Below are 60948 nucleotides of genomic sequence, written 5' to 3'. Positions count from 1 at the left end.
GCATTTGGTCAAAGACTGTTGTTCAAACCACTAAGCACTTGCCAGCCATGCCAGCGCGCATCCATGAGAGAGGAAGGGAGCCTGGTTCCAGATGGCTTTTAACAGCATCGTATGAGAGATGAGCTCTGTCAGTAGAGGGTAACCACAGCCCTCGCCTGAGAGCGTTTCCCGGCACATGAATGGGCATGGGCTGGGGTGGTGGGGCCAGCGGGGACAAAGCCAGAGCTGCCAGTGTGGGGGGTCGGAGCTGCTGCTGCCAGCAAAGGCTGCCCCGGCTGCTCAGCTGACCTGGAGCCAGCCCATGGGCATACACAGGTTTTTCTGGTGTTTGTAGGGCTCCTACTGCCCCGGAGCACTGATCTATAACACGCACGAAGCGGGCTGCTTCGGGGGGAGTGCCGATAGATGGTGGAGCTCCCTGTTTTGCATTACTGTTTTCTCTGGTCACTGGTAATAACACTTCTTCTCTCAAATACCAAGTGGTAAATTTTGTGGGGTACCTCCCTGTTTAGTGAAGCCGCTTGTCCAGCGCTTTGTGGAGAGCTGTGGGAGGTCACTGAGCTCTTGGGGCATCTGGAGGCTTCTCTGCAGATGCATGGATCGGTGGGAGGTGGGGCTGAACTCCTGCCATCAAGGGGGGCATTGTGCCACTGGCACCCACTGTTTGGCAGGGCAGGACGTGAGGAATGACACTGGGCAGGGGGTGGCACAAGCTGGAGCAGAGGGGCATGGTGTTGCTCACCCTCAGCAGCAGCAGCCTCGTGCCAGGTTGGGACTGGGTCTCTGGGGTCTGCTACGAGCTGTGCCCACTCTGCTGGCAGTGCGTTGCCAGAGCCATGAACGCTTTCTTCTGCTTAATCCCTCTTCTGCTGGGAGGGTCCCACCGGGTGCTGGGCTGCAGGGCAAGAAAGGTTCACACCTTTCCTAACGAGCCCTGTGTTCCAGGAAGGTGTTGTGGCCGCTGAGGTGGCTGGTGAGTGGCGGGGGAAGCCATGGCAGGGCACATGGCAGTGCAGGGGACAGAGGGATGTGCTTGCTCCTGGCAGTCTTTGAGCCCAGGGCTAATCAACAAAGATTTAACCACCCTGAAAGTGCAGAGACCTCAGAACAGCTTGTTTGGGCATTTCTGGCCCATGAGCAGGGCTCACAGCAGAGGGAGGGAGGGCGGCCCGGGGGTGGTGGTGGGGAGAGCACACCACAGGGCGAGTGATGACCCCTGCTTGGTCAGGGCCCGTGTCGCTGCCCAGGCCAGCCTGTGGCTGCGTCTGGCTCCCACCTGGCCCCGGCCCCGCGGAGCTCCATGTGGTGCGGACCTGCCCATCCCTGTGTGAGGGTGTCCCTGCCGGGCTGAGCTCGCCTCCCCCTATGCCCAGCGGCTCCCCAGGCTCCCCGCTGACGCTGTGTCCTGTCCTCCACAGGTGCTGATGGAGGTTGGTGTTCTGCCGGTGGAGCTGTGGCAGCTCATCTTCTCCTACCTGCGCCTGCCTGACCTGGGCCGCTGCAGCCTGGTCTGCAGGGCCTGGAGTGAGCTCATCCTCAGCCTGGACAGGACGCGATGGCGGCAGCTCTGCCTGGGCTGCCTGCAGCACAGGCACCCCAACTGGCCCAACCGGCCCGGTGTGGAGCCACCATCCTGGAGAGAGGCCTTCAAACAGCACTACCTGGCCTCCAAAACCTGGACCAAAACCACACCGGAGCTGGACTCCTCCAACTGCCTCTCCCTTTTCCGCCGGCGGAAGGGCAGGCGCCGGCTCTGTGTGGGCGCAGGGGGCGAGTTCGGCAGCCTCCGGGCTGCCCTGGCCGCTGCCAGCCCCTACGACCAGCTGGTGCTGCTGCCCGGCGTGCACGAGGAGCAGAGTGAGGTGCTGCTGAAGGTGCCGGTGGAGGTGGTAGGCGAGGGTGTGTTGGGGGATGTGGCGCTGCTGGCCAGCATTGACCAGCACTGCCCCACTGCCCGCCTCTGCAACGTGGTCCTCATGCCGGCCCGCTTCACCCCCCTGCTCTACAAGGTGAGGCCTGGGGTAGTGGGGATGGCCTTCTCTGTAGGTGAGCAGAGACTTGCCCTGCCTGTGCAGGAGAGAGATATTTGGCCGTGACAATCATCCTGGCTGCCCATAAATTGCCATGTGCGTGCACTAGCACAGCGGGAAGGCCGTGGTAGGGATGGCTCACAGTTCTGCAAGAACCAGCAGGTCAGGTGGGAGACCACAGCCAGGAAACAAGGAACTGATGGTGTCTCTCCTGCTGCAGTGACACAACGTAACGCCTGTGCAGCAGTATGGCACAAATTTTAATCTGTTCTGCTTTGCGCTTGACGGACAGTGGGTGCAGGGTCCTTCCACCAGGTATGGTAATGGCTCAGGGACAGTTGTAGCTCTCCAGGCCAACCAGGCGGTGTTTGATGCCATCTTACCTGCTGCTTCACCCAGTAAGCCCCTGAGTGCATTAGTGGTGCCAGCTGGCAGATACACATCTCTGAAGGCTGCAAACTGTTCTGTGCAGGGAGCGCTGCTAAGGTTTCGTGATCTTGGCACATCTAGACCCCGTCTGCTCCTGCGCCTGGGAGGCTCCTGTGCTGGGCCTTGCTGAGACTGCAAAGCTGTGTTGTGGCAGGGAAGTTGTCATGGTGGGCAGTGATGAGTGCCGTTCCTCAGGAGTCAGTACTGAGACCAGTGCTGTTTAACATCTTTGTAGGTGACATGGATGTTGAGATTGAGGGCACCCTCAGCATGTTTGCCGACAACACCAAGGTGTGTGGTGTGGTTGACACGCTGGAGGGAAGGGATGGCATCCAGAGGGACCTGGACGGGCTGGAGAGGTGGGACCATGTGAACCTCATGAAGTTCAACCAGGTCAAGTGCAGGGTCCTGCACATGGGTTGGGGCAATCCCCAACGCAAATACAGACTGGGCATAGAATGGCTGGAGAGCAGCCCTGAAGAGAAGGACTTGGGGGTGTTGGTTGATGAGAAGCTCAACACACTCCAGCAACATGCACTGGCAGCCCAGAAAGCACCCTGCATCCTGGGCTGAATCCCCAGCAGTGTGGCCAGCAGGGCAAGGGCGGGGGATTCTGCCCCTCTGCTCTGGGGAGAACCCTGCAGTGCTGCCTCCAGCTCTGGGGCCACCAACATCAGAAGGACATGGACCTGTTGAAGCAGAGCCAGAGGAGGCCACAAAGATGATCAGGGGGCTGGAGCCCCTCTGCTGTGAGGACAGGCTGAGAGAGTTGGGGGGGTTCAGCCTGGAGAAGAGAAGGCTCTGGGGAGACCCTTAGGGCCCTTCCAGTCCCTAAAGGAGCTCCTGGAAAACTGGGGAGGGACTCTTGATCAGGGAGGGGAGCCATAGGACGAGGGGGAAAGGTTTGACACTGAAAGAGGGGAGATTGAGATGAGATCTGGGGAAGAACAACTTTGCTGTGAGGGTGGTGAGAGCCTGGCCCAGGTTGCCCATAGAAGCTGGGGCTGCCCCATCCCTGGAGGGGTTCAAGGCCAGGTTGGAGGGGGCTTGGAGCAACCTGGTCTGGTGGGAGGTGTCCCTGCCCAGGGCAGGGGGTGTCACTGGGGGGGCTTTAAGGTCCCTTCCAACCTAAACCATTCTGTAATTCTGTGATTCTAAGTTAAGGAAACGTTGCCAGCAGGGAAGAACCCAGTAGGTGCAAAGTACTTGCTAAGGCAGCTTGCAGCCCTGTGTCTGTACCTCTGTGAGCTTGTTGTGCTGGTGACATCTGAACACATGTTGTGTTTGCATGTGTGAGCTTGTTTGCTCTGGAAGGACTTCGTGATGCTTCCAGGACTACTTTTTCTTGCTTTGTGCAATGATCTTGCCTTGTGCTTACTCTCCAGACAACCTCAGGCTATGTCCAGTTCGACAATTGCAGCTTTGAAAGTGGGCAGTTGCAGATCCATGCGCCGGGGACCTGCCAGGTGAAGTTCTGCACCTTCAGCCAGTCCAGCATCCACGTCCGCAGTGTGGCCCTCTGCATCCTGGAGCACTGTGAATTCACTGGCAGCGAGAACGCTTCTGTAACTGTGGAGGGCTGCCCGAGCTCTGACCGTAACTGGGCCTGCAGGCAGCTGGCTGTGCTGGCCAAGTCCTGTGCAATGTCCATGCGGGAGCCCGACCCAGCTGGCTGCCCCGTGGCCAAGTGGGATGGCTGGGGGGAATCGCAGCTGGGGCCAGTGAGAACGTGTGAGATTGTGGTAGGGGAAGAACGAAGCAGTTTCTTCTCTGCTGCGGATCCTCAAGCCCTGGTTGGCTCAACCCAGGAGGACACTGAGTTTGGAGAGAACCTGCAAGCAGAAAAGGAGGAGGAGGAGTACCCGGCCCTCGACTCAAACTCCAGTGACAGTGAACTACGCAGTGATGATGAAGAGGATGCTCAGGCTACATACAAACTGCCCTGTCAAGCCCACAGCCTGAGTCACACGCTTGCTGACATTACGGACAGCAGGCTTCAAAGCAACAGACTGTACACTCTTCAGAGGGACCTTAAGCTCAAGTCTCTGCAGCAGGAGCTGCAGCAGGACAAGGAGGCCCAGTCTTTGGCCAGCTCTCTGCAAGGCTGCATCATCCGACAGTGCCTTTTCAGGAACGGGAAGGGAGGAATATTCATTTATTCACGAGGGCAAGCAAAAGTGGAAGGAAGCATCTTCAGGGATCTGACCTACGCAGTACGCTGCATACAGAGCAGTAAGGTGCTGTGAAGGCTGCTGCAAGCCCTCTTCCCTCTCCCTCCTGCTCCACCAGCTCCTTTCCTATGCATGGCTTGGGTTAACCAGCCCAAACGAAAGGCAGGTCACTTGCAGCCGCCTGCTTTCTGCATGCAATAACCTTGCAATTGCAATGGTAGGCATTAACTTGGTGGCATGTTGAGGTTTTGTAGTCAGGCCAGCTCTACCTGTAAATTAAACTCTCACCCTGTAAAAGTGCTGCTGGTTATCATCACCTCTGCTGCTCCCAGCACAGCCCATACCATGAATGCAGGGGCTTGGGGACTGTGATCTCAGCCCCCAGTCTTGCCCCTTGCCATGGCAGCTTCAGGAGAGCCTGCAGGGTGGGTGCCTGCCGCAGGTAGAGATGGGGTCTGAGGAGAGATTTTACCCAGGGACATGGGTTGAAGGCTGAGCTGAGGTTTTCTCTCAGCACAGCATCATCTAGCAGAGGTCTCTGCCTCTGTACCTGTGCTACTCTTCAGGCAGGACCATGGCAGCAAGGACAGGTGAGAATCACATTGCCAAAATTCCCAGTGCTGGCTGTGTTGGGGCGCTCAGGAGGCTCTTCTCCAGCCTACCTGCCCAGAGCAAGACCATCCCCACTGCTTGGTCAGGGCAGCCCAGGATTTGGGCCCATTTTTCAGTCGATCACTTTTAAAGACTGCAAATAAAAGTTTTGTGCAGGGGGAGGAAGGGGAATGTTTTTCCACCTGGTTCTGGGAAAGGTGTGATGGTGCTGTCTCCCCATCTGCAGTCCCTGCAGAAGGGCTGCAGAGCATGGTGGCCTGTGCCCCACAGAAATGCTTTGCTTCTCAGCAGTGGGGGACGGCTCCTTTCTTTCCAAGGTGTACCCGTACCAGAGGTGCTCTCCCGTGGATGCAGAACAGCGGCAGGAGGGAGGAGAGGCACCTCAAGCAGCTCCGCTGTGTGCTCAGCCTCTCTGAGCTGCTGGGCTCGGGATTAGCCCAGAGACTCATGTCAAGAGGTGGGTGTCAGAGCACCAGGCGATGATGGGAGATAGCGAAATGCTTGGCCATGGAATGGGCCAAGGTGTAAGGCAGAGCAGGGGCATGGTGGAGCTGGCAAGGGCTTGGTGTCCCTGTGCTGGCCAGTCCCAGCCGGGTCTGGTCTGTGGGACCAGCCGAAGCGGGTGCCTGCCTTTCTCACCTCTGCAGCTCCCTCCCCGGGCAGCCAAATGTGAGTGATGGAGACAGGCAGCTGTCAAGCCCTGCTGAGCTCCACGTGTAGTCGAGAGATTGATTGAATGAAGCATCTTCCTGGAATGACCAAATAAAAGGAAGTATAATTTAATTACCTTCTGATCTGTGTGGCTCATTGAAGTGGGATATGCAAAGGCAGTTTGTAGATTATTTCTTAGTACTCATAAGACATGGATTTAAGACATGATTTTGCTTGGCTGGAAAGTATTAAAGATTGCTCCTGTGTAAATCACTACTTATGTGCTTAGAGGAAACGAGATTGTTATGAGTGGTGTTAGTGGCCTGTTTGGTGGCTAGGCCATTTCTGCCCCCCAACGGCAGGATCTCTTTTCTGAAGGCCAAGACGACAGGCAGGTCAGGTGCTGAGCGTGTGGCAGTGGCGCTGGCCCGGGAGGCCCTGTGGCACTGGAGTGTCACCTGCCAGCAGCCCCGAGCAGCGGAGCTGGCAGGCAGCCTGCTGCCGGCGGCGCTGGGACAGGGCAGGTCCGTTGTAGCACGAGCGGCGTCAGGATGGGGTGGGGAATGGTCACCCGCTGCACTGATGATGCGTGAGCACAATGCAGTGAATGAGGCAGCCATTGGGCACAGCTGAGTATGGGCTTTGTCAAGCAGAGGGATGTGTCAGGCCTAGAGAGTATCTTTGCTCTGGCTGCACCACACCAAGCGCTGCGGGTCCCCGTCCCCAAGCAGACCTGTGCCAATGGGTAGTGCCCAACAGGCTTAACCGTAGCACTTTTCTGCATGCACTGATCATCCTTTCGGCTGGGCTGTTTGCCTGGCACACCCTGGGCTGTGGAACAGGCAGAGAGATAGATACACAGAAGCTGCAGAAGGGAGAGCTATACCCTGTGGTCATGTCCTCTTCCTCCTCCTTCTAACTACAGCTACAGGTACTTCTCCTCTTCCCTGCAGGTTACCATGCTGAGGAATGACATCCACCATTGCAAAGCATCGGGGGTATTCCTGCGCCTGTCGGCAGGAGGCCTGATTGCAGACAACAACATTCATTCGAACTGCGAGGCCGGAGTGGACATCCGTAAGGGAGCCAACCCCCTTGTTCTGGTACGTACCCTCTAGGCTGTGCTGGAGGCAGCGCACTCCCTCTCTCACATGCTCTTTCTCTCTGAGGGGCAGCAGGGATCCATCTCCCAGTACAGAAAACACGGACCTTTCTGTTAGCTTTTCCCTTCAGCCTGTTCCTTAGGTTTTAGCTAACCCAGAGGGCAAGGCACAGTGATGGTCTCCTGCTCTATTTGGTAGCGTGTGTCTTAAAATTGCTGTCTGTTGAGGGGAGGGTAGGGGGATGTTCCCCTGTGTAGTGAGTGAACTTGTGCAAGCAAGGTAGTAAATTGGCACTGCACTGTAAGTTGCTTCTCCCCCACTGGAATTCATGTTTACCTTGGGAGCTGGTGGAGGGGTCTCAGCTCTCTGCTGGCCTGGGGCAGAGGGGAGCAGCAGCTTGCTCTCCAGTGCCATTGCTTTTCCTCCCAATCAGTAGTGTCCCCAGCTCTGCAGTGGGAGACACAGACAAGGGCAATCTTGTCCCTGTTCGCTGAATGCTGTGTCTGTAGTTATCCTTGAAGGAACCGGGGCCTCACCATGCTGGGGGAGGCAGAAAGGTCGATGCAAACTGCATCCGAGTGACCCTGTGGTTGCATCGAGCTCCCCGTGTGAGCTCTGCACAGGAGATGGGGCAGACAGAGTTGCAGCCCCGTGGAGGAGGAGGTGGCAGTTCAGCCATGGGGTTGTGGGCTGTGTCTTGGTTGCAGCTTTGAGCTGCTGTTTGCTGCTTTGCCTGGTTTGGTGATTCCTACCCTGCCACTCTGTGAGACACTGGCTGGGACTGATGTCCTGCTCAGAGGGTCCCAGTGTGCTCCTGCCCTCTCAGGAGATGTTGGCCCCTGTAGAGAGAAGCAGCGTGTGGCTGTTGACGGTGGCCGTTCAGGCTGTGCAAAGCACTGTCTTGCAGCTTGAGAAAAGGCGCCACACTGTAATGCCGAGCGCCCTGCGTGGACTCCTTCCTTCAGCTCCTGTGGGGAGCCACCGAGGGTCTTTTCCTCTTGGTGGCTGTGAGGAGGTGTTGGACTCGCCGCCCCACCAGCCCTGCCCAGTGTCAGACATGCTGCGGGGAATAAAGCATCACCCAGTCCAGGGCAGCCCTCAGAGATGGCAGCAGGAGCTGCTGGAGAAATAGGCTGCAGGCACAATGGGAAGGAATATTGGGCATTGTATACTAGAACCCCAAAGAAAGATAAAAGTTAAGTGTGCCTTTACCATTTGAGAGTGATTTCTTGGCAGCTGGATTAATTACCCTTCTGCCCTTTTCCTCAGCAGGGTTGGGAGATGTTGCTTTTCTCTGTGGTTGCTGTCTCCTCTTGCTCACTTTTGTGAGTGACCTTCCTTCCTTTTGCTTTTATTCTCTCTACATGTGCAAAAATAAAACCATAGTGCAATAAGATACACAGTGGCCTTCGCTCAGGCATTGTCGTCGTTGGCAACGGAAAAGGCATCATCCGTAGCAATCAGATCTATGGGAATAAAGAAGCTGGCATTTATATTCTGTACAATGGAAACCCTGCTGTGAGGTATGTTAGCTAGCACTGACCTCTCTCTCCTTCTCTTAAGAATTATTCCTCCCGCTGTGCACAGTTTTCTTCTCTTTTTTTCTATCCCCAGCGTAGAGCAGAAATAGGACCATGCTGTACTAGTGCCTTTCTGTGACTTCCCTCTATCCACTTGCCGCACCTAGGTCTTTGCCAAGTGCCAGTCCTGGGTTTCCCCCTGGATCTGAGGAAGACACGGGCTTTGTTCAAGATGAACAACTCACACATTTCATGGTGCTTTTTGCAGGAAAAGGAGAAACGGAGCTCAGCACTCCAATCATTGTTACTCCCATTCACCTTTCTGCTTTAAACACCTGGAGCTGCTGACTTGTGTGTGCTAATACCATTTGGTTTAGATGTTAGTACTGGTGTCTGGCAAGCTTTCTTCAGGTCAATGCCATCAGCTTTACCTGGTGGTATCAGCTGGTAGCATTGAACCCAGAAATGAGATGGCGGCTGGAGCGCGGCATTGGTTACTGATAAGGGGGCTATCTCCTCTGTACTGCTGCCCCTTCCCACCTCTCACTGTGCCTGCGGGTGACAAGGAACAGGCCTGTGACAACTCACCGTGGAGCTGTAGAGCAGCGTGGGGCACAAAGGGAGGAAAATGGTTGCCCTTGGTCAGCCCCATAGCTAGAATGTGAGTATTTGTGCTGGAAGTGCTGGTACTTAACAGTGCTTCAGCCTCGAGTCCTGCAGACCTAATGAAAGCGACTTCTTGCAGGCATCTCTACTGAGGCACTTGGTCTAGGCTGGGACCTGGGGAGAAGTCTGCACCAGATGTACCAGCCCTGAAAACACAGGGGTCAGGGCTGGGATTTCCAGCAAGTGGTCTCTCAGAGAGAGATTGATTTCTGAGAGGAGTGATGTTGTAGTGGCAGGGCCCAGCAGCACAGAGGAAACACGCTGCGGGATGGAGAGACTTGCTAGATATCCTGCCCTCCCTACTTTCTCACAACATGGTTTGCAACCCCCGCTTGCACCTTGTGGCTGGCGTATGACTGTCCGTGCTTGCTGGCACAGAAGAGATGATGGGGACGAGGCAGGGAGGAAGCTCGGTGTTTCTCTAGACCAGCCGCCCATTTTGGAGGAGATCCTCTGCTCTTCTCTTGCATGCTGCCCTGTGCTGCCTTCCTCTGCACCGGCTTGAGGTGGGCTCTGGTGGCAGCTGAGATGGCATGTGCTGGCACTGGCCCCCTGGTGCCATGTACAGCTGTGTGGAGCATAGGGCTCAGCAGGGCCATGGGCATGGCTGGCTCTCACTGAAGGATGGCGTGTGCTGCTGCAGGCTGGCAGGACTGGCAGAGGGGGGATGATTATGGTAGGAGTAATGACCTTTACTGGGTGCCTTTTCCACAGCTGGAAACAGAATAATGTTTTGCTCATTTCTGAGAGCTGCAAGCCCATCTCCATCCTGTGTTGCTGCCTGGCTGGGGGACAGGTTTTGGTGGGGTGTTGTGAGGGACTCTGTGCAGAAAGCAGGTAGGTGTCCTTTGCAGAAGTGTGCTGGCAATGTGGGTGCCAGGTACCATTTTTAAGTATGATACTGCCCCTTGGACATGTACATATTCCAGGCAGAGGTACCTTCTGCGGCAGCTAAAAAACTGGGTAAGACCGTGTCCCCACTGTGCTGAGGCTGAGGCTGGAAGGAACAGGCTTCCCAGGGCAGTGGTGGAGTCGCCATCCCTGGAGGTATTTAAAAGCCGGGCAGACATGGCGCTGAGGGACATGGGTTAGCAATGGTTTTGTCAGTGTTGGGTTGATGGCTGGACTTGATGATCTGAAAGGTCCCTTCCAAACTGGACAATTCTGTGGTTCTGTGATTCTGTGGAAGGTGCCAAGTGTGATGGTGCCTGGTGGTGCAAGGCCATTGCTGGCTCCCCTGAGCTGGTGAGAGCAGCCCTGGAGGGCACTGACCTGCAGCGCTGGGACTTGGGCAGCTGCGAGTACTCCCCTTGTGTTCCTGGGGGATTGCTTCTGGGATGGTGTCCTGGCTTCTCCCCCTCCTCACCCTCGCAGCTGCTGGTGCAAGAATGGACTTCAAGCACGGGCTCCTTGTGCACTCTTCTCACCTGCTCCCTCTTTCTAGAGGCAGGCGTGAGTGTTACACCAGGTCCTCCAGCACCTTCCCATCCTCTGGGCACTGCTGACAGCCTGGTTGCTCTGTGGGGCGGCGGGGGCTTCCCTCCCCTGCCAGGGCGAGTGGCCGGCCCCCAGCTGGCAGCTGCGAGTGGAGGGGCCACCATGCAAGGACAGCAGAGGCACTATCCCCGAGTGAGGTGGTGTGGCCCCCACTGGGATAGCCAAGGACAGCAGAGGCATAGACACCCGAGCGGGGGTAGTCCCTGCTCTGCCTGCCTTCGTCCCTGGCAGGGGGACAGCAGCACGAGGTGCTGTGCCCACCCCTCTAGCCCAGCCAGTGCTGGTGATGGTGTTGCTGGCGACGGCGTGTCCCCAGTGCTGCTTTCCCACCCCAGCTCGATGCTGCAGAAGCTCCTCCACTCCCTTCGCAGCCTGGGGGGAGCAGAGCTGTCCCCAGTGGATGCTGGGGCAGGGTCTGTGCCAGGCTTTGTGCATGGCTGGTGCTTTTCCTTTGTGACCAACCTGGTTGCTCTCCTGCTCTGAACCTCAGCAGCAGGCCAGAGATTCGGGGTCATAGAATCACAGAATATTTTTGGTTGGATGGGACCTTTGAGATCATCGAGTCCAACCAACAAAAAAAAAAAAAAAAAAAACAAAAAAAAAAACAAAAAAAAAAAACCAAAAACAAACAAAACCACCAAAACCAAAAAAAAAAAAACCCAAAATCCCAGAACACCAAACACCAAAACCAAACCAAAACAAATGCCCACAACCACACACCACCCTACCCACAAACAGACACAAACCAACAATCTCGGGCACTAGAGCATGCCCTGAAGTGCCATGTCTACACGTTTCTTAAATACCTCCAGGGATGGCAACTCCACCACCTCCCTGGGCACGCTGTTCCAGTGCCTGGCCCCTCTCTCAGTAAAGTAATTCTTCCTAATATCTAAACTAATCCTCCCCTGCCGCAACGTTAGACCATTTCCTCTGGTCCTGTCATTATTCCCTTGGGAGAAGAGGCCAACACCCACCTCTCCACAGCCTCTTTTCAGGGAGTTGTAGAGGGAAAAGTAGTAGTAGTCTTCTCCAAGACTAGTTGTAGTCTTCTCCAAACTAAACATGCCCAGTTCCTTCAGCCTCTCCTCGTATGACTTGTTCTCTAGACCCCTCACCAGCTTGGTGGCTCTCCTCTGGACACGCTCCAGCAGCTCAATGTCCTTCCTGTAGGGAGGGGCCCAGAACTAAACACAGCACTCGAGGTGAGGCCTCACCAGTGCCCAGTACAGAGGCACCATCACTTCCGTACTCTTGCTGGCCACGCTATTCCTGATACAGGCTAGGATGTCATTGGCCTTCTTGGCCACCTGGGCACACTGCTGGCTCATGTTAAGCCGGCTGTTCACCAACACCCCCAGGTCCTTTTCTGCTGGGCAGCTTTCCAGCCACTCTTCCCCAAGCCTGTGGCGTTGCCTGGGGTTGTTGTGACCGAAATGCAGGACCCGGCACTTGGCCTTATTAAACCTCATCCCATTGGCCTTGGCCCATTGATCCAGCCTGTCCAGGTCCCTCTGTAGAGCCTTCCAACCCTCAAGCAGATCAACACTCCCACCTAGTTTGGTGTCATCTCCAAACTTACTGAGGGTGCACTCAATCCCCTTATCCAGATCATCAGTAAAGATATTAAACAAGACTGGCCCCAAAACTGAGCCCTGAGGGACACCACTGGTGACCGGCCGCCAACTGGATTTCACCCCATTAATCACAACTCTCTGGGCACGGCCATCCAGCCAGTTTTTTACCCAGTGAAGAGGACACTTGTCTATGCCATGATTCGCCAGCTTCTCCAGGAGAACGCTGTGGGGGACGGTGTCAAAGGCCTTACCAAAGTCCAGGTAGACAATGTCCACAGCCTTCCCCACATAGAGAAGGCGGGTCACATGGTCATAGAAAGAGATCAAGTTGGTTAAGCAGGACCTCCCTTTCATAAATCCATGCTGGCTGGCCCTGATCCCTTGGCTGCCCTGCACTTGCCGTGAGAGCTCACTCAAGATGATCCTCTCCATGATCTTTCCCGGTACCGAGGTCAGACTGACAGGCCTATAGTTTCCCGGATCCTCCTTCCAGCCCTTGTAGATGGGTGTCACATTGGCCACCCTCCAGTCATCTGGTACCTCTCCTGTTGACCAGGATTGTTGATAGATAATGGAGAGTGGCTTGGTGAGCTCTCCTGCCAGCTCTCTGAGTACCCTTGGGTGAATCCCATCCGGCCCCATGGACTTATGCGTGTCCAGGTGCATAAGCAAATCATTAACTACTTCCTCCTGGATTACAGGGAGGTTGTTCTGCTCTCCATCCTTATCTTCCAGCTCAGGAGGCTGAACACCCTGGGGGTAGCTGGTCAGACTATTGAAGACAGAGGCAAAGAAGGCATTAAGTATCTCAGCCTTCTCCTCGTCCTTGGTCGCAATGTTCCCCCCCTCATCCAGGAGGGGATGGAGATTCTCCCCGACTCTCTTTTTGTTGACGTATTTACCAAAACTTCTTTTGTTGTCCCTTATATTAATGGCCAGGTTGAGTTCCAGCTGGGCTTTTGACTTCCTAATTTTTTCTCTGTATAACCTAACATGATCTCTATCTCTTCCTGAGTTGCTTGTCCTTTCTTCCAAAGGTGATAAACCTTCCTTTTTTTCCCTAAGTCCCATCAAAAGCTCTTTGTTCATCCAGGCCGGCCATTTTCCCCTCCCTTTAATTTTGCACCTCATGGGAACAGCCTGCTCCTGGGCCTTTAGGATTTCCTTCTTGAAGAGCTTCCAGCCTTCCTGGACCCCTTTGCCCCGCAGGATTATCTCCCAAGGGACCCTCCCAACCAGGGTTCTAAACAGGCTAAAGTCCGCCCTCCGGCAGTCCAAGGTGAAGGTTTTGCTAACCCCCTTCCTTACCTCACTAAGAATTGAAAACTTGACCATTTCATGATCGCTAAGACCAAGACGGCCTCCGACCTCCACATGTCCCACTAGTCCTTCTTTGTTTGTGAAAAGTAGGTCTAGCGAGGCACCTTCCCTGGTAGGGTCACCTACCAGTTGTGTCAGGAAGTTATCTTCCATACACTCAAGGAACCTCCTAGACTGCCTGCTCTCTGCAGTGTTATATTTCCAGCAGATATCCAGTAGGTTGAAGTCCCCAACCAGAACAAGGGCTGGCGATTGCGAGACTTCAGCCAGCCTCTTATAGAATACTTCATCAACCTGCTCATCCTGGTTGGGTAGACTATAGCAGACTCCCAACACAAAATCCCCCTTGTTAGCCTTCCCCTTCATCCTTACCCACAAACACTCAACTTCATCGTCACTGGAATCTAGCTCTATACAGTCAAAACACTCCCGAATGTACAGAGCCACACCCCCGCCTCTCCTTCCTTGCCTATTCCTTCTGAAGAGCTTATAGCCACTCATTGCAGTATTCCAGTCATGACTGTCATCCCACCATGTTTCCGTGATGGCGACTACGTCATAGCTGTCCTGCTGCGCCATGGCTTCCAGCTCATCCTGTTTGTTGCCCGTGCTACGTGCGTTAGCATAGATGCACTTGAGCTGGGCTCCCGATCTCACCCCCATCCTCGGCCCTTTACCCCCAGACTCATTACCAGTGGGCCTGGTTTTATCCCCTCCCCCCTCCACCTCTAGTTTAAAGCTCTGTCCATGAGCTTTGTTAACTCCTGGCCTAGTACCCTTTTCCCCTTTCAGGATAGGGTTTTCTCATTGTTTGTAATCAGAAATTTCTAAATGTCTATCCCTTTTCTCAAATGAAATGACAGAGCGAGAGTCCTCACTAACCCAGCATCCTTCAAGCCTTGGCATGCTTCCCTTGGGTTTAATCCTGACAGGCCCAGTTAGTTCCCCGTCCCCCCTCATATCTAGTTCAAAGCCCTACCAATGAACCCTGCTAACTCCTGCCCCAAAATTCTTTTCCCCCTCTGGGACAGGTGCATCCCACCTGCCACCAGCAGGCCAGGTGTCTCGTATAGCTGCCTATGCTCAAAAAACCCAAAACCCTGCCGATAACACCAGTTCCGGAGCCACAAGTTGACCTGTTGCCTCTCCCTATTAATTTCCTCATTCATAGTTGCCACTGAAGGGATAGAGGAGAACACAACTTGGGTTCCTGATCCCTTAAGCAGCCGTCCCAAGGCTTTAAAATCTCTTTTAATTGATTTTGGCCTCCTTCTACCCACCTGAAATACTAACAGGGGGTAATAATCAGAGTGGTTTACCAGGGCAGGAAGATTTTCCAACATGTCCCTAACCCGTGCTCCAGGGAGGCAGCAGGCTTCCCTGTGAAGTGGGTCAGGGCAGCATATTGGTCCCTGTGCCCCCCTCAGTAGAGAGTCACCCACAACAATGACCCGTCTGCTTTTCCTTTTGGAGCTAGTAGTGATGCCGGGTCTATGGTGACTTGTTCTATCTGACTTCTCCAGCCTGGGTGTACTATCCGCCTCTCCAACAGCCAGTACCTCCTGCAGGACTCCATACCTGTTCCGCAAGGGTAACTGGGGAGGTGAGAGGGGCCAGGAGGGGGCTCGCCTGCTTCCCCGAGCAGGGACCTGTTTCCATTCCCCCTCTTCTCTGAGCTCTCCTCCTATTGCTTGGTGACAAGAGGGGAGGGGATTCTCTGATTTATGTGGGGCCTCAACCTGTTCCCTTACTCTCAGGGAGCGGGGCCACCAGTCAATCTCTCTCTCACACTCCCTGATACTCCTCAGCCTCTCCACTTCATCCTTCAGTTTGGCCACCAGGCCGAGCAGATCGTTCACCTGTTCACATCTGATACAGGTGTTGTCTCCTCTACCCTCCATCGCAAGAGCCAGGCTCCAGCACTCTCTGCAGCCAGAGGCCTGAACGCCCACATGTTTGCGTGGGGCCTCTGTCTGGGTGCCCACAGCTTTTCCAACAGTCTTTGACCGGGTAGCAACCATGGCTGGAGCTCTACAAGCAACTGACACCTTGTGACTCGAGGGTCAGTTGGGATGAGCCCCCTAGTCCTCTGGCCACTTAGAGGGATTGAATTTACCTCGTACACTGGTAGAGGCTCAGCACCCTGCCGTACAGACTGCAGCCGGCTGAGGCACCCGCCGGGTCACACTGACAAGCACCAGGTGCTCGCTCTGTGCCCTGTGGGCAGGGACTGGACCCTGCCCTCCTTGAGGCTTCTTATAACCTGGAGGCTTGGTGAACGGGGGTGGTGGTGGCTCTGCCCAGGCTCCCTCAGCAGCACCTCATGTTGTCATGTTGTGGAGGAGGAGCTGGTGGTGGGCTTGGGGCTCTTGGGCTTTGTTCCTCCTGACAGGCTCCCTGTGTGGGAGCCCAGGGGACAGCAGGTGACACCTCTGGTCAGGCGCATGGGGGCCCACATGTGCTCTCCAGGCCGTTGTTCCCATGCACGGCGCTGCCTCTGCTGCTGCCACCGTGTTCAATGTTTCCTACCATCGACCATGATCACCACCTGCCCACTGGCTTCAGGGCTCCTCTGGGGGCAGCAGCCCCATGGCTGGTAAAACCTCTCACCTCCTCCCGGGGTGGAGAGGATGGGGAAAATGGGCTATAAACCTCACAGACTCCTCTAGGGGGGAGTCTTAGGTGGGGTCTGGCCACTACATGTTTTGTGTCCTGCACTTTTACTTGTGTGCATGTGTCTGCAGCTGGAGCCCCGCTCTGTCTGCCATGAGGGAGGAGGCCATGGCTACCGGCAGCAGGGTCTGCCTTCCGCGGGTTCTGCAAGGTGCTAGGGGAGCCGGGGGCACAAGGCGGTTTGAGGAGGAACGAGGTATCCTGAGGAGAAGGAAAGTCCATCTCAGGGTGGGGATAGCTGTGGCGCAGGTGGGGGCCGAGAGGCTGGGCTGCAGGCTGTTCTCTCTGGGTTCTCCCTGTTTGTACCTTCTCTGCATCCCTCCCACTGCCCTTCGCTCTGCCCAGCTCTCCCTGCTGGCCCTAGGCAACAGGCTGCAGCCAGTAGCCAGCTGGGGAGATGGGTACCTCTGTGGAGACCTGCAGTGGCAGGCCACACTGCTGCTGGTAACTTTCCTTTCTTCTCCTACCTCAGTGGGAACCATATTTTCCAGGGACTGGCTGCCGGAATAGCAGTGAATGAGAATGGGAGAGGCCAAATTACAGGTATGGGAATGAAAATGGTGTTGTTTTGCCCAGTTTGTTTCTGTCTTTAAGCCCCTGTATGTTTGTTTGATTCCAAAATTTGTTTTATTTTGGTTCTTGAGTGACTTTACTGCAATAATCCCCAGGTTTGTATTTTCTAGTTGGCATTTCTGCAGTTGAAGGAGGGAGCATGTCTTTGCACAGTGTGTCCTCCAAATTATTGTTCCCTTTGTCTCTGGCATAGCTGGGACATGGAACTGTGCTCCAGAGCTTTCTGCCACGTGGACTGCTCTTTTTCCCTCTCATGCCACCCAGTTTATAAGCTAAAGCTGTCAATATTTTCCTACTATCGTGGAATCTCTGAGTGGTTTTCCACTCTGCCCTGTATCTCGGAGGACAGGGACGTGGTGGCTGCTGGAGCTGCTAATGATGGGTGTCCATTGCCAGGGGAATGGGGGAATTGGGAAGGTCCTGAGGTTCGGGTTCTGCTGCAGGCAATGGGAGCTTTTTGGTGGGGCCAGCACTTGGTTTACCAGGTCTCCTTGCTCTTCCGTGGGCAGGAGGCCGGTGTGGTCACCTCGTCCTCTCTGCCTGGCCCTAGGGAACATCATTTGTCAGAACCAGTGGGGTGGGGTGGACATCCGCCATGGGGGTGACCCCATCCTCAGGAACAACCTCATCTCCTGTGGCTACTCGGATGGCGTGGTGGTGGGCGAGCGCGGCAAGGGCCTCATCGAAGGAAACGTCATTTACGGTAAGGAAGCAAGCTTGGGTGGAGAATGATTCTCGCCTTCTACCCTGTACCCCCATCCTCTTGGGCTTGCAGGGGTGCCCTCTGCCTCCAGTGTTCTCTGGAGCTGCGGTGGGTGCCCAGGAGGGGGCTGGTGGTGGGTGCCCAGGAGTCTTGGCCGGCAGCGCAGCAGGCCCAGCCCAGTGCTGGCACTCCAGGGGTTGTGCCACCAGAACTGCCAGGCCGTGGCTCACACAGGGTCCTCTCCCCGCTGAGGAGGCCACCGCTTTGCCTCCAGCGGAGGGCAGGATCTTCCCGCTGAGCCCTGAAAGGGAAGCCAGCCTTGCACCATGGCTGTCATGCAGGACAGGGTTGCAAGAGAGGACACGTGGTCCCCACAGGATGAGGGTCTGAGAACGACTGGTCTAATGTCTGGCAGGTGGTAAATTCACCAGGTGATTTTCTCAGAAAATTGGAAACAGCTTTTTTAAAAGGGTTTTTGAGTGGCTGCAGAGATCCCTCTGCTGCCAGGGTGTGGGTCTGAGTCCAGGGTGGGGGGCTGTGCTCCTCTGTGGTCCTGTTTAGGACAGAGACGGGACACAGACAGTCATGTAGCATGGCTTTGTGTGCATCTGTCTGTCCATCTGTCCTGCTAGTAATGCTGGAGGCTTGTGGCAAGCAGTGCCAGTAGGGTAAGGTACAGAAGTAGGGAGCAGCAGTGGCTGGGGCAGGAGCGGGGAGACCGTAGGCCTCAGCCACCCTGGGGGTGGTGAAGCTGCAGCTCAGCCTGTGACAGATGCTGGAGAGGACACCTGGGCCCCGAGGGGAAACCCAGCTCAGTGCTCCCTGGCCCCAGAGAGTCCCAGTGCTGGAGGAGGAAAGACTGGGGCGCACGGGCTTCCAGCACGGCGGGTGCCCATTGGCAACAAAGCTGGAGGACAGGGCTGTTCCTGGCCATCCCACAGAGCCCCAGGCCAGTGGGGGTTTACCCCTGGTAGACGGGGGATCTGAGCTGGGCTCAGGGCATAGACAGTCCTGGGATGGCATGGGTTAGACCAGGGGACCTGAGCTGGGGTCAGGGCATAGACAGTGTGGGAGAGGGTCAAGGTGGCACAGAGCTCACGGACTCGAGTGGGCCAAGCAGCACCAAGTCAGGGCCAAAGCAGCTCTGTAAGCCCCTGACACAAAGGGTTAGCCTTCATGTGTGCTTAAAGAGGAGGATATCCTCCATCCCACCTGCATCACACATGGACTACCAGCTGCTTTGGGCCCAGGCTGGGGTCTCCAAGCACTGCTGATTTGGTGGGCTACACCACCCCGCTCTGCAGGCAACAAGGGCTGCGGTGTGTGGATGATGTCCTCCAGCCTCCCGCACCTCCTCAACAACCAGATCAGCCACAACAGCATCTACGGGGTGGCGGTGTTCTGCCACAAGGACGACGCTGGTGACTACCCCCTGGGTCAGGGGGGCAGCGAGAGCTTCCAGGAGGAGAGGGAGGGTGTCGGTGGGGACAACGACCCTGACAGCGAGGAGGAGTACCTGACTGTCCGGTGTCCCATCAGCGTTGCACTGGTGGAGTTGAACAGCATCAGCCACAACGGAGGTGAGCTCAGGGCCCAGGGCTCTTCCTGGGCTGCAGGAGATGGGCTGGCATGCAGAATGGTGTGTTGTCCTGGCCCACCAGCACTGGGGTCTGCCAGGGACTTCCTCAGCTGCCACTAGGCCAGGAGCACCCTGGACAAATGGTGGGCTGAGACCTGAGTGTGGGTGGGATTTTGTCCTTGAGCTCCCAGTCAGAAAGACACATTTTGATGGAAAAAACTGGGTTGCTTTTAGAAATAGAAATACATTTGTGGTTGTTATGACTGAGGCTGCAAGCTCCTAACTGATAACTTCTTTCTGGTGGCAGCTGCTGGGCTGCACGTCAAGAGCAGCGAAGCGCTCAACGTCATCGCCAACATCATTCATGGCAATGGCGATGGTGGGGTGGCCGTGCTGCAGAGCAGCCAGCTGACACGCCTGGCAAACAACAACATCTCCTGCAACGGCCGGGGAGGCGTGCTGGTGGAGGCCAACTGCCAGGTGGAGCTGTGTGGCAATGGCATCTATGAGAACAGCAGCCATGGCATTGTCTCCAAGGGAGAGGGTGTCATTGCAGAGAATGACATCATCGGCAACCACAGATGTGGCCTTCAGCTGCTCCAGGCAGCAGACATGAAGGTGAGTCCTCCAGAGAGCTGGGGGAACACCAGCCTGCATGTCCCTGTGGCCTGGGCAGAGGCAGAGCCTGCTGCTGCTGCCCCCCTCCCTGGATGAGGGAGAAACCAGCAAGACAGGAGGGACTCCCTGGCATGAGGAGCAGACAATCAGGATCTCATCCTCCACCCTGTTATTAGAGGGGTGTAATTTCCAGGCTACATTAGAAGTGTGTTGATCAAGGGAAGTTGTCACCATCTCCTTTGCCACTGGGAGGCTGCATCTGAAATGGTATCCAGCGTGGGATCTCAGGGTCAAGAGGGAGGTGGAGAAAAGGGAGAGGGTCCATTGCAGAGCTACCAGGATGGGCATGAGCTACCGGGATGCATGACTGATAAGATGAGGCAGAGGGAGCTGGGCTCAGTCAGTCTGGTGAAGAGGAGGCCAAGGGGGATCTAGCAGCAGCCCATATCCACCTGAAGGGCAGTCAATGCCAAAGCCTTTTCAGCAGAGCCAGGTAGTACAACAACGGTCAATGGCACAAGTTGCGGTGGTCCCTGGACTGTGGGAGGTCCCTGTGGGAGACTGGGGGAAACCTTCTTGCCTTGGAGGGTGGAGTAGCCCTGGGACAGGTCACAGAGTGGTGTGGAGTCACCATCTTCAGGGGTTTCCAAGCTTTGACAGGACAAAGCCTTGGCTTTCCTGACCTAGTGCTGTAGATACTCCTGCTCCAGAGCTCCCTTCCACCAGCACTCCTTAACTCCAGGTTTTTCGTGGGCAGTCATCAGGAATAGGCTGGAGCAAAGTTGGTAGGAACTGTTTGAGGGAAGATGTAGGTGTGAATTAAGTAAACATTTGTTTTTAATCAGGCCAGCAGTGCAAAAACAGAGTGCACTGCTCAGAAGAAAGTGAAACGTGTCATCTCCCAACCCCTGTCAAGAGAGGTTTGGAGGTACTCTGTAGGGCCCAGGAGGAGGAGGTGAGATCTTCCCTAGCCTCTGCGTTGTTGGTGCATGCCTATTACCGCTCACATGCAGCGGGAAGGAGCTGGCCATATTGCCCCAGAGTGCCCAGTGCCCCCAGTGACAGGAATGTGGAAGGAGGTGTGTCAGCAGCAGCAGATTTTCAGGTTGAGTGCATGAGGGAAGGGCTTGTGCAAGCTCATGCCATCACTTGGTGCCAAAGAGTAGTAAATTTTCAAGTCCCATCTTAAGGCTGTATCCTCTTTGACAGTGATCCACAGGTGGCTTGTCACGTCTGTTTGATGTTTAAACCTTGGTAAAGGACAGCTCAGTCATTATTTCTCCCTGTGTGGATTCACAGATGGCTTATAGGAGACCTCTCAGGGCAGCAGAGGGAATCCTGTGCATTTTGGTGCAATGATATTCAACGAAGCCCATCTTCTCCCAGGCTTGTCCCCTGTATTTCACTGAGCAGCACAGTCAAGCAGGTGATCCCATGGGCCTCTGTTAGAGATTTGCAGGCTGCACGAGCTGTGCTGAAGAACGGGGGTAGCTGGTGTCTGAAATAGATTTTTTGGAAGTTGGATGCAGTGTTCCAGCATCTAGCCAGTTCCCAGGGCTGAAGGTTGCCTCTGTTCTGTTCTTTGTTGAGGTGGAGCCATTGTGCATCAAAATGATAGATAAATGCAATTTAAGTCATCGTGAAGGACCCCTAAAAGGACTATACAGAAAACCCTGCCAAGACAAATGCTCTGCATGAGTCCTGCAGGGATTGCAGATTCCTTTTGAAAACCATGCCTGTAGGAAAACATAGTCCTCCGGACCAGAAGCAAAAAACTGCTGCAGTTTCCCTGGTCCCAGCTGTCCAGTGTCCTGGAGCACACAGGCAGGGTTCATGTTGTGGGGCTTATCTGGGGAGCAGAGCAGGGGGTACAGGTCCCTGTTGAGGTACCAGAGATGTTGTGGTGAGCTCAAGAGGTTCCTGGTGGTGAGATGGTGCTGGGTGGGGAGGAGCATCACAGCAGCTGCTGCTGTGGGTCCAAGAAGGAGAAGGGACTGAATTGATCTTCCAGATGATGGCACAGTGAGAGTTGTGGCCTTGTGTTTCTTGGGAAGAGGAGACTCCTAAGTGCACTTTTTTTCATATACAAAGCAGTGACAACCTGTAAGTACAGCCATTCGAAACCTGGAGGGCAAGGAGCAGCAGCAGGTTCATGTTCAGCAGCATCTGTGTTTGTGTTTCACCAGGGGGTTGGGTACGAGCTGCAGGGAGGCTTGCAAGCATCTGGCACTGACACCACTGAGCTGCCAGCTGGGGCCACCAGTGCGGTGTGGGAGGCCTTGGGCAAGCTGGTGTGTGCATGGCTATGGCAGCTCCACTCTGAACCCAGGGAGTGCTGGGGAGCCTGTGGAAGAGCTTATGGTTTGCTTTTGTGTTGATCAGAGAGCCACGTGAACAATGTCCTTCTGCTTGGGCCATCCCACCTAAAGCTTGTTTTGCAGGTGACCAAGAACAGGATCCAGTCCTTTCGTGACTATGGGATTGCTCTCTTTGATGAAGCCAAAGGCCTGGTGCAGGAAAACCTCATTTTCCAGGGGAGATCCAAAAAATCCATTTTGCAACCAATATCAAATGCAGAGGATTGCGTCATCCAAAACAACGTGATTCTCACCTTCAAGAAAAGGTACCACGGGGTGCAGTTGTGAGCTTGGGGCCACTGTTGTGCTCCCATGTTAGGCAAGCGCTGGAGGGCTCTGCTTTGTAGCTCCTCTGCCTAGCTTCCCATCCCTGCTGACCCATAAGTGTGTTGAACCAGGTGAGGACTGCGAGTCAAGGGGAGTCAAGCGGTTTCTTGTGGGATATCTCTAAAGCCAACTGAGGGGCTTAAATTATTCCTTGACAGGCCAGTGTGGGTCCTCACGATGTCTCTGAGCATGGGGGCAACTGCCCTGTGACTGGGCCAGCTCATTGTCCTGCACAGCGCTGCCTTTGATGCCTGGCTGCTGTGTTTGCATTCTGCATGGCTGTCCCTGCAGCCCCAGGATGTCTGTAGACCTCCGTGAGAGTTGGAGGAAGGAGGAAAGGCCAGAGCCACCCCCGTCTCCATTGTGCTTTTGTGCTGGCAAGGAGGAGGGTGGCTTCAGGCTCCAGATCCCACCTCCAGGCTTTTGTTTCCAAAGCAATGTGAATGGTGAATGGAAAATGGGTCTTGGAGTGCTTGTTCCTACTGGGTGTGATTTAGCTATCCTGGTCTTTGTGCCAGTGAGAGAATGTGTCTTCTGATGGTCTTCAGAGGTACGGCTGTAGCTGCAGACCTCTAACAGGTATTGCAAAGCTCTCCTTAGCTGCCATCTGTCACTTGGATCTCAGTGACTCTCACCATTATAGACCTTGTTCAAAGCAGGTCACTCTAAACCTGGACTCTGCAGCAGACACCTGAGGAGGGAAAGCCAGAGCCCCATCACCTGTACAAGGGCTGGGTGTTCAGTGGATTGTTCTCTTTAGCTGGAAATTTGACCTTGACTCTTCTCTCTGGGTCACAAATCTTGGTCCAGGGTGTGGGAGAGGACACAGTGAAACTGGAAGTCTTGCATTCCTGGGTAAGGTTAGGACATGGTCCCCCAGGCTGATGATGGTCTCACCTGGTCCTCCAGACTCCCATCGCATGAAACTCAAGTGCACTGGAGAGGACCCTCAGTGCCTCCTCTGGTGCCTGTAGAACCATAATTCCACCATTAGGTTTTCAAATCTGGCCCCCTTTAAGCAATTCGTGGGAGGTCCCATCTCCTGCAGACTCTTGCCCCATCCCCCAGAACCTGCAGTCACTCAGAGGTGTTGGCTGTGAAATTACAGAAAGTAGTTTTTGCAGTAAAGCAAGATGTTCTGCCTCAATTCTCCAACCATTTCTGTCCCACCTGGGTTTTGGAACAGACGTTGCCTGGTGAGCGTTGTACGCCTGCCAGCTCCAGGCTGCCCCTCTCCTCCTTGAAGGGTGAACCTCAAGGGAGCCTTTCTAAGGTTGCTCTGGAGGTGCCGTTTCACCCCGCTCATGGCAGTGTGGGGTGTCTCTCCATTTCCCAGGTTCGATGTGGAGTGCATGCTGATCAACCCCCCAGCACGGCCCCACCTGGAAGGAGGTGCCCACGTATCCTGCGCGGCGGCTGCTGGTCAGAGGGTTTCCAGCATAACCACCAGGGTAGACGGGGGCTGCCACAACCACGGGAGCATCTTCTGCACCATTCTTTGACCAGGGAGGGAGGTTTCTTTGCCGGTCTCTCTGCCTGTCTTTTCTCCAGAGCTGCCACTGGGAAGCTCTCACAGCTCAGGGACGGGCCACCCCCATTGGACTGTACTCCCTTTTCATGAAGGATTTTGCAACTTCAGTGGCACCTCACTAAATAAAAAATAGGTGGGAAAACAGCTTATTAGTGTCTTCCTCTTTGCCCCCTGAGGTCGCTGCTGGGATCATTTACAAGTGAGCAGCTCCTTAGATGAAACTCTCTCCTGGTGGGACACAGGGTGTGCCTGGCCAGGCCTCCCCAGCCTGAGCTCCGGACTGCTCTTCCTGTGGCATTATTTATTTGGGAATCCCTTGCTTTGAAGTTGCTTTGTTGGTGCTGGGTTGCTCAGAGACTGACGCATCCTCTGTGGTCTGGCTGTTTCTGTTTGTGCTGATTCTGACCCAGAAGGGGCATGCAGACCAAGGCAGACAGATGGATGCACAGACAAATGTACCTGCAGTGCAGGTCCCTCCAGCAGCCAGGCTCCGATGCTCCTGCCCAGCAGCTGCCCCAGGCTCCCAGTCTTCCCAGTTTCTGGCACCAGGACATATGAGCCCCTAAAGGCTACAGCCTCCCCCCACCAAGAGTCAGGCAGACAGACACAGAGTGCCAGGGCTCCCAAACCTCTTGACTGCCCCACACAGATGCCCCCACACCACTGATGCTGGCACCCACAAGGAAGGGAAAGACCTCACCCCGACCTTAGAACTGGTGCTGATCAGCAGTCAAGACAGACTGCACTTGTCATGCAAGGGCTCAGCTGGACCAGCATCTGTCCTTGGCCACCAGCCATCTCTTTACACATAGTGGGCCACTTCTTATCCCCTTATGCCTCTGTTTTCCCACATTTGTTCTCCCCAAACCATGCTGATGCCTGTGTTTCCACCCATTGGGCATGCTGTAATGAGCCTTGTACAGTCCCGGAATGCTTTTCCCCTGCACCCGCAGCATCTGCTGTACCCCTGGCCATGGGCCCCGAGTCTGTGAGGTGCTCAGGAGAGTGTGGGTGCCCCCCACCCTGGGACTGTGGGGAGCTGGGCTCACTGTCACCCTGCCCCGGTGGGTGCTGAGGGATGGTCAGGGGCTGCGCTGGCCTTGCCGCCCCCCCCGCACACAGCCCAAAGCTGCCAAGCACGTACACGACCTGCAGCCGCTGCCTGGCACAGCACAGACCTCGCATTTTGCTTTGCTCAAAGAGTGCATTTGTCTGCCTGTAAGTTAATTAGAGCTCATCATTTCCAGAAAGGCAGCACTGGCAAAAGCTGAGAGTCTCCCTGCTGCTGCCCATGGAGGAACCAGCTGTGGGATGATGTGCCAATGCTGCAAGAGAAGCTGACTCCAACCCAACACTGTCCAACAGAGCCCCACACTCTCAGCTGTGAAAGAGCCCACTCCCATTTCACAGAACCTTTTATCTGGTGGCCAGACATCTGATCAAGAGGACTACAGATGCCATCCATATGCTAGTGAAGCACCGGAGTGATCTCAGGTGACAGAGGAGTAGCAGGGAGAGCTGCTGGTCACCTTCAGGCCAGACAGCCGTGGGAGCGACGCTGCTCCCTTGGGAACAGGCTCCCACTCAGGCAAGGAGGAGGATGTGCCCACTTGTGTCTCCTGCCTCATCTGCTCCCTTACTGGCTCAGCTGTGCCCATGCTGCCTGCTGGGCAGGGTGGTGTCCACAGTGCAGGCTCAGAGCTCTGCGGCCGCTCTCCAAGGAAATCCACAGCCATGGCCATCCTGCTGCCGGGCGGCTGCCTGGGTGGCATGAGCTCTGGAGAGCATTAGCCATCTCTGACCTGCAGCTGCCGGGCCCCTCAGCCTCCCACAGAGCAACCTGCACACAGGGCACAGCCTCTGCCAGCCTCTCCTGCACTGTGTCCAGGAGGTGCTCTCCAGTAAGGTGACCTCAGAAAGTTGAGTAGAGCACTAAAATATTTCCAGCAAAGCGTCCTTCCCCATCGCTACTGGATTTCTCCTTTCCACCTTTCCTGTGGTCTCCCAAGAACCAGCCCATCTACTCATGCTCCCCTCTCTGTTACACAGATGATATGTGACTGGGGGCTCCAAGTCCAGGCCACCCACATCTATGGTTCATGCCTGGCCAAAGCCCCCTCCATGGGACCCGCTGGCAGCCCTGTCCCGACTGCTCCAGTGGGAGCTGCCCAGCCCTGGGACCATCTCAAGCTCTGGTCCCCTTGCCCCACGGCCACATCCCTGCCTTGGTGCTCCTTTCCCTACAGTGAAGAACTGCTGTCTTACCAGGAAGGTGACCAGCTGCTTTCCGAAGTGCAATGCTAATAGTGAGATGCATTGCAGATGAGTCATTCTGCCATTTGGCCTAAATTAGCACTCATTTTCCCCGAATCAGGGATGCTGTGCTCAGATGCGGTCAGAACAGGCTCTGCTGCATCCAGCGGTGATGTCAAGAGAGGCAATTAGCATCCTCATCTCTGCTGCAAGTGGCTCCAAATCACAGAAAAGAGCATCGCATCTTCCTCAGTTGGTCGGGCAACCACCTCTGCCTTCTACTCCTCTGCTTGCCTCAGCATGCAGGAGCAGCTTTGAACAGCAGTGAATTTTTCATCCAAAAACCCACAACATTGTCAGGGTGATCCATGTCTGCTCCCCTCCTCATGCCCTGAATCAACCGTCTGAAACACAGCAGCAATGAACTGGAATTAGATCAAGAGGAGAAACTAATCATGTATCTCAGCACAGCGCTTCCTACCAGTTGAAGTCAGAGCTGCTGTCTCCAATACGCAGGAGACCAGATCCTAATGAAAATTATAAAAACTGCAAGAAGCACTCCGCCAGACCAGCTCCCTGAGCAAGTTCACTCTGCTGAAGCCTTGAGAACAAGGCCTGGGCAATCTTCAGAACCTTCCAAAGTTCAGGGTCCTGCAGCTGGGGAGGAGCAATCCCACAGACCGGGACACGCTGTCCAAAACCAGCTTGGCAGAAAGGGACCTGGTGGACACCAAGTTGAACATGAGCCAGAAAAATGCCCTTGCAGCAGTGGCCAAGAGTGTCCTGGTGGCACTAGGGGACCATCTCCAGCAGGTGGAGGGAGGTGCTCCTTCCCCTCTGCTCAGCACTGGTGAGGCCACACCTGGAGGGCTGCGTCCTGTTCTGGGCTCCCCAGTACAGGAGACATGGACACACTGGAGAGAGTCCAGGGAAGGGCGACCAAGATGCTGAAGGGACTGAAGCATCACTCCTGTGAGGAAAGGCTGAGAGACCCGGGACTGCTCAGCCTGGAGCAGAGACCTTATCCATGTCTACAAGCACCTGAAGGGAACGAGCCAAGAGGACAGAGCCATGCTCTTCCCAGTGGTGCCCATGGCCAGGACCAGAGGCCATGGGCGCACACTGAGCCACAGGAGGCTTCCTCTGAACATCAGGAAACACTTTTCTGCTGTGAGGGTGACCAAGCACTGGCACAGGTTGCCCACGGGGGTTGTGGTTTCCATCACTGAAGATACTCAGAACTCATCTGGACAGTCCTGGGCCCCTGGCTCTGGGTGGCCCTGCCCAAGGAGGGGGGATGGACAAGGTGACCTCCAGCGGTCCCTTCCAGCCTCAACCAGTCTGATAAAAACATTCCTATTGATTATCTGCAGCCTGCAATTCCCATGGCATTAATTATCCTCTACTCAGAAAACTGGCTGTTTGTGTTACTTCTAATGAGCTATGAATAGTGGGTCACTAACATGTGCAAGGAGTTAACCCTTAAATCCCAAAATGATGTACTAAACCCAAATTAGTATCTGAAGCAAAGAGAAGACTGGTCTTGACATCCCATGCTCCTGTTTCACGTAAGCTTTTTCTCTTGGAGGCGATCCTCAGCTTTTCACGAGATTCCTACAGCCTTGCTTAGCACACACCTGCAGCGAGGCTTGTAGCCCAGGACTAGACCAAGAATGCAGAGAAACTAACCCAGAATTCCCTCTCCCAAGGACTGGAATCCACAGCTGTGAATTCAAACTAATCACCCCTTCTGAAGATGACACCAGCTCTGAGAATTCAGCAGAATTCTCCCTCCTCCAGGCAAGAATCCAGGATAGGAAAAGTGGCAGAAATATTCTGTTCATGTTGCACCTTTACACATTTTGAACACAGAACTAAACTGAAACTCTAGAGAAACAAACACATACAGATCCAAAAAGTCATAAGTAACACTTTGCTTATTCTCTCTCTTTCTATGGTTTCTACATAAAATGGGCCACGAGCCAACAGAACCAGACAGTAGACAGTGGAAGACCTATGGTTTCAGTGTTCTCTTGCTCTGGCACATCTTTCTCCTCTCATATAGGCAGGAAAAAATACAAAGGTTTTATTTTAGCTTTCTTCTACACAAATAGAAAAAAAGAAGCAGCTTGATGAGGTGATCATCTGTTCCAGCCCAGCCTCAAGACAGGGTTTCAGTAGGGTCAGGAGCTGGTGCCGAACAGCCAAATCCAACAGACAAAAGCATCCCCATGACTGTGCGCAGAACGGCAGCTGAGGAATGAACTGGTTTGCCTTTGCTGAGACTTCCCAGCCATTTTAATTCATTTTCCTGCGCTTCTGTTGTTTCCCTGATGCCTTCTGCACAGGCAAGGGGAGAGAGAGAGTGCCCAGCTTGTGGTTCTGATCATTCTCAAGTCCCGGCAGCCCCTTTGCCTTGGAGACCTTCAACCGCATGGCCTTTGCGATGTCCATCATCCTGGAAAACATCAGAGACACACTGTCAGTGGGGCACACAAGTTTTCTGTACCATGACACTGCACCAAAGATCAACAGCCTTTTGCCTCGGGGGAGAAGCCAGGAGGCACCAGCGAGCAGGATGCCTTCTCTGCATCTTAAGGACACCATGGAGACAGAAGTTCAAAGACTACAAGGTAGAGCCTCCCTGGGGAGGGCACCACCACCTTGGAGAGCATTACAAACCCACATTGCCTTACTCAATTGTCAGCTGACTTTGGAAAAAATAACACTGCTTTCCACTTCCCTACGAAGAAGAAGAGAGGCATTATTTGTGTTCAGCTGCTGCCAGCCCATGGTTGCTTCCCAGTGCACTCATCTCCTGTGTGCAGTACAATGAACACAACAGCAAGAACATCTCCGCCACTAAGATTCAGCATCCTTGGCTGTAAGAAGAGCGGCTCGGCTGAGATGTGCGTTGTGAAGAGCCTGAGCAAGAAGGTGCAAGCCAGAACACACCTGGAGACTTGTTAGAGAGAACAAAGTGCATCCAAAGGGGAGTCAGCAGGGAAATAGGTGTCCCGGCCTCAGATGGGGTCCTGAGAACACACAGGTCCCAGAATCCTCCCAGCTGACTTTACTGTATTTGAAATACGAACAGATTCAGTTGCAAAGGGTTCTTCAGTCAAACCTCCCACTCCAGGAAAGGACCATCCCATCAGGTAGCTCAGGGCTTGTGTCTCTCTTCAATTTTTCCAGGTCCCATCCCAGGTTTCACCCATCCATGGTGGATGAGGTCCCAGCCTCACCCACCCTTTTCTCAACAGCATCCTATGCCCCGTGTTCCCAGCTCCAGTACAGCAGCTAAGAACAAAACCTGGGTGTCAACTGGGAAAACTGATGCAGATTCCTTAAAAAGCCTAGTTCTGAAAAGGAAAAGAAGGAAAAGACTGGATGGAAACCAACAGCAAACACTGCTGTTGAGGCCACTTGACCCCTTCCAGCTGGCGCTAACAAGCTGCTGCTGAGCTGACGCCTGCGGACTGGCCGACAGGAACCGCTCAATTCCTGATTTATTCTGCAGGGGCCAGAGCCAGCAGCAGCGCCCAGAGGTGAGGAGATGGCGCGGGCTCCACTGACACCTGCTGGGAAAAGCAGGCCTTGCATCGAACAGGAGGCACACAACACGGGTATTCTTCCACGGAAAATTAAAGTCTAGACAACTGCCCCCAAAAGCTAATGCAGAAAGGGGTGTTTGCCCTGAAGCTTATTCTGTAAGCTTCTAACCATTCACCTTCACTAACCCAGATTTGGCAAATCCTCATGTGAAATACTACGGCCAGCAGTTCTTCCCACAACCTGTCTCCATGATGCTTTGCTGAAAAGTCCCTAAGTCGATCAGTATTTCAGAAACAAAACCAAAGTGGGTAAATTTCAGGGGCCTAGGATTCCTCCATGTAAACACCAACTACATGCTCACAGTGCAATTACAGGGAAAAAAAAAAATCCCTGTTTCCTGTTGCAGTCAGCTGCAAACCTGCACTTCCACCCAGAGTGGTACCTGACCCCCACCCAACTGGAGCCTGGCAGGAAGAAGGGGCACGGAAGACAGGAAGGTGAAGGGTGATGTGATTTGCCAGGCAAGAAACAGGGCTGGATGGCAGCAGATAGGTCTTGCTCTGAAATCTGCCCACTTTGGTGCTGCCTGCCTCTGTTTCTGTCCCTGAAGAACAGCTGAAGAGCCTCTCGATGCACCGAGGACCTCTTTCCGACAAGCTCAAAGTCCGAGTTTCAAAGTTTGAGACATATAACCACCCTCCTTCATGAGCATCAGGGCTTCAAAACAAAGCTTCAACACAGTCATGTAAGACAGAATCCAACTACAAAAGGGACTCACCAGCGGGTGTCACAGTACGACCAAGGTGCTAGAGAGGCTCCAGAGCTCTCTGTAGGAGGATCACGGTGTATCTCAGCTCCTATGAACAAATGCAACAACTCACCTGCTTTCTTGGAGCTTCATGTCATTCTGCAGGATGGTGAGGTCTGTTTGGAAGTTGTTAATGTGCAGAGCCAATGCAATGACGTATGCTGTGATTTTAGCCTTCATTGATGCTGACACTAAATTCTGGACACTGCATGGCAAGAAGAACATGTGACATGTGGAGTGTCAGTGAACCCAAAACACAACCCCCACGAGGTGCAGACACAACTGGAGCCCCAGTTAGTGGCTGGAAAGCTGTCTGGAAGAAAAGGACCTGGGGGTGTTGGTCGACTGTGGGCTGAACATGAGCCAGCAGTGTGCCCAGGTGGCCAAGAAGGCCAACAGCATCTTGGCCTGTGTCAGGAACAGCGTGGTGAGTAGGACTCGGGAGGTGATTGTCCCCCTGTACTGGGCACTGGTGAGGCCCCACCTCGAGGGCTGTGTCCAGTTTTGGGCCCCTCACTACAAAAAAGACATTGAGGGGCTGGAGCAGGTCCAGAGAAGGGCAACGGAGCTGGTGAGGGGTCTGGAGAATAAGTCTTATGAGGAGAGGCTGAGGGAGCTGGGGGTGCTCAGCCTGGAGAAAAGGAGGCTGAGGGGAGACCTTCTCGCTCTCTACAACTCCCTGAAAGGAGGGTGTAGAGAAGTGGGGATTGATCTCTTCTTCCAAGTCACGGGCGATAGGACAAGAGGAAATGGCCTCAAGTTGCACCAGGGGAGGTTCAGATTGGATACTGGATATTTCCAGATATGGAAAGGGTTATTAAGCATTGGAATGGGCTGCCCATCCCTGGAGGTTTTCAAAAGATGAGTTGACATAGTGCTTAGAGACATAGTTTAGTAATGTGAGGCGTTTTATTTGTATGGTTTTCTTTTGTTTTTTTTATCAGAGTTAGGTTGATGGTTGGACTAGATGATCTTACCTTCCTTCCTACCTAGACAATTCTATGATTCTATGATTAACTTTTCCTAGACACCAAAAAAGAGCTCAAAGCACAGAGATCTCTGATCGCAGGGGCCTAACAGGCTTCTTTGTCCTCCTCACGTGCCTGTTCCCGCTGAAGTGCGGGCCCCTGTAGGTGTTTATCGCTACACAGCCTTGAAAAATCACCAACTACAGGCAATTCGGCCTCTTCAGGAGGCTGGTCCCTTGCAAGAAGAAAGCAAAAGGAAGCTCTTCTGAGAGCGTTCCATGTAACTACTAACAGCACTTCAAACACACAATCCACACGAGGCAGATCCCTGTCTGACCATCCTCTGGGAGCGTTTGACTGCTCGTCACCAATCTGAGCCTTCAGACAGGAACCGCCCCATTTGGACTCCAACTCCCTGCTCAGGACAGCGCAGCTGTCTGGTAGCTGAGCGTGGGCAGAGGCTCTTGGCACCCCAAGTGTGGGGAAGGCACCATGGCAAGAGCGAGGATACTGTTCACTCTTGCCTGCATTTTGGTGCTTCCACTCAACAGGATTGCTGAAAACATTTATCCAAATTTATAACTACTTAGTCCTAAGTGGCATAAAATTACAGCATGGTTCAGGTTGGAAGGGACCTCAAAGATCATCCAGTCCCAGCCCCCTGCCCTAGGCAGGGACACCTCCCACCAGACCAGGTTGCTCCAAGCCCCCTCCAACCTGGCCTTGACCCCGTCCAGGGATGGGGCAGCCACAGCTTCTCTGGGCAACCTGGGCCAGGCTCTCACCACCCTCACAGCAAAGAAGTTCTTCCCCAGATCTCATCTCAATCTCCCCTCTTTCAGTGTCAAACCCTTCCCCCTCGTCCTATGACTCCCCTCCCTGATCAAGAGTCCCTCCCAGCTTTCCCGGAGCCCCTTGAGGGACTCGAAGACGCTCCAAGGTCTCCCCGGAGCCTTCACTTCTCCAGGTTGAAGGCCCAGCCTTCTTAAGGCTGCAGCCAAGGGCCAGCTGGTCAAAGGCAGCCTCCAGCAGCTCCCTGCAGTGAGACAGCACTCAGCACTACGCAAATCGCTCTGACACAGCTGGAAAGGACCTTACAGGACCTTCCCAGCCTCTGCTCCAGTTGGCGGCTGGTGGCTTCTCCTGGCTGACCTTCACAGCAGGACCAGACCCTACCTTACCATACCAAACTTTGTCATTGCTGGCAGGGCAACACCTGGGCAAAGCTGAGGCAGAACTCTCTGGCCTGTACCCATATGGTACAGGTGTCAGCCCAGTGCCAGTTAAACAGTACAAATCTTTACGTGGTTCTGTCTGTGTAGGTTTCAGTGGAGAATCCAACAAGTCACCAGGTCCGGGTTCATGCAAAAGTGTCCCTGCTATGCCAATTAAACTATGTGAGTGTAAAAAAAGCACCATTATTTAGCCATGGCAGTACCTCTGCCCTGACCCACTCTGGGATGGTGGAAGAGCTGACGCATCCACCCGTCAGCTGCCTTGGTTCAGTGAAACTGTGTGTGCGGAAATCTGCCTGTTTAACTGCCCAGGCGAGGGTCAGCTGCAGACCAGCACCTGCTCTCCCATCCTGCATCCAGAAACAGCCGTGCTGACTGCTGGGCAACCCACTTTGTCACGGTAGCTAAATCCAGAGGTGGACACTTGCTTTTGCACACATGACCTGCCTTCTCCAGTCACATTTTAGACCTGCTCTTTCTAAAATGGGCTACCATTAGCCCCGGCCCAATGTTCTGCAGGGCTCGGGGTGTGAAGCAAGAGAAGCTACTGCCACCTCCCATTTTGGTAGGAGGTTTCCTGATAATGTGTCCATGGCCCTTCAAGCTGAACTCTGCCCTATCTCTGCCTCAAGAGCAGCAAAGCAAACATAGCTCCTTACCTGCCATCGTTGTAGGTCAGTGAAGTGAAATTCTTCATGAGTTTCCTGCTAATAATGTGTGGGCATTCGGGACCCATTGGATCTAGAATAGAAAGGGGGTTTGCAGGGAACGAGAAACACATACTCTTTCTTGTACTGCCTGTCTCCTGCTACCATAATAACACATCTATTACCACGACATTTATCCCCTCTTCCCAGGAACACAGAGAACCTAAAAGGAACCTGGGCACTTGATTTCTAGGTCTCATCGTTTTTCAGGCCAGAGACCCACTTCAGTACTATACAATCTAAAAGGCATGCATGTGTGCCTACACATGCGTTTAATAGATTCCTGCCTTTTAATAGATGGCCCTGACACAAAACATTATTAAAAATGAAACCACACTAACAAATTCCTATTAGCACCAAGACTAGTCATTTCCACATTCTCCTTGACTAAGTTTTACAGGGTGACTCCTGTGTCTCCCTTGGGTGAGGACTAAAGTGTGAAAATATAAACCACATCTATAAGTATAGAATTATCAATAAACTAGAAAGAATCTTAAAATTTCCAATCTAAGCTACCCTGTTGCCTACCAAGAGGATCTCATGGTGGCATCCTGATGCACAGCAGTTACTAAAAGACTGGAAAGGATTAGACATACATCTCCTGGCAGGTGCAGATCTAACAACCCTCAACAACGCAACACAGAGATCCTCAACCTCATCATGGAAAAGACTGGAAGCAGCTGCTGCAGCCAGCTGTTTTATCACAGCTTGTTCTGGGCAGCTTTACTGTTCTCTACTGCAGTAATTACAAACCAGGTCTCAGCAGGGAGCTTAAATATGGAGGAGCTGAAAACTCTCTTACGCTTCTTCTTGATCACTTTCAGGCAGCTGAACTTAATGAGGGTGTCCAGGAACCAGAGGCATCGGGCTTTGTGATCTCTTCTCTTCTCATCATCAGGCAAGAACTTCAGCTCCTCTAAAACAAAGGAGCAATGGCTGAGGGAGAAAGAGAAGGAAGATGAAGCTCAGAGAACCAGTTTATATCCTCAGGAGGACAGGACACACCTGAAATTTCAATGCTCAGCTTTCTGAGAAGAGTTCCCTGGAAACCTACAAAGGACAGCCCAGGAGGCTGCTCTGTGAGCACACTTTCCTGTCAATGCCTGCCACATTCCTCCAGCTCCCTGGTGCAGCTAACAAGAAGGTCCCTGCACTGCAGAAGCTGCAGGCTCTCAACAGGGCACACAATCACGTTTCTACTCCAGCACAGGCAGACAGGAGGCACAGGGAGCAAGGTGCAGTTTGTGCTTCTCCTGCTCACTTCTGCCCCTCAGCACAAGGACTCAACAGCTCTCAGCGTCCGTCCATGCCAGCTTGCCAAGCCACAGCAACTCCCACAGCAAGCTGGTACTCAGCTGCGACAGTGCCCAGCCACGGGCACACTGTGCCCAGCACAGCTCCGTGGCTGCCCTTCTCGGCACCTGCCTTCACACCCCACTTTGGGTTTCCCCTCTCTCTTCCTCTGCAATCGGCTCCCCAAGGGGCAGCCGTGCTGCTGTGCACACAACTTCCTCACCTGTAAAACCATACCCTGCATTCCCCAAGGCAGGTGCTGCTTGGATCAAATGTGGTCCCTCTGCACTGGAAAGATCAGCCTGGGAACTGCAGAGCTGGCAGCAGCAGCCATCCTGCCCCACAGGAAAACCACAGCATTGCAGGACCCACCTCCACTACTACAAGGCTGTTGGCACCAGCATTACCTTTTATCTTCTGTCTTCTTGGTGATTTCTTCTGGAGTGATGTTAACAAAGGCTGCTGCTGGAACCCGCAATGCTTCATACTCTGCTGGGGACAGAACTGGAAGGATTTTAAAGAAAATAACAAGTGTGCCTTTGCTCTCTCTTCTGGTCTGAGCAGCCCACAGTGGGATAACGTCTGTTTAGGAGGTGTGGGGCAGGGTAGGAAATTATAAATAGCCAAGACATAACAACAAGATTAGGAAGCTGGCCAGTAACAAAGGTCTCCAAAGGACTGTGGGTCAACCAGAAGCCACCTCTCCTGCATGGCTGATCTCGTTACCACTCCCAGTCGAACTGCTGCCAACAGGGAGGCACAGCATCTTGGGCACAGCTCTCTGCAGGAAAGAGGCAGGATATGAGACTTGCAGGCCCAAAACAACCTCACAGCATGTCCCTGCTCTCAGCTTTTGGCTTGTGAGGGGAGAAGGCTCAACTCATTCACACATGCCAGACCACTGACACTGAGGCTTACAGGTGTCGGAAACCACTCTGTCACAGAAAAAGATACTGTCCTCAAACTTGTAAACATTTTCTGGTTTGTCAGCATCTTCATTACAAGGTGGGAGGAAGACGGAGATGTTCTGTACGTCATCTTGGGCCACATCCTGGATCAAAGCTTTGGAGGGAAGCAAAAAGAAAAGTATTTGGACCATGCGAACAAAACCTAAAAGAACATGACCACAGCCCAAATCCTTTCTTAAAAACAAGTCTACTCAATGGTGGTTCTTGGGTCAACACCAGTTTAGTCACAGCTGGAGTTTTCACTTTTATTTCCTTTGGGACAGTAGTAAGGAAAAGGCTACAGCTCTTCCCTATTTTGTGTCATTACTGCCACATGTATGTGCTGACTGTACAGAAAGTTTTCCGTAGGCTGCATTTTAGACTGGTGTCATCACTTCTACCAAGAATTTTCTGCTCCTCAAAATTTTATAAAAGCGACTCCAGACTAGAGAAAAATCTAGGAGAGAAGTGCACCATGACAAACTGGTTGCTGCTGCTGCACCTCTTGCCTGCTAGTGGGCAGAATATGGTTTTGGCACTTTGGGTTCCATGGGACATCCATATGGCATAAAGCAGCTCTTAGAGCACTGTTAATACTCAACCTGGAACACATGGGATGAGAGCTGACGGGTTCCACAGTAAACAGACATCTCTCCCGTTCATAGCCAATGAAACTCAGAATCCCAGAAGCGCTGGTGGAAAAGAGCTCTGGAGGTCTCCTGTCCAACCTCCTGCTTGGAGTAGGACTATCTACAGCACTAGATCAGGGCAGTTCTGGCTTTGTCCTGCCAAAGCTTGGAAACCCCCAAGGATGGTGACTCCACACCACTTTGTGACCTGTCTCAGGTCTGCACCACCCTCCAAGGCAAGAAGGTTCCCCCAGTCTCCTCCATGGACCTCCCACAGTCCAGGGATCACTGCAACTTGGGCCGTTGAGCCTTGTTGACTCTGCTGAGAAGTGTTTGGCTCTTACTGCCCTTCAGGTAGCTGTGTCTCCTCTTTGCCAGACTGGCCAAGCCCAGTCCCCTCAGCCTCTCCTTGACAGTTGTGTGCTGCAGGCCCCTGCCCATATTGTTGCCCTGCATTGCCTCCTCGGCCATTTTTCCACCTCCTTCTTGATCAGGGCAAGGGTGCAGGGGGGTGGTGTGGGCTGGACAACATAATACAGATGCAGCTTCATCAGCACCGAGTTCTCCTTGAATCATCACCTCAGTGTGATGCTTTGGAGAACAAACTTTCCCTGCAGCAGTGACAATACCTAAGCCCACGACGGACTCCTCTCTGCTGCAGGTTCCTCCACAGCAGAAGCCAAAGTTCATCAGCCTGACTCACAACAGCATGGGGGATGGCACTTGATGGGACTGTGACCCTGAGGCAATATTCTTACCTGATACTCCCTTTGCATCTATGATGTTTGCTGCTGCTTTTGTCACAGCAGTATTCAGAATATCATTGCCAACTGCATTCATTCGCCGAGAGTTCAGAGCCCGCTTCTGTTTGCTGGTACCAAAGGCCTCAATGCACAAATCCATCTGTGCAAGAGAGAAGCAAATTAAGTCACACAGCTGAACTGAAGACACTTTGCATTGAAGAGGAAAGCTCAGCTGACCACCACTTGTTCCATATTCACATTCTCTAAGAAAACATCAAACATTTCACTGGGCACAACCCAACCATACAACAAGCACTGATCTGCAAAGGGGCAGGGAGTAACTGGGACTGTATTCAAGTCTGAAATAATTATGAAAATACTTCCAAGTTAAGCACTAATAATGTAGTGCGTCATAGACTTCCAAGGCACAGAGACAGTGCTGAGTATGCGCAGGCTTACACTGCAGTAAAACAAACATCACAGCCTCAGACAAGTGTCATCTGCTGCTGTTAGCTGGAGAATCACAGTACAACACGATATAGGGTTTTAACTTTACCTTCTCCCTGTATGATTTATTCTGATACTCCTTTGTGTCATCAGGTATTAAGTTATCTACAACAGAACAAAAGTTAGTATGCTTGGCTTGCAGCAGCTAAGACAGCACGCGTATTCGGTATCCCTTTAGCTCTAATCCATTACTGAAAAACTTGGCACAACACTTAAAAGATCTCCTCCTTAAAGATAGGACTTTGTCAATTAAAGAACACATTGAATATATGAGTATGTACCCAGAACAGAAAAAAGGAAAAACAGGCCAATTTTTGCTATAAAGCCTATGAGCATAAAGCATGGACTGCAGCAATACCCAGCTCCTGCTGCACAGGGCAAAAACCAAAAGCTCCCAAAAGACTGTATTCTTTGGGTTATCCTCCTGGGTTCAGTAACAAAAAGCAGTTATTCTGAAGAAAAGCTCTTTTGCTTTTTAGTAATCTGGTCCCCTGACCTGACAATTTCCAGGCTTCCCTCAGCAGAGCAGACCTAGACAAGGCTGCACTTATTCCGAACAGTGACAACTTTGTTAGTGAATCCAGGATTTGCACCCTTCCCATGGTGACACCCTCTGCTTAAACTCCACCCAAAATTTCACCTTGCTTCCTCTTCTCAGTTTGTCACATCATGCAGTGCCTTAGAAGGCGCATGTAACGTACCCTCCCTCCTCCATGCTGAGGGAATAAGGCAGAAGTGAGGAAGAAAGAGCAGCCAGGGAGGTGCAGAGAGCACTGCTGTCAGCAGTCAATAGCTGAGTGTGCACACAGGTCTCGCACGCCGTGACTCTGGTGCTGGCATTAAAAACAGTGTCTTCCTACCTGAGAGCAAGGGCTGCATGTTGAATATTTCAGCGTTATAGACTTCCATTTGCCCAGAGTCCTTGTCCAACACACCAACAAAATACCTGGGAAGAACAGGGGCAAGTGATTAGCAAGACATAGTCCAGTGGAAGTGATGTTTTAAAATACACGGTGCAGAGACATGTGTATTGCCTACCCCCTGCCAATTCTTTTCTCTTGCAAATACAAGTTTTAAAAGCACATTCAGAATGTCACAATAAAACAAGTTACCTCCAAGGCATACACTATATATATACACACATACATATATATATACACATACATATACTTGTAGCTCTAAGTAAATGTGGCACTCTTAAGAAAATTAAATTAGCTCCGAAATGCACAGACAAAGTCTAGGTGGCAGAGTCCTAGCTGCTATTCTCTTTTGTCTTTTCTGACATGCCACAATCCTTGGTTTCTCAGTGCTTCTATGCAGTTTCCTGTGTTTTTAAAACTTGAGTTCCCTGTGGACAGCCCTCTGCTTAGTACAAGTCGCTTTAAGTCCTGAGAGCTTTTCAGAAATGTGACTCTGCTGTGTCTAAAACAGAGTAATTTCTCTTAGGTATATTCCTTTTCATCCCACACTTCAGAGCGGAAAGCCCAAATGGTTTGCGCTCCTCACCATGTCTCACAAGCTACCAGCAACAGGCTGTATGTCACCCTTGGCTGAAGCTGACCAGGGTATCAACTGTGCCAGCTTCTTATCCAGCCAGAAGAGTTCATTCCACGTGATCCCTTCTGACCAGTGCCTGAACTAGCTCTGCTCCATAACACGTCTTCCTAAAATTCAGGACATGCTTTCTGAAGACAAAACTGGCTCACACAGCAGGCTGCTTTGTTGCAGTGGGAGGAAAACTCTCTATGCAACTGCTCTTGGAGGAGTTGCCCGAGTGCGGTGGGAATCACAGCATCCCACCAGCCAGAAAGGATCTCTGGGCAGTCCCTGCAGTCCCAGGAAGTCCAGGGGTTTGGTAGACTCACTGCCTTTCCACTCGGAAGAAACTGCCGTTTGCTCAGAGGTGGTTTCTGCTCCCTGTTACACCCACATTAGCAGCTGAGTGCACAGTTTTAGGCCAACAGCTGCCAAGAGCTACAGGAACGGATCCACTGGAGGAAATCCTCATGCATGCAGCTGAAGCAGATGTGGGAGGAAAGGGACAGAAGAATGGGGTGGGAAAACTGGAAAGAAAAGCAAGCAATTACTTAATTGATTCTTGCCTGCAACTCTGGATGCAGACACATGTACACACCTAATGCAACGCTAATACTTAAGTTGAACATGTATCAGTGGTCAGCTTGCCTTGTTAGTTTCCATGCCCACGATCTCCAGAGGTGCAGCCAAGAACCATTTAAGCCACTAAAACCATATCTTAATTAGCAATCTGAAGTGTTCAGAGATAAGTGTTAAATCTGCCTAGAAATAATACTGCATTGATACCTGTATCATACATATTCATTAAACTAAATTTATCTCTCCAAACTTAAGAAGAAAAAGCCCCTTGGTGCTTTTTTTCAGCTACAGCATCTTAAACTGAAGACTGTAACATCTGAAGGTCCAGCTCTCCTGGTTTCACTTCTCAGAAAGAACAAAGATGAGTATTAGCATGTTTTAAGAGAATACTTGCAGGGGTGAAAGTGGGTGAAACAGGGGTGTAAATTCCTTTTACAGAATTATAGAACAGAACAGAGTATTTCAGTTGGAAGGACCTTCAATGATCACCTGGTCCAACTGCCTGACCAATTCAGGGCTGACCAAAAGTTAAAGCAAATTATTGAAGGCATTAATGCCTCTTAAACCCTGACTGGCTCAGGGCATTGACCACCTCTCCAGGAAGCTTGTTCCAGCGTTTGACCAGCCTCCTTGTAAAGAAATGCTTCCTCTTGTCAAGTCTTATTCAGAACACAGGACCACCAGGGCACTAACATCTGAAAGCACCTCCTCTTCCTAGCATTTTTACACAGCTGTTTGCTCTTCACTCCCTCATCCCACCTGTACTTTAACTAGTCAGACACGACCAGCTCAGTGCAGACCACCTGTCACCTGCCTCCCTGGGGCCAGAATTAAGGATATACAGAGGAAAATTCACTCCCTGGTTCAGCCCTCAGATTATTACCCACTACTGATATTTCAAGTAGGCAACGATGAGGTAGCTACCAGAAGCCAAAAGGCAATGAAAAAGGACAGAGCGCTGGGACGATTGGTCAAAGGATCAGGAACACAAGTGGTGTTCTCTTCTATCCCACCAGTCACAGGGATAGATGAAGGGATAAAAAGCAAGATTCAACAGATCAATTCGTGGCTAAAAGACTGGTGTAAACGGCAGAACTTTGGATTCTTTGATCATGGGCTGATCTACAGGTCACCAGGCATGCTGGCAGCAGGTGGGGGAAGCCTAACCCAAAGGGGAAAACGGATACTGGGACAAGAATTAGCAGGGCTCATTGATAGAGCTTTAAACTAGATTTGAAGGGGGACGGGGTTGGAACCAGGGTTACTAAAGTGGTGCCCAGGAGTAGTGTGCTAGTAGGTAAAGGTGTCAGCATGGCCTTGCAGCCTGTTGCAGCAGTCAATGTGGGAGAGAAAGATACATGCAGCTGTGAAGACATAAGGAGTAGTGATAAGATGGTAACTGCAGAAATGTCTGCACATGGACAGGTGGGACTTAGTGCCTGCCCTCCCAGAAAAATAGTGGGACAATTAGCCCAGCTGAAGTGCATCTATATGAATGGGCATGGGCAACAAACAGGAGGAGCTGGAGGCCATCGTACAGCAAGAAAACTATGATCTAGTTGCCATCACAGAAACGTGGTGGGAGGACTCGCATAACTGGAATGCTGTGATTGACGGCTATCAACTCTTCAGAAGGGACAGGAAAGGAAAGAGAGGTGGTGGGGTGGCCCTTTATGTTAAGAGTAGTATTGTATGCCTAGAACTTGGCAATACACATGAAGACAGTGTTGAGTACCTATGGATAAGAATCAAGAGGAAGACCAATAAGGCAGACCTTGTGGTGGGAGTTTCTTATAGACCCCCAAACCAGGATATAAAGACTGATGAAATATTCTATAAGCAGCTGGCAGAGACTTCACGATCACTCTCCCTTGTACTCATGGGGGACTTCAACTTCCCAGATATCTGCTGGAAATACAACACAGCAGAGAGGCAACAGTCCTGGAGATTCTTGGAATGGAGACAACTTCCTAACACAGCTGGTGAGGGAACCGACTAGGGAAAGTGCCATACTGGACCTGCTGATAGTTAATTCAGAAGGTCTTGTGGGGGATGTAAACGTTGGAGGTCGTCTTGGACAGAGTGATCATGAAATGATAAAATTTTCAATTCTTGCTGAAGCAAGGCAAGGGGCCAGCAAAACTGTCATGTTGGACTTCCGAAGGGCAGACTTTGGCCTCTTCAGGAGCATGGTTGAAAGCGTCCCTTGGAGACAGTCCTGAAGGGCAAAGGTGCCCAGGAAGGCTGGTCGCACTTCAAGGAGGCACTCTTAAAAGCGCAGGAAAGAGCCATACCCAAGTCCCAAAAATCAAGCAGGAAGGGAAGAAGACCAGCCTGGCTAAATAGAGAGCTTTGGCTGGAGCTCAGGAACAAAAAGAAGGTTTATGATCTTTGGAAAAAGGGCCTGGTAGGCAAGGAGAAATACCAGGAAGCAGTGAAGATATGCAGGGGGAAAATTAGAAGGGCCAAGGCTCAAGCTGAACTCATCTTGGCCACTACAGTTAAGAACAACAAAAAGGGTTTTTTCCAGTATGTAAACAGAAAAAGGAAGATTAGGGATAATGTGGGCCCACTGAGGAATGAGATGGGCACCCTAGTGGTGGAAGACACGGAGAAGGCAGAGTTGCTGAATGCCTTCTTTTCTTCAGTCTTCACTGCTAAGGCTGCCCCTCATGAACCTCCGGCCTTGGAGGCAAGGGGGAAGGTATGGAGAGAGGAAGTTTTTTCTTCAGTAGAAGAGGACCAGGTTCGGGACCACTTGGCCAAACTGGACATTCGTAAGTCCATGGGCCCAGATGGGATACACCCGTGAGTGCTGAGAGAGCTAGCAGAAGTTATCGCTGGGCCACTCTCTATCATATTTGAAAAGTCATGGAGAACAGGAGAGGTGCCAGAAGACTGGAGGAAGGCCAACATCACACCAGTCTTCAAAAAGGGCAAGAAGGAGGACCCTGGGAACTACAGACCAGTTAGTCTCACCTCCGTCCCTGGGAAGGTAATGGAGAGACTCATTCTAGATGTCATCTCCAAACAAGTTGAAGAGCAGGGGGTTATTGGAAGTGGGCAACATGGGTTTACCAAGGGTAAATCATGCTTGACCAATCTGATAGCTTTCTATGATGCCATAAGTGGTTGGCTGGATGAGGGGAGGGCAGCAGATGTCATCTACCTTGACTTCAGCAAGGCTTTTGACACTGTCTCCCATAACATCCTCATTGGAAAACTAAGGAAGTGTGGGCTGGATGAGGGGACAGTGAGGTGGATTGAGAACTGGCTATGTGACAGGACCCAAAGGGTAATGGTTAATGGAACAGGTTCAAGCTGGAGGCCTGTAACCAGTGGTGTCCCCCAGGGGTCAATACTTGGTCCAGTCCTGTTCAACATATTCATCAGTGACCTGGACGAGGGGACAGAGTGTATCCTCAGCAAGTTTGCTGATGATACCAAGTTGGGTGGGGTGGCTGACACCCCGGAGGGCCGTGCTGCCATCCAGAGAGACCTGGACAGGCTGGAGAGCTGGGCAAGGAAGAACCTCATGAGGTTCAACAGGGAAAAGTGTAAGGTGCTACACCTGGGCAAGAAGAATGGCAGGCACCAATACAGGTTAGGCGTGGACCTGCTGGAGCCGAGCTCCGAAGAGAAAGATCTGGGAGTCCTGGTAGACAGCAAAATGACAATGAGCAAGCAATGTGCTCTTGTGGCCAGGAAGGCCAACGGAATCCTGGGCTGCATAGGGAAGAGTGTGGCTAGTAGGTCGAGGGAAGTCATTCTCCCCCTCTACTCTGCACTGGTGAGGCCACAACTGGAGTATTGCATCCAGTTCTGGGCTCCCCAATTCAAGAGGGATAGGGAACTACTGGAAAGAGTCCAGCGAAGGGCAACAAAGATGATTAAGGGATTGGAGCATCTCCCTTATGAAGAAAGGCTAAGAGAGCTGGGACTCTTTAGTCTGGAGAAGAGAAGGCTGAGGGGAGACCTTATTAATGCCTATAAGTATCTCAAGGGTGGGTTGAAGGAGGAGGGAGCCAGACTCTTTTCAGTGGTTCCCAGTGACAGGGCGAGGGGCAATGGGCACAAGTTGGAACATAAGAGGTTCCACTCGAATATGAGAAAGAATTTCTTCATGGTGAGGGTGACAGAGCCCTGGAACAGGCTGCCCACGGAGGTTGTGGAGTCCCCTTCTTTGGAGATTTTCAAGACCCGCCTGGATGCAGTCCTGAGTAGCATTCTCTAAGCAATCCTGCTTCAGCAGGGGAGTTGGACTAGATGATCTATACGGTCCCTTCCAACTCTAAAAAAAATTCAGTGAAATTCAGTGAAATTCAGTGACCAGCTACAGAAGAGATGAGCTCTGTGAGCAAAGCATGCAGGGCAGCTGGGGTGGATCTACAGAGCACAGCGCTTGCTACCAGGAGCCTGACATGCACATGACATGTATTTCAGCACTGTGTAGGCTAGTAAGAGCAGCAACACGCATCAAAGGAGAAAAGAAACACCTCTGGGTATAACAAGGGAAGACTGTTTCACATTGGCTCCCCACCGACTTGGTGGTTCTCCTATTAGAGAACAAGAAAGATCTGACAGACAGAATACTTCTTAGGAGGCCACTGGGGATCTGCCCCAGTGCCACAGAGGTCACATTCTTAAACCAGGACATGTAAAGGCTGGTGATTTCACCAACGCTTCCTTTTACAGTGTGTGGCACAGACAGCTTATTAGTTTATATAGCAGCATCGTGCTGTGGCCCTGAAGTTAAATGGTCATTAATGACCCAGGGATTTCCTGGGCAGCAGAGTATAATCTTTGCAATTTCTTAATCTTAATTTCTTAGTTTCTCAATAACAAAGCTGTCATTCCTAGGTTTCAGCTACATCAAATCATCTCCTCACCCTTTCCCTCACAAGGCCTTTGCAAATACATTCTATTTGTATCTAACACCACAACTTCAAGGGAATGTAATGTGCAAAACCAATGCAGTTGCCAGGTGCTGGAGTCCCCTGTCAGAATTCTCTTGATTCAAATCACGGCCTCTGCAGGAACTTCTGAGCCAGCTTTAAGAAAGCCTGCCAGGAACTTTGTGTCTGAGCAATTCCTCCGCTTCCACCTCCTTGCTCCTGCCCCCACTTTGCCAGCAGCCCATAGCCCATACCTGCACAGGGAGTTACATTTCAGAACCCCGCTGCCAAAGTTATTCCCCACATAGGAAAGCCTTTCAGTTTCTGAGACCTGAAAAACAAAGGAAAATGACTTGAGTACAGGGCTGTGAATAACTTTCTGTCCATCTGTGTTATTTTCCCTGGTGACACAAAGCTCTACATTCCCAGGCATTGGACACTAGTCATGCGTAGGCAAACTTCACTTTGCCCATTTTGGGTACTTTTTCCATCAGGTCAAATTCTTTAAGAGACAGACAACATTTCTTGAAGTTGAAACTACCCATGATATATAATTCTACCTCAGCTTTCACTGCGCCAGAAGACGAGGAACCATTGCAAAAAAATAATCATAGAATCATAGAATGGTTAGAGTTGGAAGGGACCTTAAAGATCATCGAGTTCCAACCCCCCCCTGCCATGGGCAGGGACACCTCTAAATTTAGAGTTTACCAGTGTAGCAAACTTACGTGTCATTGCAGTTAAAATGTATTAAGAACTGTACTTTAATCCAGAAGCAACAGTTTGTGAAAGAAACCAGGTTAAGTCAGAGAGCCACCAGTGAGGAGAGATCAGGCCTCTCCGCCAGAGAATCTAAGACACTATTTCCAATGCTTAGAGTCCTTAACAGAGCTGCTCAAAGCTTCTCTAAGCTTCCAGCCAGGACAAACCTTACAGATTTCAGCCTGGGCCAAAGGCACACTCTGGGCAGAGCCACCACTGTAAGGTGAATTTGGTTTAAAATGTAATGTTCAATGATCCATTTAAGGTCCTAGTACTGCCAAGTTCCTGATATTCACTGAGTAAAAAAAAAAGCTAGCACTACCAGCAACAACTGAACCACCTTAATGCACTTCAAAATGTTTGCGTCTCTACTACACGGTAGTATATTTTCCCTAAGGATTTTGGCTGAAAAGTCATTTATTCCTTGAGTGAATCATGCATGTAAGCAGGTGTAAAACTTTACAATAGCACCAGAAAGCATCTTCTGACTTTAAGCTTGGTTCTCTCTTCACTGAAACAAATAAATCTTATAATCTAATTTAACAACAACAACAAAAAAACCCAACTCTTTGGTCAAGCATTCACTGTGTTCACTGTATAAACCTAACAGAACAGATTTTGTGGTCAAATGGACCTAACTAGTTGCTAAGGAAGAGCTTCTAATTTTCAACTGTTATTTCCCTCTAAGTTATTAAAATAAATCACAAACACACACGACTTCAGTAAAGGAACCTTTACCTGAGAATAGACAACCATGTATCAATCAAAATTTTTCAAGTAAGCACATACTCAGTTCTGATGGAAAGGTCTCGCACATCACTCTCAGTATCATTAATCAGCACATCCCACGTTGGATTATTAGGTTCTTTTCTGTCCCAAGAGGGCATGGTCTGATCCTGATGGGCTCCACAGAAACCACTGTGCCCCAAGATCCGGCGGGGCAGCAGGACCCACACCCACTTCTCTGGGGCCCAGGGCTGGAACTACAGGTTCTCCTTGGGGGTCTTGGCAGAAATGCGGGCTTGGTGGGAGCACGAGCACTCTATGGTGTACAGGAACAGCTCTCCCCCTGCCCGGGGCTTCCCTGAACATTAAACGTGCCACCCCCATCATGCCCACTTCATCGTGGCATCAGCCCACATAAGGACTCCCTCTGAAATCCTAGAGATTTTGTGAATTTTGAGAAACTGTTCTCTCTCTTGCACAGGCTGGGACTAAACTCCAACTATTTTTTTTTAATCTCCTGCAAAGCAAAGCTCCATGCAGATTTCCTCAGCCTTGACCACTGTGGGCTACGGAGAACAGCTGGAGCAGGGTGGCAGGAGCGCGGGGCAGAATGGCAGCCTGCCCGCAGCGGGACCGCGGGGACTGTGTGTCCAAGGCTTCCAGCTCCTCATTGCAGGAGCTGCCACGACCACAGACATAAGGGCAAAAAAGGGTGAAACCCGTCACTGCCTGCTGAGGCAGGGATCGCCTGGGTGCAAGGATGAGTTAATGAAAGAACTCCTAATCAAGGAAAGCAAGGATCGTTATCATTCTTGAGGAACATCCTGGAACACAGAAGCATATGGACCTTGAAGATGAAACTGTTGTCCCAAAGCGGGGTTGTTTACCCAGTGTGCAGGTGCCCACAGACACACAGAGTAGAGGTATTATTTACCAATCTACATGTTTTGAGAAGTTCAGCCAACTTGGCAGAAAATTGAAAATTCTTAGTGTCCTTCATTACATGCCCATAGGTCAGGAAGACCCTTGCCGAGGTGAAGACCCTTCCCCTGAGCACGTGGGGTAGCTATAACTCGATGGTGTAGTTTTATGTGAATCATTAACCAATCGAACATAGGCAGGAGGAACTAATATTATCATGATGTTGTGAAACGTGCATAAAGTCGCGTGGAGGGTCCCGAGAGCGCTGCGTGATGTGTGGGAAACCACCGAGCACCCAGCCTTGCGCAGCGCTGAAACAAATAACCAACCTCTCATCCTGGCACCTGAGGTCGGCGATCGCTCACCGGGGAGCGGATCCGACTTTTCGGACAACACTGCCGCCCCCCGCCGTCCCCGTGTCAGCTCAGGCCGCAGCGGGGCGGGCCCTTACCAGGATCCGCCGGTGCTTCTTGCGGGGATGGGCCGTGTCCCGATTCCGGTAGACGGTGAACCGCATGGCGTCGGGCCGCCGCAGCCTGCCGTTGGAGAACCGCACTGCGGGGGCGGGGAGAGGCCGTCAGATCGAGCGGCGGCCCCTGCCCCGCGCCCCAGCCCCGCTCCCCGCGACCCGCGCCTCACCCAGCACCGCCGGCTGATCCGCCTCGGGGTCTCCGCGGTAGCGCCAGGTGGCGGCGGCCATGGCAGCGGGAGGTCCCGCCCGCCTCCCTGAGGGGCCCTAAGCGAGGCCTCAGCGCCCGGGCTGCCGCCGCCGCCGCCGGGCCGCTCCTCCTCCTCCCGCTCCCACGCCGCTCCAGCCTCTGTGCCACATCCGGAGGCGTGCCCCTCCGCGCGCTCGTGAGGCCGGATCGGACCAGTCATGACTGCGCTTATTGCCGAGTCTCCGGAGGGCGCCTTGGCTTCTCAGTAATGAGATTGCTGATTGGTTTGCCGTCAGGTGGGCGGGCCGACAGCCCACGCGTGCCGAGCGGGGCTGCTGCGCGACGGCGTCACTTCCGGCGGCCGGTGTGGCCGCCGCAGCGCAGGGCGGGGGCGGAGCGGGGCCGCAGGGCCGAGGCGGAGGAGGCGGTGGGCCGCGCCCGCCCTGCCGCCGCCCGGGGCGCCGCCGCGGCGCTGCCCGCCTGGAGAGCAGCGGCAGCGGGGGGCGGGCGCCGCAGGTGAGCGGGCGGGGGTGGGGCGGGCCCGGCGGGAGGTGCCGGCGCCAGAGCCAGACAAGGCCGTGGCGGGGGTGGGGGGCGAGGGGTCGGCCGGGAGCGCGCGGGGGGCGGCGGGTGACGCATGCGGGGCGGAGAGCGCACGCCTCTCCGGTGCCGCCCCTGCCCGGTCCCCGCTGGGACCCCCGGAACCCCCGGGGACGCGGCGGCGAGCTGCGGGTGTCCCTGGGGCGGGCGGGAGGCAGGCAGCGGCCGGAGTCTGGAGCCCGCCCGGCGGGGAGTGCGGCGGCTCGGCCCGCCGGCAGCGGTGCTGGGGGGCGGAGGGCAGCGCAGTAGCCGCCCTGCCGGTGGCCGGGAGCGCGGTGCCCCGTGCCGGCGAAGTGCCCATAGTAGAGCAGAGGGTCCCCGCGCGGCCTCCCCCCCCGCCCCCCCCAAAGCTCCAGCTCAGTTCCCGTGAGCTGGTGGCGGCGGGTCACGGCGGAGGGCGCGGAGCCCCCGCAGCGGCCGTGCGGCCCTGCCGGGCTCCGGGCGATCGGAGCTGTCGCTTGGGCCGGGCCTGGTCGGACAGACAGAGCTGCGTGGCGGGCCTTAGGCGCGGCGCTCGGCAAGGGACCTCCGGAGGGCCCTTCTGTTGTGTGTGCGTGACCGTTGCCTAAGGTATGGATGTGTTTTTAACCGGTGATGATGCCGGGATGGAATGTAGATGGTGTCCTGAATCTTGAGAGGGACATGAAACTTGGATATTCCAGGTACAAAAAAGGTACAACTCCATTCTTCAGGATGGAGGCCGATGTGGTTGGTAACGGTGTTGTGCTCTGCTGGAAACCCATCTGTTATAAAAAAAAAGTTAGAACTGGAGTGGTATCTGTGGGAAAAGAAAGGAGGAGGTTATATTTTGAACTGAGAAAAACTGCTTAATTTCTTCCTCCACCTCCCAAAAATTTCCCAGAAGGAGTTTAGTTAATTCAGCGTAATGCACTCAAATCTTGTAAATTGTTAACCTCTAGTGTGACTTTTAAAGCGTGATTAGGACAACGTGTTCTCTTTAATTCTGCATTAGTACATGCTCATGTTGGGCTCCATGGCAAGGTTTTGGTAGCAAGGGGCTGCAGGGGTGGCTTCCGTGAGAAGATACGAGAAGCTGCTCCATATCAGACGGAGCCTGCTCCATCTGGCTCCAAGATGGACCTGCTGCTGGCCAAAGCTGAGCCAGTCAGCAACAGCGGTAGTCCCTCTGTGATAACATATTTAAGGAAGAGTAGAAAACACTGCGCAACGGGAGCTGGGAGAGAGGAGTGAGAAAATGTGAGAAACAGCCCTGCAGACACCAAGCCCAGTGAAGAAGGAGAGGGAGGAGGCACTCGAGCCACCGAAGCAGAGATTCCCCTGCAGCCCATGGAGAGGAGCATGTTGAGGCAAGTTGTCCACCTGAAGCCCATGGTGGTCCACAGTGTAGCAGGTGGACGTACCCTGGAGGAAGCCACAGCCTATGGAGAGCCTGCGCTGGAGTAGGTCTTCTGACAGGACGTGTGGCCCCATGGGGGATCCATGCTGAAGTAGTCTGTTCCTGAAGGAACCTGTGCCCTGTGGAAAGGAGCCACGCTAGAGAGGTTTGTGAAGGATTGACCCCATGCTAGAGCAGGTGAAGAGTGTGAGGAGGAAGGAGTAGTGTTATGAACTGACCACAACCCCTGTTGCCTGTCCCCCTGTGCTCCTCAGGGAGGAGATAGAAGAGTTGAGAGTGAAGTTGAGCCTAGGAAGAAGGGCTGGGGGGGAAGGTGTTTGTAGTTTTGTTTTTCTTTCTATCCTACTCTGTTATTTACTGGCAATAAATTAAATTAATCTTCCCCAAGTCAAGTGTTTCAGATTATAACTGGCAAAAGATCTCTCTATCCTCCTCAACCTATAAGCTTTTCATCTGACTCTCTGCCCCATCTTGCTGAGGAGCAGCAGTGAGAGGGCGGCAGGGTGGGTGTCTGGTAAACCCACCACAATTTCAGAATAGACAGAGCTGTGCAGTGCATCCATGTAGATTTTTTTCCCTTCTGAGGGTAAAATGATAATGTTAAAACATGAGGTTTTGAAATGAGTTTGGGAATGTCAGAAGTGGAAAATTCAGCAGTTCTCCTTTGAAGTACAGTAGTCATCTGTTGAATCAGTTATGTGGAGGTATTATTTGCTTAGGCTGAAGATGTTTAATACTAATGAGTCCATTGTGGTGGTGGCAAACCAATGTTTGTTTCTTCAGTCTAAACCATTCCTGGTCAGAGGTAGATTTATTCATTATGCAGTTAACCCTAGTTTCATCTGGGTTAAAAGCTTAGGCAAAGGAATCACCAAGCAAGGTCGTTGGATGGTGTTATTTAAAATTCTTGAATCTCTGATAAATAGTGAAGTTGAAGAGCTAGATTTAGAAATTATTGCCATGCTGAGCAAGAAGATGTCCTGCTGGTGCTGAGCCGTCTGTGACTGCCCTTTCCTGTGGGATCCTTGCCTGCAGACTGATGGTTCTGTGTGGTGTTTCTGGTTGGATTCATGAACTGGGGGTGATGGTAGGCAGGAGAGGCTCACAACTGAGTTTCCTTTGCAGTGCTGGGTGTTATTGTGAGAGAATGGTGGCAGCAACAGAGAGTGCTCTGGTACCATGTACCTCAGGAGAGGTTTTTTGAACTGGTAACATGAGTTCAGAGCAGTCCTCATTCATGGCAGTTGGTCTTCCCATGCCCTTGAATGGCTTTACTGCCAGTTCTGTGTAGCTGTGCTCTCTGCTTTTCCTTTTGTAAATAAATCAAATACTGGTATTGCCCAAACAGCTTTCTTCAGGTGTTTCACTGTGCAATGACTAAAAACCCGTGGTGCTCTTGAGAACAGCTGTTTTCTCATACCTAGATAGTTTTTTAGCTTCCTAAGATCAAGAATAGAATCCATGATCATCTTTTCCTGCTTCTTATTGATTCCTAGAAAACACTGTGCTTTTTTAAGTTGACCAGGAAAGCATAGGTCAACTTTTTGGGGAGAGAGACTGCCACCTGAGAAAGCTGTGGTCCTGACCTTGAAGCCAAAACAATGAAGGGGTGAGCCAGGAATTGCAGGAAAGAGTGTTTGGTCTGTTCAGGACATACAGCAATACAGATGTGTTAAATAGTGGAATTACAACAGATAAACAACCGCCCTGGTGACAAGCTGAGATGGCACATCAAATTGCAGGGGTGTCACATTCTGGTCTTCTCCTGTGTGTCTTCCTCTGAAGTGTCACAGGGTGCTGCAGGATCTGGAGACCAAGAGAAGCGTCACAGGGCTGGGAGGAAATGCGTGGAAACATCAGGAAGTGGGAAGACGGCCATGGCACAGGTAGTGTCCGTTTCTTCAGATAACTAAGAATGTCTAAGAGAAATCTAGCCTCTTTTTAGGAAGTTTTTTGTTGCTCCTGTCAAAGGTGCTCTTTGCAGCTGGTGTGCTGTGACTGGTTGTTAATGGTGCTGCTGTGGATTGGACGATCTATTTGCAGTACCTTTCGGCTGATGTGAAAATACTGAGCCATATGCTGATCTCTACTCTTCTCTGGAGGGCTGGTACAACCAGAAGCAGTGTTTGCAGTGCAGTTTATCCTTTCTATTTCTTAGACAAGTTGTAACTCATCCTCCCTGACAATGGGGAGATAAACTGTGTGAGCTGAGCTATATGTAAAACCTGTCTAAGGAGACAACCTCGGGTGAGATGCTGTAGGCTCAGCTGCTGGTCAGGGAAGTCACTAGCTGCAGGTACTTGTCAGACACATACAGAAAATGCCGTTCATGGCTGGCACTCACTGTATTGTTGTATACACGAGAGTGATGTAATGCTGCAGTCTGCTTTAGTTGTATGGGGCAAATCCAGAAATAATTTTAACTAATGTTAACTAAAATTCCTCCATATGTTCAGTTTGAAAACACTCTCAGAGCAGAATGTGCACACCCTCCATGTTTCAAAGTGACAAAAGCTGCTGAAGGTGTCAAAGAAGGTTAAGACTTCCATTTCTTCCTGTCCCTAACCTCCCACTGTCCTGCTGACTTGTTAAAAAAACAACGTAACTGATAGCAGAAAGGGTTTCTAAAATAACACTTGTATCATTGAGTCCTATCTAGATTTGTTTGTATTTCAGGCTTCAGGGGAGCTTTTTATGAGATGCAATTATTTCAGGCACAATGGTTCAGCACAGTACAAGTGTATTATAATGTTTTCTAAAATGTAATTTAAGCTAAGAGGCAAACAGTTATTATTTTGGCACACTCAGGTTTTGCCTAGATGCCAGGGATTCCTGCAGACTTGGTACCTAGATTGGTCAGATGCATTTAAATACAGATTGTTGGGAATGGGGTTTGAGGTACAAGTAATAAAATGCCCTTCGTTTTTCTGATGAGGAAAAAGCAAGTTTTCAGTAGTGTATTTTTATGTGAGATTTCTTCTGATATCGTTCTACTGAATGGTATAGTTGAGGCAGCTTTTGTTGTTGGTTTTAGTAACACAAAATTAATTACTTTGCAAACTTTTTAAAAGCTTCTTTATGGGGAACATGAGGTTACATTTGATTTTTCCTGTTCGACAATGTATGTTTGACTTCTTGACATTGGCTCAAGATTGCAGTGTAATTTAAACTGTGTCCTTTAGTATTGGACATAGTAATAACATTTTAAATAGGTCATTATTCAGAGTTGTGATTTTTCAAACTATTTTATAGTGAGTTGACTTTTTTTTTTTTTAAAGAAGTGAGAGAAAAGTTTTTGATTCTGCAGTAGTTTCAGTGTAAATGTATTTAAATGCCTGCCTGACAAGGCATCTTGCTGCAGCTTAAGTATTAGATCAGAGGGATTTGATGGAGAAAGGGGCTGTAAGTCTACATAGTATTATCTATGCTATTTATTCAAGAAATAGAAAGAAACCATATGAAGAAATTATTGCTGTCACAAGTAGTGGAAATGTGCTAACAAAACATGAATTCCTATGAAAAAATCTCTGGTGTCCCTTCTCCTGCTACCTGCCTGGCGGGGCAGATGGCAGCACAAGTGCCTCATTCATAGCTGTGAGTGAAAACTGGGAAGCTGATTTTGGTTTGGGGTGTTTTGTGTTGCTTAAGAGAATAAGGGAATTAATTATGACTCTGTGAGAAGTAGCCCTTATAAATTTGGCTTCTTCTGTAACCAGACACCAACTCCAAGAAAAAATGTTGGAATCCAGTGTTTTATCTCCTCTTTGTTACATTTGGTTGGGGTTGGCAGGGAGACTCTGAGGTTAATAGCTAACGGGAAATTAATAAACAGGCTATGTAAATGTAAATTGTTGGTATTTTTTCCTAGAATTTCAAAACACTTGCATATCATCTTCCCAGTTGGGTATCTTTAATCCTGATGCTTTCTTAACATGGAAGAAATAGTTTAAGAAATTTAGGTCTTATCTTCCTCTGCATATATGAGGAATATTTTATGATGTGCCACCATCGATGTCCGATTACGTGATCAAGCTCCTCTGTGGAGCCCCGAAGGTGCTTGGAGAGTCAATGACAGGAGGTGGATCTCCTTGTACCTGAGGGGCTGCTCCCAAACCGTCCCTGGAGCCAGGCCATTACAGGCCCCTATCCACAGGCCCAGGGGAGCACAGGGGCAGAGGGGGGAACCCAAATCAAGGATCCTGAGGAAGGAGCACCCTGTCCAGGCCCCTGCCAGGGCCGTGCCAGCAGAGCCTCTGCCCAGTGTCCCCTCCTGACCCAGCAGGAGTTGCAGAGCAGCTCTGTCAGTCTGAGGGGGTTGTTGCCCACCTCTGGGACATGTGGGCTGCAGGGAAAACCAGGTTGGGATCCCACAGGACTTATTACGGGATGTTTAGGGAAAGAACCAAAAGCGAGGCGGAGGAGGAGTTGAGGGGATTTGAGGAGGAATGAGTGTGGAAATACAGAGAGGTAGGGGGGTGAGAAGGGCCAGTCGTGTGTAGGCGGTTGGCTGGTCACTGTCTTGCCTGGCCATGACCGACACCTGGTTGGCGCCATCTGTCCTGATCCTTGTTAAATTCCTTTCTGGCTCTGTCCTGGGCGAGGGTTCTGTGGTGGGTCTGAGAGCAGCCACGGGGTCCCTGTGTGCTAGAGGCATTGTCTGGAGCAAGAGCGGGTGTGCAAGTGTCTGATGGCCAGCAAAGATCAACCCGGGTGAGCCGATGCCGTGGCCTGGGAGCAGAGGGGTCCATGGGTCCCTTCGGGCAGCTCTGGGTGGGAAAGCACCTGTATCTATAGGGGCAAGGTCACGGCGGGGTCTGCTGTGGCACCAGGGGAGTCCCGGCTGGCCCTGTGTGCCCATGACAGGCTGTGGGATCCTGGCTGGCTGTGTGTTCCTGTGACAAGCTGTGGCCCTGGGGACTTGTATGCCTGCAGAATGGGAATGGGGAGACTGGGACCTGGGGGACAGCTACTGGGAGGGCCAGTGGCTGGAGGTCTCTACCTCGTATGTATGTATGTTCTGGCTGGTGGACTTCCAGAGCAGGACGAGGCCTCTGGTGCTGCCTGTGTTTGTGTCAGTGCTGAGTGTCCCTCATAGTGTATATACATGTGTGCTCTGTGCAGTTGTGCCCCTGGTACTCATCTTCTGCTGGGATGCAGGGACATTTAGCAGCAGCAGCCTCGCCTCTCTTGGGCTGTTGGATCTGCTGTGGTATGTTTTCCTATAGCAGTGAAGAGGCAAGTTGAGTATTTAAATATTTACACAGTGTGCTTTTTATTCAAAGGTTAGTTATCTTTTTAAGCATATAATCAAAATGGTAGGGAGAACTGCTTCCTTCCTCATTTTTACCAAATCTATCTTACATTAAAAAAAATGCACAGTTCTCTCCTAAAACTCTTCTGAAAGTACCAAAGCAAGCTGTAAAATTGGAAGCCAGAGAGGTAAGTGCGTATAAAACTATGCCTCCAGTGACTTGTGATTTAGTGCCTTGCCCGGATAGAGGTGGCATGTGAATATTTAATAGCTCCCAATTGATTTTTCTTTCATGAATCTATGTAATGGCTGTTGAATTCACATGTCCTTGCCCATAGCAAGGAGTTCTCTAGCTTTACTGCATTACCTGAAGGAGTTTTTCTTTGGTTCTGGCCCTGCTGGTTTGATTTCTTAGGCCTTAGTCCAGGGACAGGCAGAACAGTTGTTTTCCAGTCAGGATTTCATGGGTGTTTTTTCATTGCTCACCATTAAAATTTTCCTAGCTCTGACTGTTTGTATTTATAGTAAAACTGCTTGCAGCTAAACAATTTGGTGTAGTTTCTTTTCACTTGTGGTCATTTGTTTGATTATAAAACTAAGCTGTTCCCTTTCCTGCTGCTTCCCAAAAGGCCTCTGGATTTGATGTCTGCTGTTTGTACCACTGATGCCTCCCCTGAGTCCTGCTGATGGGACCTGATTCAGGGAGTATTTCACCTAACGTTCCCAGGTCCCCAGGCTGTGAACTGGAGCTGGCTGTGAGCCTCACCGAGGCTGCAGAGACCGGCTGCTGGAACCACTCGCCGCTCAGCTGGGAGCATCTCTGTCCTTCATCCGAACAGGCCTCCACACACTGTATGGTGGGATGTCACCCGTCCCGCGCTGGAAATGGGTCATTTGGCAGGGGAACGGTGGGGGTTCAGGGGCGTCTTATGGCCAACTGTTGTGAAAGGTAAGGTACCACTGAAGCAGGAGAGGAAGACTTGGCCACTACAGTTAAGAACAACAAAAAGGGTTTTTTCCAGTATGTAAACAGAAAAAGGAAGATTAGGGATAATGTGGGCCCACTGAGGAATGAGATGGGCACCCTAGTGGTGGAAGACACAGAGAAGGCAGAGTTGCTGAATGCCTTCTTTTCTTCAGTCTTCACTGCTAAGGCTGCCCCTCATGAACCTCCGGCCTTGGAGGCCAGGGGGAAGGTATGGAGAGAGGAAGTTTTTTCTTCAGTAGAAGAGGACCAGGTTCGGGACCACTTGGCCAAACTGGACATTCGTAAGTCCATGGGCCCAGATGGGATACACCCGTGAGTGCTGAGAGAGCTAGCAGAAGTTATCGCTGGGCCACTCTCTATCATATTTGAAAAGTCATGGAGAACAGGAGAGGTGCCAGAAGACTGGAGGAAGGCCAACATCACACCAGTCTTCAAAAAGGGCAAGAAGGAGGACCCTGGGAACTACAGACCAGTTAGTCTCACCTCCGTCCCTGGGAAGGTAATGGAGAGACTCATTCTAGATGTCATCTCCAAACAAGTTGAAGAGCAGGGGGTTATTGGAAGTGGGCAACATGGGTTTACCAAGGGTAAATCATGCTTGACCAATCTGATAGCTTTCTATGATGCCATAAGTGGTTGGCTGGATGAGGGGAGGGCAGCAGATGTCATCTACCTTGACTTCAGCAAGGCTTTTGACACTGTCTCCCATAACATCCTCATTGGAAAACTAAGGAAGTGTGGGCTGGATGAGGGGACAGTGAGGTGGATTGAGAACTGGCTATGTGACAGGACCCAAAGGGTAATGGTTAATGGAACAGGTTCAAGCTGGAGGCCTGTAACCAGTGGTGTCCCCCAGGGGTCAATACTTGGTCCAGTCCTGTTCAACATATTCATCAGTGACCTGGACGAGGGGACAGAGTGTATCCTCAGCAAGTTTGCTGATGATACCAAGTTGGGTGGGGTGGCTGACACCCCGGAGGGCCGTGCTGCCATCCAGAGAGACCTGGACAGGCTGGAGAGCTGGGCAAGGAAGAACCTCATGAGGTTCAACAGGGAAAAGTGTAAGGTGCTACACCTGGGCAAGAAGAATGGCAGGCACCAATACAGGTTAGGCGTGGACCTGCTGGAGCCGAGCTCCGAAGAGAAAGATCTGGGAGTCCTGGTAGACAGCAAAATGACAATGAGCAAGCAATGTGCTCTTGTGGCCAGGAAGGCCAACGGAATCCTGGGCTGCATAGGGAAGAGTGTGGCTAGTAGGTCGAGGGAAGTCATTCTCCCCCTCTACTCTGCACTGGTGAGGCCACAACTGGAGTATTGCATCCAGTTCTGGGCTCCCCAATTCAAGAGGGATAGGGAACTACTGGAAAGAGTCCAGCGAAGGGCAACAAAGATGATTAAGGGATTGGAGCATCTCCCTTATGAAGAAAGGCTAAGAGAGCTGGGACTCTTTAGTCTGGAGAAGAGAAGGCTGAGGGGAGACCTTATTAATGCCTATAAGTATCTCAAGGGTGGGTTGAAGGAGGAGGGAGCCAGACTCTTTTCAGTGGTTCCCAGTGACAGGGCGAGGGGCAATGGGCACAAGTTGGAACATAAGAGGTTCCACTCGAATATGAGAAAGAATTTCTTCATGGTGAGGGTGACAGAGCCCTGGAACAGGCTGCCCACGGAGGTTGTGGAGTCCCCTTCTTTGGAGATTTTCAAGACCCGCCTGGATGCAGTCCTGAGTAGCATTCTCTAAGCAATCCTGCTTCAGCAGGGGAGTTGGACTAGATGATCTATACGGTCCCTTCCAACTCTAAAAAAAATTCAGTGAAATTCAGTGAAACATCAGGGACCCCCAAAAGGACACAGAGATTATAGTGATGGGACTCTGAATGGAGCGAGAGTTTCTTTGCTGCTTTGGGAACTAGATTCTGTGTTTTAGTCCGATGAAGCCCAGGACAGAGAGTTACCTCTGGTGTAACACCTCACCCATCTCAGAGGTGAGCAAAAGAAGATAAACGAAGAATTGATTGGCAGCCCCCTCCCAGCTTCCCAGAGACGCCGGGCTGGGTGGGAGCTTTCCTCACAGCGGAGGTCATCCCTGCACCGTGCTCGCTGGAACAAGGGCAGGCAGGAGTTCAACCGGGTGTCCCTGAGCAGCAGGGGCAGACAGCGAGGCAGCAGCACTGCCTGGCCTCTGCCACGTCCTGCTGGGACCCGTAGCTCCTGTCGCAGGCTGCCTCCTGTCTGGCTCCTGTCCCCATCTTCCTCCTGTCTGGCTGCCTGAGATCAGTGAGTTTCAGGGTCCGCTCTGTTGTTCCTCTGCCCTCCAACAGCCTCCCAGAAGCATTTCCTTGCTTTCCCTTGTGTTGCACTTCTCTTGGACAAAATACATAGACATAAAAACTGTGCAGTTCTGAAGTTTGTCTTGTTGAGCATTTTTCTGTTAGAAAATGTCATCTTATTTTTACTGTCAAATGTGCATTGGTAGTGAAAGAGAAATAAAATCACCTATTATCTATATTCCTATTTCTTATTTAAAAAAAAAAGCAGCAAACTCAAATTCTTCTGTTTTATACATAACTTCATTTAGAGAGTGAGGCGCGGAAACAGACTCTACAACTCACGGAGAGTTATAAAGCAGGCATGTTTATTGCGGTGCCGGGTGCAAGGGGGATTGCTCCTCCAAACTTGCACACTGGGTTGTAAAACAAGTGTCTATTTATGATAAAAAGCATACATATTCATTAATATGGGCTGGGTTATTATAATTAATTCTAAGAAAAAAGTTGTTACTATTCTAATTATTTCTAGGAACTCATTATAATAAGTCTTCTCCCCTTGCCGCATGCCTACTGTCATCCGGTGGTCATGGGCCAGGGTCTTCTGGAGGAAGGCTCACAGTCTTCTTCACCGTGTACTTTTACCTTTGGCTTAGAATGCTGGGCTGGCTGGACCCCAAGCCGCAAAACTGGTCCTGACCAGATGGACACTTCACCCAGACAATTGGGTTCCTCCTTAGCATGCAGGCTGTTCCTACTATCTTATACACAAGGCCAGTTCCTTATCTTGGAATGCTGGGCTCCGAGCTCTGTTCTTCGCCAAGCTGTACTAAATCTACACTAACTACGGTTAACCATTCTCTGAATCAAGAGTTAAGGGAGACCATGACACAGGACTTAATTAAGTCTCATTACGGTGCTTATTTTATGCATTCAGGCATCATAGCCTTAGTGCTGCCAAACTAGGGGATTTTTGATGCTGCCATTAAGTTTGGACTCTCACCATTGCTGGAAGCTATGAAGTGTATTTATTTCTTCTTTTTGAAATACACAGGAACCAATTATAGTTGGAGGCAACAGATTTTTGCCAACAGAGGTTTTAGCTTTTCAGTGTTTAGGTACAACTGTGGTCCTTTGCAAGCCCACATCCTTTGGAGAGAGCCAAGGTTCTTTGTCCAGTGGGCTGGATGGTGAGATCTTCCTCCAGAGAAGACCTGCAAAGTGCCTGGAGGAGGAGGCGGTGGGTGAATGTCCTGTGCCTGGAGGGGGAGGCGATGGGTGGCTGGGGAACAGCAGGTGCTCTTGCGTTATCTCCATGCTGGCAGGGGCTGTTTCATGACAGATTTTGTGACCTCATGGTTTTAGTCTTTGTGCTTTTATGTTAGTTTGCCATGTCTTCTGGCATGTATTCAGATCTCTTCACCTACTATACTACCAATTCCCTTAATTTTATGTAGCCCAATGTTAGTCCAAGTGCAGCAAAAGCCATAGCCTTGAGCTTTGTCCTGTTTGTCCAGCTTCTTCCTAAAGCATTTCAGAAGTCTCCAAATCAGATGATGGTATCTGTTTGTCACACAGTAGTGACCTTAGTAGCCTCAAGACAAGCTATAAACAAAGAGTATCTGGATCTAAGGCCCTACCCAATAGCTGCCTGTAGTCCCCTGCCCCTGACAAAGCAAAACTTTATTATTTAATGACAAGAAGTGTTACAGAACACAATGACTCTGCCCGCCCCTTTCACAGCAGTTGGAGACATTGGCAAGTGTTGACTGAGGAGACTAGTGTTTTTAAGTCCAAGACAGTTTGTAGCTGTGGGCCTAAAAGAAAAGGGGGGCCCAGCTTTGCACCCTCACTGGATGGAGAGCCCAGCCTGTGTTCAGCTCTGGCTCCTTCTACTCTGCCAGCAGATGGTGGGGCTGGGGAACCTCAGTGAGCCCCAGCCTGAGCTGCCTCTGGGGCATTGGGACTCACAGGTGCGGAGGGGAAGCAGGCGGGTTATTGCAGGGAGCAGGGGCACACAGGGCCTGTGTTAACGTCGTTTTCTCATCAGAAACCTAGTCTCATGCTGCTGGTAGAATAACTCCTGAACTAGTTCAAAAGAAGTATATTCTTTACAAAAGAGGAACGAGAACCCTTCTGCTTTCCTGTGACGTGGTCATGGTGGCAGTCCAAGGCGGGGGAGGTTTGCAGGTGTACTTTCCTCGTTTGAGCTGAGTTGCAGCCAGAAGCCTATGGATCTTTCTGCTTCTACAGCTGCCTGCTTATGTACGGAGAAGTGTGTAAATCCATCAGTGATCTGTGCCTGGCTTGGCTCTTTGACCCCTCCTGGCAGGGTCTTACAGCAGTCTGTGTCTTGGAGGTGGCAGTGGCCCCTCTGACCAGGCCGCTGGCCTGTGGGAGCGCAGGGCATGGAGCTTCGAGCTCTGCAGGGACAGAGCCTTCGTGGACCTGTGCTGCTGTCCCTCTGTGCCTGCTGTCTTGGGAGCTTCTCTTCATGTACCTGAGGTTTTGCTTTTTCTGCTGATCCTTCCAAGGAAGTAGTTAATCTATGTCCATCCAGGTGCACAAAATTGCAAAGTAATTAACAGTCTGCATCAACAGCTGTACCTGTTTTTCTCTGAATGAGTGTATGTACTTGGCAGCCACCGTCTCTCACCTGAGCGTACCTTCTGAGCAAAGTTGCTGCATAAAGTGAAATACCTGCAAAGAATTTGAAATACAAACGTTGTTTTTGAGCAAAGTTTTCTTTACTGGCCAAACATGGCTATTGGGAAGCTTTGTATGCAGTTTACTCATACAGCTTATGG

At 51.8% G+C, this 60948-nt stretch overlaps 2 protein-coding genes across 3 annotated transcripts; one reads left to right on the top strand and one right to left on the bottom strand.

The window, feature by feature from the left end:
• Positions 1 to 1424: 1424 nt before the first annotated feature.
• On the top strand, positions 1425 to 23908 carry FBXO10 (F-box protein 10). The gene is made up of 10 exons (XM_074166725.1): positions 1425 to 2009; positions 3845 to 4696; positions 6847 to 6996; positions 8383 to 8519; positions 16722 to 16792; positions 17373 to 17525; positions 18830 to 19105; positions 19412 to 19722; positions 22164 to 22355; positions 23756 to 23908. The coding sequence occupies exons 1-10, from the start codon at positions 1425 to 1427 to the stop codon at positions 23906 to 23908; spliced, it is 2880 nt and encodes a 959-aa protein (XP_074022826.1).
• A 4106-nt stretch (positions 23909 to 28014) lies between these two features.
• Positions 28015 to 47856, bottom strand: POLR1E (RNA polymerase I subunit E). Of its 2 annotated transcripts, XM_074166178.1 has the most exons (13): positions 47641 to 47701; positions 47453 to 47556; positions 44847 to 44923; positions 38443 to 38528; positions 38193 to 38195; positions 37632 to 37687; positions 37091 to 37235; positions 35711 to 35818; positions 35164 to 35260; positions 34266 to 34399; positions 33416 to 33497; positions 30627 to 30758; positions 28021 to 28648 (listed from the first exon to the last, which is right to left on the bottom strand). In XM_074166178.1, the coding sequence occupies exons 1-13, from the start codon at positions 47699 to 47701 to the stop codon at positions 28489 to 28491; spliced, it is 1245 nt and encodes a 414-aa protein (XP_074022279.1). In that variant the 3' UTR covers positions 28021 to 28488. The 2 variants fall into 2 exon arrangements, with proteins under 2 accessions (XP_074022280.1, XP_074022279.1); XM_074166179.1 differs by lacking the exon at positions 38193 to 38195 and having other exon boundaries at positions 28015 to 28648; positions 47641 to 47856.
• Between the last annotated feature and the right edge of the window lie 13092 nt (positions 47857 to 60948).

Source organism: Numenius arquata, chromosome Z, assembly GCF_964106895.1.
Source record: "Numenius arquata chromosome Z, bNumArq3.hap1.1, whole genome shotgun sequence".
Lineage (NCBI taxonomy): Eukaryota > Metazoa > Chordata > Aves > Charadriiformes > Scolopacidae > Numenius > Numenius arquata.
The sequence above is the reverse complement of the archived record's forward strand: the minus strand, read 5'-3'. Positions and strand labels throughout refer to the sequence as shown.

Excerpts from the sequence above, each read along its gene's own strand:
- FBXO10 (XM_074166725.1), top strand. The coding sequence starts at position 1,425 with ATGGAGGTTGGTGTTCTGCCGGTGGAGCTGTGGCAGCTCATCTTCTCC. Across the intron at positions 6,997-8,382 it reads GAGCCAACCCCCTTGTTCTG|TGCAATAAGATACACAGTGG; the intron begins GTACGTACCCTC and ends ATAAAACCATAG. Across the intron at positions 19,106-19,411 it reads CAGCATCAGCCACAACGGAG|CTGCTGGGCTGCACGTCAAG; the intron begins GTGAGCTCAGGG and ends TTCTGGTGGCAG.
- POLR1E (XM_074166178.1), bottom strand. The coding sequence starts at position 47,701 with ATGGCCGCCGCCACCTGGCGCTACCGCGGAGACCCCGAGGCGGATCAG. Across the intron at positions 30,759-33,415 it reads CTGACCTACAACGATGGCAG|TGTCCAGAATTTAGTGTCAG; the intron begins GTAAGGAGCTAT and ends CTTGCCATGCAG. Across the intron at positions 28,649-30,626 it reads ATGAAGCTCCAAGAAAGCAG|GATGATGGACATCGCAAAGG; the intron begins GTGAGTTGTTGC and ends GATGTTTTCCAG.